The sequence below is a fragment of the Eschscholzia californica genome, unplaced genomic scaffold (assembly GCF_041429995.1).
Source record: "Eschscholzia californica isolate CP2 unplaced genomic scaffold, dmEscCali1.0.p SCAF_5, whole genome shotgun sequence".
NCBI classification, from domain to species: domain Eukaryota; kingdom Viridiplantae; phylum Streptophyta; class Magnoliopsida; order Ranunculales; family Papaveraceae; genus Eschscholzia; species Eschscholzia californica.
This window is the reverse complement of record NW_028238472.1, coordinates 22930644-23002732: the sequence shown is the minus strand read 5'-3', so window position 1 is coordinate 23002732 and position 72089 is coordinate 22930644. Positions and strand designations below refer to the sequence as shown.

Genomic DNA, 72089 nt, shown 5'->3' with positions numbered 1-72089 from the left:
CAGATCTTTGCGGGTCCAACAGTCTTGTTACCTTAAGCCGGGTTGACCCGTTGGACTTCTAGTCTATTTCGTCAATGGTTAAACATTTTATGTATCATCACTTGGTTTCCCCTGACTGTTCCTACCAGGTTTGTCCCTGGGATTGGGAATTTCATCATTAGATGGTTTATGGAGACGACGATCCTTGGGTGGATCACCACTGTCACATCTACACCGTCTATCACAGTCGGTCCAAATTGGCCTATAAAAGGGCATCACATCACCATCTCAAGGTAAGTTGAGTACGTTTAATCGACTCAATCATTCCCCAAGGATCATTCAATACTCAATCTTTTAACTCAAATAGCATTCTCACTGTCTTGAGCGCGGAGTGGTTTCCGAACCCTTTGCAGGTTTCTCCCAGGTTCCTCGAAACAAGGTCCAGGAATCAAAGGAAGGAGAATTCATCATAACAGACGCTATCATGCATCAAGTCTTGATTTTCTGACTGATTAATAGAAAGCTATTTTTTTACATCAGCAATTACGCTAGATGGAGGATGAAAATCCATTAATATCATCGATTTGGTAACACGAATCTCTACTCAATTCTTTTCAAAAATAGTTTCACTTTTGTCTAGCAATAATGGATGCTCGAGTCCCGACCAACATCGAAGAGATGGATAGAACGACAATATTATGGTATCTGTCCAGATTAGTGACTCCCCCATTGAGGTTACATACGCCGAAAACACACTGACCGAAGAGGAAAATGAGGAGTTAAGTTCGTTCTTCAAAGCACACCAACATGGCTTCGCATTCGGAACAAATGAAGTCCCTGCAATAGACCCTTCCGTTATCACACACAGGCTGAATATCAAAGAAGGAAGCAAGCCTTTCAAACAGAAGAAGAAGAATTTTGCACTAGAAAAACAGGCAGAAATAGCAAAGTAGGTCGATAAATTGCTGGTTGAGGGGGTGATAAGAAAAGCACGATACCTCGACTGGCTAGCTAACGTAGTGCTTGTACCAAAGAAAAACAACACTTGGAGGATGTTCGTGGATTACACTAGCCTGAATAAGGCATGTCCAAAAGATAGCTTCCCTTTCCCATCTATCGATCAGCTGGTAGATTCCACGTCAGGGGCCGAGTTACTCAGCTTCATGGATGCATTCGTAGGCTACCATTAGATAGCCATGCATTGGGCTGATCAAGAGCACACAACCTTCTTAACATATCGAGGGTTGTACTGTTATCAGCAGATGCCCTTCGGTGTCAAGAACGCGGGTGCAACATACAGTAGGTGGTCAACAAAATGTTTGAAGAATAACTCGGGAAAACGTTAGAATGCTACGTCGACGACATAATCGTAAAAAGTAAGGCCCGCACAAACCTTATACCGAATCTAAAATTGGATTTTGGAGAACGCCAAGCCTACAACATGAAGCTAAATAAAGAGAAGTGCGCGTTCGGGGTAACCTCAGGTAAGTTTCTAGGTTTCATGGTCAGTCACAGAGGGATAGAAGCAAACCCGGATAAAATCACAGCTTTGATAGACATGCGCAACCCGCGCACGCCAACAGAGGTCCAAGGATTGACGGGGAGGTCAACCTCTCTTTTGCTATTTTAGAGCAAAATGGGAGACGAAGCTTTACCCTTCTTCAAGACTCTTAAGAATATGTCACAGTTCTAATGGACGGAGAAGGCGAAGCAAGCCTTCCAGAATTTGAAGACACACCTGATGAGTCTGCCCTTACTGGTCAGCCCTAATCTAGGAGACGAGCTGACCATCTACTTGTCAGCATCGAAGGAAGTAGTCTTCGCGGTAGAAATAAAGACGACCAACGAAGTGATGCATCCTGTATACTTCGTTAGTAGGGTATTAAGCGGAGCAGATATGAACTATCCCATGGCGGGGAAGCTAGCCTACACGCTTGTCTTAACTGTTAGAAAGTTACGACCATATTTTCATGCCCACACCATGATAGTACAAACAGATCAACCACTCAAAAATGTGCTACAAAAGATGGACCTGTTAGGGCGGCTAATAAAGTGAGCGATAGAGCTCACCGAGTTTGATATAAAGTATGTGTGGCGAAGTGCCATAAAAGGGCAAACTCTAGTAGATTTTATGTTTGATAGTTCTATTTCCATGTCGGGGCTCGGGCCCGAGCTGATTTGGACTCTCTTTATAGCCGAAACTTCAAGCGAAGCTCTAAAAGGGGCAGGAGCCGTCCTAGTCAACCCCGAAGGAGAAAAGACCTTTCAAACAACTACATTCAGATTCGCGATCATGAATAAAGAAGCAGAATACAAACCTCTGCTTGTGGGGCTAAGAATGGCCCTAAAAGCAAAAGCCACTAACGTCTAGACGTATAGCGATTCACGACTCCTTGTTAATCAAATCAATGGACATTATGAAGTCAGGGGGACCGATATCGCCAAATATGTAAAGAAGGTAAAAGAGCTCATAAATCAATTCAAGAAATTCATCATCACAAGAATCCCACGAGAGGAAAACGGGCTGGCAAACGCCGTATCAAAGATGATCAACAACCAAGCCACCATACCTGGAGTAATTTTTCAAACTCTGAAAAAGAAGAGCATTAAGCATTAATAAAGAAGCAAAGGTGATGGCTATCAGAATAGTGATGTGGCGTGAAAATGCCACATTTAGATAACTTAACTTTGATGAGTTAGTTCGTTTGGGGTTTTATTTGTAATAATTTATACGTTTTTCTTGATTAGGGAGCTTATTTGGAGTTTGGTGTTTGATTCGGAATAAAAAGGAGCAATTCATCACATTTTCATCTTATGCGAACGAGACCGAAAGAAAAGAGCTCTAAGATTATTTTAGTCATTTTGGTAAAAATCAGTATTCGGATGAAGAGTAGAGTCCAAGACAAGTCCGTTCGGAAGTCAATTCGGAGTCCGGACGAGGGAATTATCGAGGAAAGAAGCCGAAGTCTTGTCTTGAAATTAGATTGGTAAAGAAGAAGCTGATGGCACCTCTTGATTTCTAAATGAAGCCCAAACCCAAAGACAAAATCCCAGAGAAGAATGACAATGAAGAATTTTATGAGCACCCTCTACAAGTCTAGACCAAGTCAAATTAGTCTAACCAAGGAGACTCGGTCAAGTCAAGTCAATGGGACCTAGGGCTTTGATTAAAAGAGAAAATATGAAGTCTTTTAGAGAGTCTTCTTCTACACAAGTTTGAGAGAAAGGCTAGGGTTCTTGGTGTTCTTCAACAAAAACCTAGGGCTTGCTTCTAGGTGTAGAGCTTGAACGAGAAAGGGACAACAGCTGTTCCGATATAGGAGCAGCTCGAAACGGCCATGAACAACATCTTCACGCTCTTCATCTTGCACGGGACAACTCGGGAATAGCAAGGGAGCAGCTCGGACTAAGGGTTGCAGCTAGCCGAACCTTCCTCTTGAGATTTGGCCGGATTTTCTTAGCCGAACACCTCCAACTATGGCCAGACTTGTCTAGGGTTTTCCGGGCACTTTCTTGGCCGGAAACCTTAGGGCTTTTGCTCCCCATGTCATTGGCTTGCTCCCTATGTGTTTGATTTTAGTTTTGGGCTAAAGATTTCTAGAGATAGAAAGCTAGGGTTTAGCTTTAATGGAGGTTGAGTTTTAAATGGAGAAGATGATGATGGTCGCTATGGGGAACCCAGAAATTTGCTAAGGGGAGATCGACTGCACCTTAACTACTCATATTTTCCGACGATCTTAGCCTCGAACCACATCGAAAAAGGGGATTCTCTCATCATTTTCTTTCCATTTATAATTCAATCATCACGTTTAGCTAACTTTAGTGTGTTGATTATATGAGATGAAATGTGATGAAATTGTGATTATGTTTAATATGATTTGATGTTTTGATTATAAATTGATGTTCGTTTATTTCGATTATCGTTTCGATCGTATTTTCATGTGTCTTGTCAAGCACTTCGCGAAGTATTCGATATCGATTGTAGTCTAAGTCATAATTTCATGTGTCTTGTCATGCACTTCACATAGTTAGGCGACTAGACAATGCTTTCGTTGACTCGGGATTAACCGATTTAGACGTTTGTTTGACTAAGTATGATCTCCGGATATACGTAGTACTTAGAGACATCTACTTTAGGAGTCGAACATCGATTATACTTTGAAACATTAGATCGGGTTACATATAGTTGTAGATTTATCATTATGGATTCCCGGACTTCGACACCTCTCTCACTTATTTGTTGCCCGACTCGACTCTTGTTCCTCCAACTCTTCTCTTGAATCTCTCTCGCCCGTTTACATTTACTTATATAGTTTAGTTTAATTGTTTGCTTTCTTTGTCACTTAAATCAATCCAAAATCCCCGTTTATCTTTGTTTATTTTCTTTTTTAGTCTAAGTTAGTATTAGATATCTAAACCGAGGGGTAAGACCCTTCGATATCCAAACTACCTTCCTATCCTTGGATCGGTCCCGGCTTTGCCGGGTTACTACTTGATACCTCCGCTTGGGTTTGCAACCTTTTCGGGTGCATCAAATAGCCTAAAAAACACCTGGATGAAGCCGTACATCGAATACCTGTAGACGGAAAAGCTTCCCGAACACCCCAGCGAAGCAAAAATGATCAGGCGTAACGCCGCAATGTACACCATGCATGTGGATTTCTTCTATCGGAAATACTTGGCACACCCTTTACAGTGCTGTCTGGCGGAGGACGAGCGGAAGTACGTGATGACAAAAATACACGAAGGGTCAGCAGGAAATCATGCGGGCCCAAGGATGCTGCAGAGACAACTGACTTTCGCTTGGTACTACTGCCCTAGAATGCTCAAAGACTGCATAAAATAAACAAAATACTGTGAGTCTTGTCAAAAATACGCCAATGACTACAGAAAGGATCCTAACGAATTAACACCAATCGTAAGCCCCTACCTTTCGCGCAGTGGGCAATCGATTTAGTGGGACCTTTCCCGAAGGGACCAGGAGGAAAAAACATGCTGCTGGAAATCGTATATTACTTCATGAAATGGGTCGAGGCTGCCACTATGTCACAGACTCAAACAAAGGACATCATAAAGGTATTGTGGAATCAGATACTGACCCGGTTCAGAGTCCCAAAAGTTTTAATCATGGATAACAAACCTCAATTCAACAATGATGCGATGAAGAAATTCCTCATGGAGGACGGAATTAAGCCTACTTGCATCAGCCCAGCTCACCCCACAGAAAACGGCCAAAGTAACCAACAAAACTCATAAATACATTAAAACTAAATGTGATAAAAATGAAAATTGAGTGGACGAACTCCCTAACGTGTTGTGGGCTTACCGCAGCAGGCCACACAGAGCCACGGGAGAAACACCCTTTCAAATGGTGTACGGCATTGAGGTCGTGTTGCCAGTATGAAATAGGATAGCCCAGCCTAAGGGTGAAACATTTTGACCCTGCGAGAAACAAGGAGCTCATGCGAGAACACTTAGACATAATTAAAGAAGTCCAGGATCAGGTTGAGGTCAGAAATCTAGCCTTAAAGGACATGATGGTCAAGCAACATAAGTCTCACATGAAAGATAGAAAATTCGCCTTCGGGGATATGGTGTGGAGAAATTCCAAATTCTTTCAAAAACCCTAAGAGGCAAAACTCTTCCCGACCTAGAAAGGCCCTTACAGAATAATAAAGGTGGTGCGACCAGAAACTTACATGTTAGAGAACGCATCAGGACAAGTCCTTACACACCCATGAACCGCAAAGCATCTCAAGCCAGCTTTCACAAGGAAAAACCAAATCGCCCCAACACTTCGTAGAACTCTTCAAACTAAAAAAGGGGCGAAGTGGGGGCTTACATGCACACATCGGCTGCTCAAGAATCTTTCAAATTTGAAGAAATTCTACGAAATAACAAAGTTTTTGAATTTATCAAGGAAAAGTCTTAGTAGAAATTAGTTATGCTCAAGCCAACAAACCAGTCTTGGTAGCCCAACCCACAACAAGGGGTCTAGGAGAAGTCCTAGTCGAAACTAGTTGTGCTCAAGCCAATGAACCAATCCTAGTAGCCTAAGCCACGACCGGGGGTTAAGGAGAAGTCTTAGTCGAAACTACTTGTGTTCAAGCCAGCGAACCAGCCTTGGTAGCCCAAGATACGACTAGGGGTTAAGGAGAAGTCTTAGTCGAAACAAGTTGTGCTCAAGCCAAGGAACCAGCCCTGATAGCTCAAGCTACGACCAGGGTTAAGTAGAATTCCTAGTCAAACTAGTTGTGCTCAAGCCAACGAATCAGTCCTGGTAGCCCAAGCTATGACCAGGGGTTAAGGAGAAGTCCGAGTCGAAACTAGTTGTGCTCAAGCCAACGAATCAGCCCTTGTAGCCCAAGATACAATCAGGGGTCGAGGGCGAGCCCTAGCCAAAATTTAAATCAAGGAGGAGCGATAATCTAAACTCAGAACGAAGATCAAGGGGAAGCCCTAGCTAAACCTTAAAAAACATCTCCGACCACACTATCAATATATAACGCAGCAATCACAGCAAAATTATTAAACTGGTCTAACTAAGCTTTTATTTTTGCAGAGAACCGACGATGATGTCGAAGAACAATAAGTAAGGTCATAAGCATTAGTAAGAATAGGTCTTATGAAAAAGTTTTTTTTGTGCGGAAGGAGACATTCGTACTAGACATAGTAAGTTTGGAAAAAACATTAGTAAGTGTAAGATTATGCTAACAGAGTAACAAAATTCCTTGTCAATGTTTAGGATGTACACATGCAGAAACGAAACAAGAAACAAGAGAAGTTTGACCAAACAAAGAACAAACAACAATCAGAACTATTCGTCGGCTTAACAAAAGGTATTCATTATAAAAAGCATCCTACTATGACTGTCAAACATTTACATATTCGAAGTGAAGGAAGAAGACAGAGAAGAGACAGGAGGAAGAACGACTAGGTCTCAACCAGACTCACCGTAGTCCGAATGAGACTAGCAAGAAGTCAACCGCCCCCAGGGTTGACGGGTAAAGATACCTATCGCCTCTCAGTGAGTAAACCAGAGGACATAGAGGAGTAGCAGAAAGAACCACCATAAAATTCCTAAGACTAGACAGATCACGAGGACGGAAAATGTCAATGAAACCTCCGCCTTCAACTTCGGTGCAGAGATGTTGAATAGTGAAGTCGGAATTGCCAAAAGTCATATAAAAAGTTATCCTTACGTCACTACCAGGGAGAGTACCGCAAAACATCAAGGAAGCCATGTCGGAAGATGAAGTTATTTTCAGCATTAGAGTTGTATTTATAGGGCCTGGCAGTTCAGAAGATAGAACGACCGGTAAAGGCCTTAATGAAGCAATGAATAGAAGAATATACCATTGATCCCCCACGTCGGCAAACGAAGAGGCGCCAAATATAAAGTAATTAAAGACCGAGAATAATTGCTACAACTTTTGTTCACTTTCAAGAAAATCTATTACAGAAGAAATTAAGATCAAGGACACCAAAAGCAAGTATAACCGCTTAGGTCTATTACAGAAGAAATTGCAAAAGGGAAGAGAATAGGCCATCCCTCCAAAGAGCCATTATATAGAAGAAAAGGAAGAAACATAACAAAAGGGAGAAATGAAGGAACTGAAACTGCAAGGAAATGACTTGGAAGGGCCACCTACTTCATCTAGCCCTGAGAAGACAATCAACTGATTGGACTCCATGAAGATATCAAACTGAGGAAAAGAATTCCCCGCCACTCGCATCACCTTCCTTCTAAAGGGCGAACTCCAAGCAGCTTCAAGATCCATCTCTCCCCCGTGAAACAACCCAAAATGGCACCTGGGGTAACTGTCACCACTGTAGGAGATTCCACCTTTTATCGTTACCTTTATAGGAAAACTTTACTTCAAGAAATTTTAAGTCGAAACTCGAACTGGGGTCTCATCTCGAAGTTATTGAAGATTAGGAACTAACAAGAAATATCAAGGAAGTAACTATAGGAAAAAAAATTGTTATTGAGAAAAACCTCAAGCCATTATAGTGGAAAAAGAAGATCAAAGGGCCTTCTTGGAGAAGGAAGACATTAAGGAAAAAGAATAAAGTACCTCGATAATGCACCAAGTCATAATGATCGGGCGCTAAATCGCCGTTGAGGACTGACCAAGTCAAAGATGAATTAGTGAGACTCGCCAAGACTCATTCGCCACTCCAACCAGAAGACGCTACGTATTCCACGCATGGCAGTTGTGGTACCCTGGGCCGTTAACCAAAAGAGCAACGCCGAAAGCACGTGATCAGAAGATCAAATTTGTGATGTTACAAAATCAAGCGAAGAAGCGGAAATTTATTTCCCAAGGCACGAAATTGAAACGTATCATACATAGACCAACACCTGGACAAACCTTCAAGAATTCTCAACCTAGCCCGTTCTAAAAAAACAACCCTGGCAAGTGAAAATTACGAGGATTCAGCTACAAGAAGACCAGCTACGTCTTTAGCAGAACAACTCTGCCAAAATCAGCCCCTGAACACATAGCTCTGGAAGTCAAAAACCTAAAGAATGACCAAACTTCACGAACAACTCTAGTCTAGGTATATCTACTACAATAAAGATTTATTTATGGTATTTAAATGCGTAGAACTTCAGAGTACTTATACTCCTTAGTTCTCTACTTTCGACTAAGGAGTGGCGGGACTCATGATGATACATAAAATGGTCAACCGTTGACTGACGTCAAGAAGGCAAAAATAGACCAGAAGTCCAACAGGTCAACCCGTCTTAAGGCAACAGGACTGCTGGGCCCACAAAGATCTGTCACTTAAGTCCAGAATTGGGTGGTCGGCAAAGATCAGATAAGGAGCTTCAGCCCTACTTCACTCAAAACATAACCAGGTCTGCCCTAGGAGTCTCAAAAAGTATAAGAGGGTCCATGAAGCAAGGTCGATGCCTTACGCCCTAAACTGGGTAGGCAGAAGCGCGCAACACGCTTACCGACTTAATCCCGAATCTTCCCAAAGATTTCAGTCAGCTAAAGATCCTAAGTGGTTAAGCAACTTGGGCTTCAAGAGTCTCAAAGGAGGAAACATCTCCTAGAAGATCTATCAACTTCGGCAGAATATCTACAAAGTATCCTTGAACATAGGAACTTCTAATTATCTTAGATACGAGATAAACTAAAAGGAAAACCCTAACTACGAATAGTAGTCTAATTCCCAAACGGTGGATCACCACCGCCACTTCTACAATGTCTATCATAGTCGGTCCAAATCGACCTATAAAAGGGCATCACGTCACCTTCTTTAAGGTAAGCTGAGTAAGTTTAATCAACTCAATCGTTCTTTGAGGATCATTCAATACTCGATCTTCTAACTGCATAGATCAATCTGACTGTCTTAAGCGTCGAAGCGGTTTCTGAATCCTTTCCAGGTTTTCCCTCAGGTTCCTCGGAGCAAGGAGCAGGAATCAAAGGAAGGAACATTCATCATCCAGATGGATTATTCATCATAACAGACGTTGTTATGCATCAAGTTTCGATTCTCTGACGTATTAATGGGAAGCCATTTTTTGACATCAACAGTCTCCAAAACCTGTCAAGTAAGACTTGTATGGTTTTAAGTATTGAGAGTTTACCCTGAATTTTTTGAAGCACATTCGGCTCATGACTTCGGCTTGAGTTGGCTGGGTCGACTAGGATCGGTTCGACATTCCAGTTGGCTATCGCAGTCGTTATTACCAGCGGGTCAGAGTGCGGTGTGATTACTCCTAGCAGATCATCATATGTGAACACTATAGGTGGTGTCTCTGTTGCGGGTTTTACAAACATGTCTGGTGGTGCTTTTTCCTCGTTAGTATACCTACGTTGAGCGCCTTTCGTACCTCTGCTAAGGATCGGGCCTCCACCTATGGTGTTGATGTTGCCTATTACTCCCGTCCTTTCTTCGGGTCCCTTTTCCTTCTCGGTCTTTTTGGCCGAGGCAGAATGGGTGTTGGTGTCAAGTAATAACCCGGTAAGACCGGGATCGATCCACGAAGATAGGAATTCGTATATCGAGAGAGTCAAATCCACCGGTTTAGGTGTCACACACTATCTCAAACTAAAACAACAGATGATAATTGGGTTTTTAGATTGATTTTAAATAAATAAACAAAACTAACTAGACTAAAAGTGAGAGAGGTGAGACTGGTTCCGGAGAAGATCGAGTGAGAAGGGTACTTCGATCTGCAAGACCGATAGTGACAATAACTAAATTATCTAGAGTATGAAAGTTTAGTTAACTTCACTCTCATTGACAATCCTAAGTATAATATGTCAAACTAAGCATAATCGATCAAAAGTTACTAAGCATCGACTATCAAACTAATAACATAGTATCAAATGAGTTCGCAATGAATAAGTATGACACTCCTAAGCATAGTATGTCAAATTAAGTATAACCGATAAAAAATTACTAAGCATCGATTATCAAATTAAGTACGAACAATCAAATGATATGTCAATAGACGATTACGAACAAGGCTTCTAATTCATAAAATTAGACAAAGTTAATTTTACTAACATTCAACAGACGATAAGTATTTAATCACATATCAATTCATGCTTCACGATTACCCGAATACAAAAGCTAGCTAGACATGGTGAAACACATAATAAACGAGAAGAAAATAAAGAAAGACACGAGTTAAGGTTGAAATCCCCCTATTCCGATGAGGCGTGAGGCTAGGATTGTCGAAAAATGATGTGTTTAAGTGTTGCCGATCTCCCCGTAGCAATATTCTGATTTCCCATTAACCGCGCAATTTAGGTGTCCCCTCAGTGAAATAAGGGTTCCCTTTAGCAACTGAGTATTTTTCTTCCATTCAAGAACAATCCACCATAAAAGCTCACCAAAGCTTTTCTCTCTCTAAGATTTCAACACCAAAGCCCAAATAACTCACAATCATCAAGGCAATGAGAATCCAAATGAAATCCCTGAGTTTTCCGGCCAAGAAAGTGGTCGGAACAACACAAACAAATTAATTGTGTATTTTTTTTGCTTTATTTTGTTACTTCACTCTCTACCCTTATTAATTGTTAGAAAAATTTCAATTCTAAAAGACACCTAATTTGGAACTTCTTTGACACTTTATGATCTTTTAGTCTATAAACTAATAAGTGCAAATGAACTAATTCAGATATATAATAACAATCATATATTAATTATAAAAAACTTGTTACAATTATGAGAAACTGAAATGTCTTAGAAATAATCAATTGCACTAACGTATCTTTTTTGTTAGGCAACTCCTAATTAGAGAAAGCTTTGGACTAATTATTGAATGGTAAATCGATGAAAATCTTTAGCTTTCTGTGAGATGTTTACTGAAAACTAATGTCACAAGGACCTATATAGTGAATATATGTAATGAAGATTGAGATTTGACTCTCTGTGGAAATTTTGAATTCATACATGAGTTCCTTCTTTGAAATGATTTAAAAAAAAACTGAAAAGAACATAGACGGAGAAAGCTACTTACTTGACAGACAAAGAAATTGACAACATCTTTTTCTAATGTGTAGGTTGGAGCTCGAAGAGATTGAAGATGGAAGAAAGTATTTTACGGTTTCTTTGCTAGAAGAATGAAAAAGAAGACCGAAGATGCGTGGGAAAGTTTCAGCTTTCCCTACCTAATCTAAACCATTAATGGACCTTTAAAATCTTGGTAGTTGCCTTATACATAGGAAAATTTTGGTATTTTAGATAGAAGTTTACATAGTTGACTGACTTAATAGTCAACCTGACGGTCTAATCACTGGGGAGAGGTGGGGGGGTGGGGGTTGCTTAGTTTTAATCAAGCGGGGGGGGGGGGGGGGGGGGGGGTGGTTCTTAGTTTCAATTATGTATTGGGGGTAAAGTGAAAACACTCAAAAAAAATGTTGTAGTATTTCTTTAGTTTTTGCATAAATTTTGGCAACTCTACCAACATCTTAAAAACTCTAAAAATCCATCCTACTTTTACAAATAGAAATAAGTTGTATTGAACTACAATAGAAGTAGATAGATTTCTAGCAAAGTTTTACATTTTTATTCTTTTACATTGATGCTTTCGTATCATTCAATATTTATTTCAATGCACATGTTACTCGATCATGAAATAGATGTTAGTGAAAAAAATTCTCATGTCTCTTATACGAAATGGGAAATAACTAAGAAATAGTCATGTGGTCTTATCTTTACCAATGTAGGCCAAACCTTATATGTATATACTCAAAAATAATCAAAAAATATTGTCGAAGCGTTGTGGTATTTCTAGCACATCTATGATATCTTCTAGCGTTTTTCATTAACTTAATATTAATAACGTATTTCACGATATCTGTATTTGGCCCCCTAAAGATGACTAACCCACCAAAATGACCCTCTAAAGATGACCAGCTTCTTATATAGCCCCCTTTTAAACTTTTCTGTTAGTCAACTTTAACTTCTAACTAATTATTTCCCGATTTACCGCTCCTTTCATATAATTTACCTTACTTATCTTTTCTCTCTCTTTGTCAGAGAGAGAGATCACCCGCAACAGCGGTCCGGTCGTCGCCCCCAAACCATCACCATAAATTAAAGGTTTTCTAGTTCGTCTCTTCTCTTTCCTTCTCGCCCTCTCTGTTTGAACTGAAGCTTTGACTTAAAGATTTGGTTTAGAAGATAAAACCTTCGTCTATGACTTCAATATGAAACTTCAAAGCTTCCATTTGAGTATTTAGTTCAGAAAATAAGCTTCAGACCCAAGGTGTAAATTTGATCTTTTGAAGCCACGTACGATCACCATGACTGCTTCGCATGGTCACACGCTGACATGACAGGTATTGATCCGCAAGTTATCGTTCATAAATTACAGGTTGATCCGAGCTTCCCTCCGGTCAAGCAAAAGAGGAGAAAGTTTGCTCCAGAAAGGAACAAAGTAATCAACGAAGAAGTTCAAAAGTTGATCGACATCGGCTCAGTTCGTGAGGTCCACTATCCCGACTGGCTTGCTATGTAGTAGTGGTAAAAAAGAAGAATGGCAAGTGGAGAGTGTGTATCGATTTTACCGACCTCAACAAGGCGTGTCCAAAAGACTCCTTTCCATTACCACATATTGACATGCTAGTCGACGCTACATCTGGACACGAACTCCTCAGTTTCATGAATGCCTTCTCCGGGTACAATCAGATCTTGATGCATCCTGATGATCAAGAGAAAACTGCCTTTGTGACAGAAAGAGGCATCTTTTGCTATAAAGTAATGCCCTTCGGCTTAAAGAACGCAGGAGCCACGTCCCAGAGGCTCGTCAACCGAATGTTCGCTGAAATGATAGGGGATACGATGGAAGTGTATATAGACGACATGTTGGTTAAGTCATTGGAAGCGGAACAACATCTCGATCACCTTCGCCAAGCCTTCGACGTCCTCAAAACGTATAACATGAAACTAAACCCTGTTAAATGTTCATTTGGTGTTTCCTCAGGAAAATTCTTAGGTTACATGGTGACACATAGAGGAATCGAAGCCAACCCAGAACAGGTACAAGCAGTCATGAACATTCCATCTCCCACTTGCATAAAAGACGTGCAGAAGTTAGCAGGGAGAGTCGCCGCACTCAGTCACTTCATATCGAAATCTTCTGAAAAGTGCTACCTCTTCTTCGCCACCCTACGCAAGTCAAAAAACTTTGAGTGGACGCCAGCATGCGAAGATGCACTTCAACAACTCAAAGCGCACCTAACCTCACCACCTCTACTCTCAAAACCCAAAGAAGGTGAGAAACTTTACATTTATTTGGCAGTTGCGGAGACAGCAGTAAGCGCTGTGCTGGTACGAGAAGAAGATAAAAAACAACTTCCAGTCTACTACGTGAGCAAATCACTTCTAGACGGAGAGACCCGATACAGCCGGTTAGAAAAGCTTGCTCTTGCACTGGTTACTGCTGCTCGTAAACTCAGACCTTATTTCCAGGGTCACTCAATAGTGGTCGTTACGACATTTCCTCTAAAGAATGTTCTACACAAACCTGAACTTTCTGGACGTCTCACCAAGTGGGCAGTGGAGCTGAGTGAGTATGACATTTCATACCAACCAAAGACCGCCATCAAATCACAGGTATTAGCTGATTTCCTTGTTGATTTTTCACCTAACATACAAATACATGCATAGAAAGAGTTGTTGTGCTTAACCGACAAAAGCGAACAGAAGTGGAACCTATCAGTAGATGGTTCAAGCAACATGAACGGTGTAGGGTTGGGGATAGCTCTGACTTTTCCCAAAGGAGATCTAATACAACGAGCTATCCGTTGTGCATTCAAAGCAACAAACAATGAAGCTGAATACGAGGCACTTATAGCTGGGCTTACACTTGCAAAAGAAATGGGAATCCAGAGATTAAACGTTAAGTCAGACTCCCAACTCATTGTCAACCAGTTACAGGGAACTTATCAAGCACGTGACGCCAAGATGACTGCATACCTTGCTCACGTAAAAGAGTTACAAACGTCCTTCAAAGAAATGAACATATCACAGATACCTCGTCTAGAGAATGGACACGCTGATGCACTCGCTAACCTCGGTTCTTCAATTGAAACAAAGGTAACTCAAAATATTCCTCTAGTTTTGCTCGAGTTGCCAGCAGTATGGAAAAATCCTACTTCAGAGGTAGCTGCTACGGATCAAATTAATAGCTAGATGAATCCCTTGATTCTATACTTGGAAAATGATGAATTACTAGAAGACAAAGGAGAAGCGAGAACGATTCGTGTTAAAGCTGCGCGATACACCATCCTAGATGGACAACTACTCAAGAGGTCATACTCAGGACCTTATCTCAAGTGTATCACCCCACAAGAAGCCAGGTACGTCCTCACTGAATTACATGCAGGAGAATGTGGGAATCATTCCGGAGGACGCAGTCTAACAACTAGAGTACTCACTGCCGGGTACTATTGGCCAACTATGAGGTCAGATTGCATTGACTTCGTAAAGAAGTCTGATAGTTGTCAGCGCTTCGCACCCACATCACATCTCCCCCCAGAACGTCTTAACTCAATACTATCTCCTTGGCCATTCATGAAATGAGGTATGGACATAGTAGGAAAACTTCCTACAACACCTGGACAACGGGTGTACATGTTAGCTGTGACGGACTACTTCACCAAATGGATTGAAGCAGAAGCATTCCACCAAGTTCGAGATAGAGAGGTAAAAAGTTTTATTTGGAAGAATGTCATTTGCAGGTTTGGCGTTCTAAAAGAAATTGTGACCGACAACGGTTCGCAATTCATTAGTTTCGACTTTCAAGATTTTTGCAAAGAATGGGGGATCAAACTAAACTTCTCAACTCCGAGATACCCCCAAGCTAATGGATAAGCCGAATCTTCAAATAAAACAATCATGAATACCATAAAGAAAAGACTGAAGAAGGCCAAAGGGGCCTGGGCAGATGAACTACCTGGAGTCCTATGGGCATACAGAACAACTATGCGAACTCCAACAGGAGAAACCCCTTTCTCTCTCGCTTACGGCTCAGAAGCCGTCATACCAGCAGAAGCAGGTCTTCCGTCTACTCGTTACCAATGAACGGAAGAAGAAAGCAATTGGCAACAACTCAACCACAATCTTGACATGCTCGATGAAATTCGTGATATGGCAGCCATTAGAAATGCAGCTTACCAGCAGAAAGTGGCACGTCATTACAACAGAAACATACGAACTCGAACGTTTAAGGTAGGAGATTGGGTACTTCGAAAAGTGTTCCAGAACACCAAAGAAAGCGGTGCTGGAAAACTTGCACCCACTTGGGAAGGCCCGTATCAGATCACTAAAGTGGTAGGACAAGGCGCGTATAAAATTCAAGCACAAGATGGACGTGACATAAACAACAGTTGGAATGCCGTGTATCTCAAACTGTATCATTTCTAAACTCTATTGTTACTTCTTTGTTTTCTCTCCTGCTTGTACATGTACTGACTTAGGCATCAGAGAGCTGGTGGGATTTCCACCGACTATATCCCCTCAACGGAAATTGTGCAGGTAGAAACATCTTCACACCAGTACAGTTTCACGCTCACAAGAACATGCCGAGAGGAAATGGGAAGTAGTTTCCGCACTTTAAACCCCAATGCACGTAAAGACATATGAAGAAGCAACAGTTGAAGAAGCAATAAAAACGCATGAAAAGATAATATAAGGGTTAATTCCGTTTTGGCCCCCGATTTGTGACCAACTCGCCGTTTTGGCCCCCATAAGTGTCCGGCAGTTCGTTTTGGCCCCAAAAATTTCCTATTTGGCCCCAAATTTTATCCAGACTCCCAATTCTACCCCGATGGCATTTCTGTAATTATATATATATTTTTTTTGTTTGTCCACCTCATCTTATCACTCCTCCACCACACCACCTCCTCTCCACCTCACCCTTCTTCTCCGGCGGAATCTTGTCGGCCGGAATAAAAAATTCCGGCCGACCACCTTATAAAAAAAAAAAAAATTTATTTCTCTCTCTTCTTCCTCCTTTCTCTCTCTTCTTCCTCCTTTCTCTCTCTTCTTCTCTCTCATCTTCTTCCTCCTTTCTCTCTCTCCTTTCTCTCTCTTCTTCTCTCTTATCTTCTCTCTCTCTCCCTCCTTTCTCTATTCCGGCGAAGATATCTTCGCCGGAAAGTGTCTGGATCTGGGGAAAACCCCAGATCCAGACTCCTCTTCGTCTGGGAATCCCAGACGAAGAGCAGCCCTCTTCGTCTGGGATTTCCAGGCGAAGAGAAGCCCTCTTCGTCTGGGATTTCCCAGCCGAAGAGGAGTCTGGATCTGGGGTTTTCCCCAGATCCAGACACTTTCCGGCGAAGATACCTTCGCCGGAATAAAGAAAGGAGGGAGAGAGATAGAGAAGATGAGAGAGAAGAAGAGAGAGAAAGGAGAGAGAGAAAGGAGGAAGAAGATGAGAGAGAAGAAGAGAGAGAAAGGAGGAAGAAGAGAGAAATAATTTTTTTTTTTTAATAAGGTGGTCGGCCGGAATTTTTTATTCCGGCCGGCAAGATTCGGCCGGAGAAGAAGGGTGAGGTGGAGAGGAGGTGGTGTGGTGGAGGAGTGATAAGATGAGGTGGATGATAAAGAATGGTGTGATGTGTTTTTTTTGTTTTTAACCCTTTTCACAAATAATTCTGTTTTGGCCCCCGAGGATAATTTCGTCAAAAATTTAGCCCTTGGGGCTAAAACGAACTGCCGGACACAATTGGGGGCCAAAACGGCCAGTTGGTCACAAATTGGGGGCTAAAACGGAATTAACCCATAATATAAACCAGGTGTGAATGTACAACAAACTAAACTACAAAACAATCCGTTTGTCTGTCTGCATTCGCAAGCATCGACAAAGTGGGGCAACCCGATTACTCATTTTCTTTACATATACTTAGCAACCCGATTGCTCAACATTCGCAAGCATCGACAAAGTGGCAACCCGATTGCTCATTTTCTTTACATATACTTAGCAACCTGATTGCTCATCTGTTTTACATGTACTCGGCAACCCGATTGCCTCTCTTCTTGTAAAAAGGCTTACAGGTGACAACCTGATTGTCTTGTACTCGTACCACTTGTCTCAATAAAGGATTTCTCGAGGTATTATTTCATTTATGCGTAGATTCCAAAGTCTAAGTTTCTTACTTCTACTCGTCTTTATACGTACACAAGTTCAATATAGTCTACAAAACATAAGTCAACACGACTTATAAAAGGCAACCCGATTGCTCATACAAAGAACACATTCACAACTTATGTACACAATATAAGCGTAAACGAAATACTTCATTCAGAATATAGCAAGTGAGAATCAACGTCTCACCAAGTTCAAGTCAAAATACTTAAAATCAAGAATGGGGCAAAAACTCACCCATTCACGAAATCCATCAACTAGTACTGAAACAAAAACAAACGAGCAAAGAAAGAAATAGAGTCCACGACTCAAAAGACATCTCTAGTCAGAGCAAGAATCTATGTAGTAATCAATATCCTTCTGGGCCTCATGACGCGCAATCTCTCACTCCAAGTCCCACTCCGTGTGCTCCTTCGCGACATACTCCTTCATCACCTCCCCTCGAGCTACTGCCACGGTATTGTAACTCATCTCTTTAAGCACTCCCGCACACTTCTTATGCGAGATTTTCAGCTTGGAGTACTTGGCCTCTAACTCCTCATAGCGCCCTTGCATGGCTCTCTCCGACTATGCGTGGCGACTACTCTCCGCTTCGATCTGCGCGTTCAAAGAACTAATATGTTCTTGGGCGTAGTTCGCACTCATCATCGCCTACAACAAAGAATACGGATGTTAACACATACAAGTCGGGAAGCCGATGATGTAGCAGACGTCTGCTCCAACGCTTTTTGAACTACAAACCTGGTCGCCACTAAGCGCCGTCTGCTCCAACGCTTTCTGAACACCTATCTTCTTAAGATAGGCTTTATCACTCTCAGAAGTTAAGGAGCTAGAAACACGTCGAAGGGAGGATGGATCTTCGAACACCGACATCAAGGAGGAAAAATCCACGTGCATCGCTTCAGAGTCTGCCTCATTTGTATTAACTCTCGAGCAAGAGGGCCCAACACCAGAAGTAGGGGGATGAACGAGCACACGCTCGGGAGACGATTCGACCCTCGGCTTCTTCGTTGGAATTTTCTTCTTGGAGGCCACCTCCTTAGCTGATGGTACCTTCAAACTCTTTCTTGGAGCCATATTTCCACCTGTAAAAAACAAAGGAAACAGCTGAAGAAAACATCTACGCGCGCGAAGGAAACAGGTAAAAGTCAAACAGCTGAAGAAAGCTAATGCGTGCAAAAAGCAGAACACGTACCCTGTGCGCGTCTAAGAGCTACAGACTCAGTCTCTCCGAAAACCAACCTTCTCCAACTCCTCCTCAATACGGGCTCCGCCCAGAAATTCCAGAACTTGGCTATCTGATCTTCACGAGAAAGTCCGTGCAAGTTCCCGTCTGCCAATTCTACATTACAAAGAGCAGATGTCAGAGTAAAACCTGTGGAACAAAACATGTGAAACAAAACATATGAAACAAAACGTGTGAAAACAAAACATGTGAATACAAAACATGTGAAAACCAAACACACGAAAACAAAGCATGTGCAAGCGAAATCGACAATATGGACAACACTCACGAGCATCTCTCCATTTGAACGAGACATTCCCGTACTCGCGCGGGGCAAACACGTCGTCCCTCTTAACAAAGAAGAACCGACGCTGCCAATTATTTTCAGAACGTGGCAAACTGACTATAATTTGTTGCATCCTTGGACGGACCTTGAGTTGGTACTGCCTTGATCCATGATCATTTGCTTTCATGAAATAATGGGCGGTTACATCTTGCGCGGTTAAAGGCTCGTTCAGATTCTCCCCAAACTTTTCCAAAGCCATCAACAACCTCCACGCATTCGGCATGAGTTGAGTAGGGGCTATCCCAAACCTGACCAACACATCCCTCACCAGACAAGAAATGGGAAATCGTATGCCCACTTCCAGAAAGTTCTCATAAAGGGCATAATATCCAAGTCGACGCGACTCGACTACAGTTTCATCGGGTCCAGGCGCTCTCATCTTTAGAGTTGCGGGAATTTGATACCTCATCTTGAGGTTTTCTACGCACTCCTCAGTCAGCACCGAGAGTTATTGTTCCACATCGATCTCGTCATCAGAAGACGAGTCAACATGAGGCTCTCCACCTAAATGCGGAGAAAGCTCAACGCTACTTTGCTCATGGTTGTATGGGAAAGTCCTGGCCATCTTACGTATCAAAGGGAAAACATTCTCAGGAATGCCTCACACGAGTACAAAACAGGCTAACTGAAAATCGCGTACAAAATGGAGGCATGTACAAAATAAAGACACTTACGAATCAAGAACGCGTATAGACAAGTCACGTTAAATTGAGGTATTTTCTGTACTACTTACAGGATTGAGCAATTTTTTTTTTCTCTTGTGCATAGATACACGTCAGAGATTATACACGCATCCTCCTCATGAGTACGTGTACACACCTCCACCTCACAAGTTTACGTGTACAACTACGCGTAATACAAGTTTTACATGTACACCCTCAAGTTCTACTAATTTACGTGTACTCCTACATGCTTCACCGGTTCACTCGTGCGCCAATACGAATTACAAGTTTACTTGGACTACAACTACTACCAGTTTGCGTGCACATCTACAACTACTCCTAGTTTACACGTCCTCCCACAACGGCTACCAGTTCCCGTGTATCCCTATAACTACTACGAGTGGGTGCATAGCTCACATGCATACGGGAAGTTACGTACAAGCACTAATATGGAAGAACATGCTGATCGGTAAGACAAACGTTAAATAGCAAGTTCCATACGTCGAAAACAGATCAAAGGATCGAAATTTCAAAAAATGGAAAAATTTCACAAACTGTGTTGACCAAAAACTACACCTAGGCCCTCGACGATAAAATGTCCATTGAGACGTCAAGCCCAACTCGGCTTGCTTGTCCTTGTTTGGGCCCAGCCCAAAAGTCTCTTATTGAGCCCTCGTCGACTAGACCCTAAAACTCGTGTCAAGCCCAATCACGTGCAAAGAGTTTCCACATGCACAAAACTCCACACGCTCGAATCTCTACACGTCTGGCGCTCGACACGTCTATATCTCCACGCACCACGTGTAAGAGATTTCTTAATGAAGAGATCCTCTACATGTCAAATATATCTATAATGACAAATATCTCAGACTTGGTCAACGTAACTCCAGCAACGAATATCCCCCCATTGATGAGATGCATAACATGGTAACGTCTCACATAAATATGAGACCATGTACATGCACACTGAGAGTCATTACCAGAGAACATGCACAACCGTTGTGCATGTACAACTCGTGCACACGTCACCACATCCCAGGTATCTTGCCATGCATTTACTCTGTAACGGTCAAGCCTTTACTTCCCCCAACGGATCACTCCTCAAGCCTATATAAAGAGGAGCACTTTCATTTCTCAGGGCATCGAAAGCAGAGCAAAGCAACTCATACTACTTCTTCTTCTCCACTCGCTCTCTGTTCTTCGACTGTCCTTGAGACATTTTGCATACAAGTTCACCTGGTTCTGGTCGTCGACACTACTAGACGCCTCAAGGGTGTTAAAGCTTATCCTTGCTCGACGCTTCCTGTTCGACGCTTCCTGCTCGACGCTTCCTGTTCGACGCTTCCGGCTCGACGCTTCCTGCTCGACGTTTCCAGACGTCTTCGAGGAGATCACAACCTTCTTCTTGCTCGACGCTACTGGTAACATCTACTCTCATACTTCTGATCATTTCACTCCTGTAGATTCGAACTCCGGTCATTCTACGAGCCTAGCCACTCTCCGATTATACATCAACGGTTATACCCTCGGCTTTTCATTTATTATTCATTGTAATACTTTGCTGACTTGACCGTCGGAGGGCCCTTGGCAGGCACCATCCCGGTGTCTCCCAAGTCTTCACGGGTTTGTTCGTGTTTGTTCAGTTTCTTTTGCAGGTTTCTTCTAGACGTTTTTGGTGCCCATCAATCAAGAATTCGACGTTTGGAATTCCAGAAGACGTTCACGCTTCCGACCTTCTGACTTCCGACCCGTAGACTTCTCACCGTCTACACATGGTAGAAGAGCCACACGTTTTTTTTAGAAAAACGAAGTTCTCTTTTTCTCTTTATTCATCATGTCTGTACCACCTCATGAATCATCTTCGGATTACACTCCCACCATTCCTCTGCATTCTTCTGCGATATTTGATATTTATCATAGTGATTCACCTATTACTATTCTGATTACCCTCTTTTTTCCGGAGACAATTATGTCTCCTGATCAAAAGGGATGAAAATGGCATTACGAGCTAAAGATATGCTCGTTTTCTGTCGATGGTTCAATTTCAAACAGACAACTCCCATTGATTTACATGCATGAGAGAGATGTAATGATCTCGTATCCGGTTGGTTAGTCAACTCGATTTCCCTTATATTGGAACTAGCTCGTTGTATGCATTCAAATGTAGGGCTGTCGGAGGTGTTCTGGGCTGAAGCAGTGAACCCGACAGCGTATCTGGTAAATATATCACCTTGTACATCTATTGAGTGTAAAATTCCTAATAAGGTGTGGAATGGCAGATATGGTTGCATTTGCACTTAGTGTGGGAGAAAACATTGATTGAGGTAAACCATGCACCTACGAAGAAGCTATGAGGAGTGATGAATCTAAGCAATGGTCTTTTGCCATGAATGAAGAGATCGAGTCTCTTCGGAAGAACCGAGCCTGGGAATTAGCCGAGCAGCCTAAGGGTCAGGAGATTGTTGGTAGAAAATAGGTTTTCAAGAAGAAGAAAGGAATCCCAGGAGCGGAAGATGTATGATACAAACGACGGTTACTAGCTAAGGGGTTCACACAGCGTGAAGGGATAAACTTCAAGGAAGTATTTTCTCCTGTTGTTAAACATAGCTCTATTAGAGTATTACTTGCTATGGTTGCTCTATATGGTATGGAATTGGAGCAGCTTGATGTTAAGACTGCGTTCTTACATATAGAGTTGGAGGAACAAATCTATATGCGTCAACTAGAGGGGTTTGAGATTCTCGGGAAAGAAGACCAGGTCTGTTTGCTAAAGAAGTCCTTTTATGGAATGAAACAGTCTCCGAGGCAGTGGTATAAGCGTTTTGACACGTTTATGGTTAAAAACGGTTATGACAAAAGGAAGTATGATAGTTGTGTGTGAAGGGGAATACTGCTAGGGTATCTCATACACATAATTGTCTAGTGTTGGTAGCGGAATCTCAAACATCATATCTTTAACACTAGTTTCCAGGATCTATACATGAACATACCAATGAACTAGATTGGAAAGATGATTACCTCTTAATCGCTTTCCCACAAACTAAATCCCGACCAGTATTCGGAAGATAAGAGCTCCAAGTGTAGCTCCTCTACTTGAGACACCGAGTAATGACTTGAACTCCCTCCTTTCAGTCAGCTAGGACCTTCTTGAAGGTTGAGATGAAGAACTCCTTCTTCTTGACTAGATACTTGAGAAAACTCCTTTTCTCTCTCTCTCTCTGAGATGTATATTCTGAAACTCTTTCAGACACTCAGAAAAGATCACACAAACTTGGCTCTTGCTTTAGGTTGTATAATTAGGTATATATAGAAATCCCTAGAAGAGGTATTAGACTCAAACTAGGATTCCATAAACCTAATTATTAGGCAACACCCAAAATACCCTCCTTTGGGTCACTTAAGGTGGCCGGCCCAAGAAACAGCGCTATCTTGTCAATCACTCATGCTAGTCTTCTTAAGTCATTATTGTCCAACTAATGACCTGGACTAGGGATAGTAGGATGGTGTGCTTCCATGTTCACTTAGTAGGGTTTCTTTCATTAGATCACGTATCTAATAAACCTACCTGGAACACTCCATCCTTTTGGACTGTCGTCTAAATTCTAAACCACAATTTAGATGACGAAATAAACCCAGTTTATTTCGGATAACAAGAGTCTGTAAAATTTGAGCACCCGCGTGAACTCCTTCACGTTCTCAATTTTACAAGTCATCTTAGGATTCTCCTTCCTGGATCCTAATTCCTTAGATCCGAGAATCTCATGATCGTTCTAAGGTGACAGTTTAGTTTCCTTTTCACTTCGCTTTGTTATTATCTTGCTTTCGAACTCTTCGTAAGTTGTTATGATAATATCAGTTTTCTCCCACTGAAATTAGTACTTTTCTAGTTCTAATTTTACTTTCTTATCTAGTAGAGTTAAGTAACGACTCCCAGCATGAAAAACTCTTTTCCACCTGTTAGCCCTTCCTAAAAGATTCCTATCTTTATTTTCGGAAGATTACTTTTATGACTTTCTTCAATCTTCTGACTTGTATGGGCGACGACATCTTTTCGTACTCCAAGTTCTTCTTAGATGTTCGGGCAAACAACAATCATCTCATGATCGTTCTTATGTTTTCAAACATAAGTGTCTCTCCCATGTTTATCACGGGAGTTGGGTAGAATTTCTCTCCAAGAGATCTTCTTATTCAGACCTCTTCAAAACTCCTTTTGAACGAGTCTTTATCATCCTTTGATCTATCTCCATAGATTTTGATGCCCATGGTTAATTTACCCTCGTCTTCTTGTCCTCTCGTATATGTCTCCTACATACAGGACATGAAACAACGCTTGTTTCACTCCCACTTACCTTACCATTCTTACTCTTATCTCTTTGGATTTGTGATCCAATTTCAGAGTGGTTTCTGGTATAGTTCTTTTGAATCTTCTTAAGACTCATTGGGGTTTTTGAGCAACCTTCTTAACTCCTTAAGAAGTTTCTAGGCGATTTTCCCTTGAACCATTCAAGGCGACATCCCTCGTCACGTAAGCCGAGTAACTCTTACTCTCTTTCGTTTTAAGGCAAGTAACTCCTTACTTCCTTTTGTTTTAAGGCAAGTAACTCCTTACTTCCTCTTGTTGCTCTTTATCGAATCCTATTCGATTTTTCCTCCCACTTGTCTTCTTTGAAGGACCTTCCTTTTAATGAAGACACCATCGAGAGCAACAATCTCATTGTGTTTCGATGATTTGTGAGAAAACCCCGTTCTTCTTCTTGAAGAACTTATGTCTAACACGCTTTAGACATTAGAATAATTGACAAATTTTAGAACTCCTTCTAAAATAATATCCATATCCATAGGGACTCAATTATTCACTATAGCTTTTCTAGGTTTTGTAGTGGGTTGACAGATACGTATTAGACTTTATGTTTTCGGAAGACCAATGACTATTGAACTTATGATCTCATCATATTCTTTAGTCACCCAGACCCACTTCTCGATTTAGGATTTGTTTCCAAAACTTCTCCAAAATCAAGTCTTACGTCCATTCTAATCACATTAATCGCAGACTTTCATGTCTAACATTATTTTCTACGATTAACTGAACTCTTGTACTCTTACAAGATTTAGAATGACTAAGTCGGATCATTCGTTAAAATTACTTAAAAGTTAGATAGGCTCTTTTAAGAACATCATAAAATATCTCATATTTTATTCACTCCCATAATCTCATTACAGAGTCAATGTTCTAAAAAGAAAAAGAAATACTAAAACTGCTTTAAAGTATTGCCTATCGAGTCTATGATCCTTCTTGAGCTTTTCCAGCAACTCTTGCCTTCTTAGCTTTTGACAGGTTCATCTCCTCTTCAATAAATACTCAGCTTCCTCTTGCTCCTGTCATTCATAATGATAAGAGTCTTTTAGGTATCTCATACCTTGAGAAATTTGTATTTAATTGAATAACTTTTTAATAATTTTTCCTTGACCGGAACTCCCAGCTCCGTCGTTTAGTTCTTCCAAGAATCGCGGGCAATCTCTTAATCGAATATGAGATGTACTACCGCACACAAGACATCTCTTGTTAGGAAGGATAGTTCTGGGTTTCGGTGCTTTCTTGCCCATTCTCTTGCCAGACGGCTTCCTTCTCCTAACGTCTTCCGTTCCCGTATTTACAGTCTCCTGAACACCTAGAATTTCTTCTAGAGTTTCAGGGGTGCTGAACCTACTTTCAGCAACTTCCAGAATCGCCAGCAGACTTTCGAAGGATACCCGGTCAAACATATCTTCAAAGTTCGCTACTACATCCTGAAACCTTTCATCCAATGAATTCAGGACGATGTCAACAGCCATTTCGACTGGCATAGGAGACCCCATCCATTCCATGTCTTTGAAGTGATCAATCATCTCCAAAACATGATAACGGACGGATTTCCCTTTCTCCAGTCGCATTCCCAGTGTCACCATTGTGATTCTAAATCTTTCCATTCGACATTGTGTTCCAAACACTTCCCTTAGTCGTCGAATAATGGTGTATGCCTCCATTTCAATGAACATATCTATATATTTTCTTTCCATGGCCATTAGCATTAAACCGGTTACTGGCGCTGACTTCCTTCGAATATCGTCTACTTGCTTACGTTCTTCATCAGAAGAAGTTTCTGAAAGCACGGGGATCGGAATGTCCAATACTTCTGCGCTTTCTCCTAGAACCTTTCTCAGGTTCCTCTCCCATTGAACGAAGTTGGTATCGTTCAATTTTTCAAGTATGGTATAGAGGTTGAAGATGTTCTTTGTCATAATTAAACTACATGTAAGAAATGCGAAAGTGATTAAACTTGTTATCCTGGCAATTTTCTTAATTTGCCTATATTATTCTACTTTTGTTGTCCCCTTAGAATAATATAATTCCAAGATCCCATTCCTTCGAAATTAAGCGTACTTTAGCACTGCCCTTAATTCGTCGTCCTGGGTGAGTAACTCCTTACTGATCATACTCCTATGACTCTTGGTTAACGATTTAAACATTAAATCGTCCTTTAGCCTCGAAGTCCAAAACCCTTTTGCTGACTCGTTGAGAATAACCATTTAGACATGTAGACCTCTTCATAGATCTACCCGTATTGTCCCGAGGTAAAAGATGGCACCCTGCTTTGGCATGACCCACCATCGATGAACAAGGGCTCAACAGGTGTCTTAATCTGGGTAGGCCTTACTCAAAATTCTTTTTGGGACTTATTACGTAATTTATCAAGTTGCGTTACTGTGAACTCTTGCATAACCATTCATGATTTATAACGTAAAAGTTTATGTGGATTTGCGTAATGATTTGTTAAATCTTAGTATTACCCCTTAAAAGATCTCATCTTTTAAGTTTATTTCTTGTTCGCCTATGGTTCGATTGGATCCATATCCAAGAACCTCTATTGACTACTCCCACTTGAACCATGATCTCATCATTCAGTTCGTCAATAGATTCTAAGACCCTATACTCTAAGTATTATTCGGGCACAACTCCTTGCGCTTAGAACAAGAAACGATAATCCTATCTAAAGGTATACTATTCTACGCAATCACATACATCCATACATACAATAATATGACAATCATAATAAACAAAGTATGTATCCTATATTCGTCTCTAGGTTTTGCTATGTATCGTATAGCTATTCGTGGGAATTTGTGACATCTCTATGTCTAATGGGCTCTAAAGTTTCGTATTCACAATACTTAAACTAGAAGCACATTACGTTTCTTCCTTAATTGTTTCCTAAATCAATATAAGGAAAAACTCCGTTCGGGTTCTTCTCTAACCCGGGTCTATGTCGGAAAAAATATGCTCGGAACCGGGAGAAAAGTCTGAAAAACTCCCTTTCAGATCATGGCCTAAAAGCCCTTGAGTCACACTCAAAAAGATCTGAGTCAACCCTGGTCACAGTCCCTTGACTGGTCTCTGGTCAACTCTTGACTCAACCTGGTCAAGGTCCGGTCCTTGAGACAGCACCTTCCTGTCGTGCTCAGTCTCTTGGGCAGACGCGTCCTAGCCCAGCTAGACGCTTCTGTCCTAGGACAGACCATAGACATCTCGGGTGGGATGTCTAGGATGTGTCCTGGTCGCGTCCCAGACGCGTCCAGACCATCCGGTCACCTTACATCCCTCTCGGGTACTCAATCCGAGAGGTGTTGGAACTCCCAGACGCGTCCCGTACGTGTCTGGACCTGGGACAGTACATGTGCCATCTCGGATGTTCGGTCCGAGATGCACCCGTGCTCCACAGTCGCGTCCCAGACGCTTCTGTGCACAGACGGCAATGCCATCCTACCTGGGATGCCTTCTGGACGCGTCCAGACGCGTCCTAGACGCTTCTGGATGCTCCGGTCACATTCTAGTCGCATCTGGAAGCTTCCGGTCGCATCTGAGATGCTTCTGGTCGCTCCAGACGCATCCTGAATGCGTCCGGACACCCGTCCAGTGTCTCGGTCCCCGAGACTCTAATAGGTTCCCTCGAGCGCGTCCCAGACGCGTCCGGGATGTCCGAGACGCTCCTGTCTCGGAATCCTATTCCGTCTCGGACTGGGATATCCCAGACGCGTCTTCCACGCGCTGGGACGTCCGAGATCCGAGAGTCTCGGACTCCTAGTCCGTGTTGGACTGGGATATCACAGACGCGTCTTAGACGCTCTGGGACGTCCGAGACCTGAGAGTCTCGGACTCCTAGTCCAGCTCGGATTAGGATTCCCGGTCCTTCACGGACTGGGATTTCCAGTCCCTGTCTGTCTCGGACTGTCTGTCCGAGACGTGCTGGTCCGGCCCGGACGCGTCCTGTCCGGTCCGGCCAGCTGGGTTTCCAAACTTTTTGGAATTCCAACCGTTCCAATTGATTTTCTTTTTGTTTTTCTTTGTTCCAGCTGCTGTTAGGTACTGTTTTTGATCAATTCATCAACCAATCTTCATGGTTTTGATGATTTCTATCAAAATTCTAATACCCTAAAGCTTGTTTATGAAAACTCTTTTCATAAAACTATGTTTCTAGTGTTTCTAGGTCATGAATCTCATTCAAAACCCTAATTTGATCTCATCAAACTATGCTTGAATCTCTATTCAAACATCAAAAAACACTAGTATCTAGTTGTTCAAGTATGAATCTAATTCGTCTAGTCAAAGATAGTTCATGTAAACGGCTCGTGATGCCACTGAAGGGGAATACTGCTAGGGTATCTCATACACCTAATTGTCTAGTGTTGGTAGCGGAATCTCAAACATCATATCTTTAACACTAGTTTTCAGGATCTATACATGAACATACCAATGAACTAGATTGGAAAGATGATTACCTCTTAATCGCTTTCCCACGAACTAAATCCCAACCAGTATTCGGAAGATAAGAGCTCCAAGTGTAGCTCCTCTACTTGAGACACCGAGTAATGACTTGAACTCCCTCCTTTCAGTCAGCTAGGACCTTCTTGAAGGTTGAGATGAAGAACTCCTTCTTCTTGACTAGATACTTGAGAAAACTCCTTTTCTCTCTCTCTCTCTGAGATGTATATTCTGAAACTCTTTCAGACACTCAGAAAAGATCACACAAACTTGGCTCTTGCTTTAGGTTGTATAATTAGGTATATATAGAAATCCCTAGAAGAGGTATTAGACTCAAACTAGGATTCCATAAACCTAATTATTAGGCAACACCCAAAATACCCTCCTTTGGGTCACTTAAGGTGGCCGGCCAACATAGCCCTTTATGGGCTTCCTTGGCCGGCCCACTTAGGGCCTAGCCGGCCATCACATGGCCGGCCCTATTTCCTAGGTCGGCCATCACATGGCCGGCCTCCCTAAAGCCATTCCGGGCCTCCCTTTTGGGCCCGGACATGTTTATCTCTTCGGACTTCTCCGAATCTTTCAGGACTTACCAATAATGGATCCAATCCACTTATTTGCCATTATCCATCTAGTCAATTCTCTCCGTTCAAATCACTACTCTGTTGTGTAACCCTTGTAGGATCCGGTCTATGTTAGCCGCGAATCAACTCTTGATTCGACGATCGTAGTTGGCTTCTAGCTAAGCATTACGACCCCTAATTGGACCGGACTAATGATCTTCCGAGTAAGGTTATTAAGATCCTATTAGCCAAATTGTACGCATTGCATCCTTGGTCGAAGGACACTCCTTCGGAAGGATACCATTCCTTCAGACTTTAGGCATTATATCCTTCAGTGTGTACCACAGGAAACTATCTAATGGTTCTTATGTGTATCTACTCCTATATGTGGATGACATGCTGGTAGCTTGCAAGAATATGTCAGAAATCAACATGTCAAAGGATCAGTTTAAGGGTGAGTTTGAGATGAATGACTTGGGTGCCTCAAGGAAGATACTGGGTATGGAGATACGGAGAGACAGATTTGCTGGGAAACTGTTCTTGTCTCTGAAAACGTACATCGAGAAGGTGTTGGAACGTTTTGGTATGACTGAGGCTAAACCTGTCGGTACTCCATTGGCAGCACAATTCAAGCTTTCGAGTGAACTTTCATCGACAACTAATGACGAGACGGAGTACATGTCTCGGGTGCCTTATGCAAATGCAGTAGGTAGCATTATGTATGCTATGGTGTGCACAAGGCCTAATATTTCACATGTTGTTAGTGTAGTAAGCAGATACATGGGCAGACCTGGGAGAGGTCGCTGACGGGCAATATGTTCACACTCTGCGAGAGTGCCATTAGTTAGAGAGGAGTGCTGCAGTCGGTAGTAGCTCTGTCTACAACGGAAACTGAGTACATGACAGCAACAGAGGCGGTGAACGAGGCAATATGGCTGAGTGATTTAGTTCGTAATTTGGGCTTGAAGCAGCAAGTGACAGAGGTCTACTGTGACAACCGAGTGCTATTCATTTGACTAGAAATCAAATATATCACAAGAAAACTAAACACATTGACGTCAGGTATCACTTTATCAAGGACGTGATTGAATAAGGGAAGATCACAATGAAGAAAGTTTCTACGGCAGATAATCCAACGGATATGTTGACCAAGGAAGTTACAACTTTCAAGTTTAAACATTACATAGACTTGATTAGGATCTCCAAATGTTAATCCTAGCAGGGCTGGAGCGACGACGGCTCAGAGGCGCTGAGCTATGATGGTTGCAGATTTAAGTCAAAAGGAGCATATTCAAGTCAAGGTGGAGAATTGTTGGAAGTAACTCGAATATGGGTTGATATCAAACCCGGTTTACGACTCGAATTTTGGACCCGTTAGCGGAGCTGATTACTGAGCCAGGCTTGTATGCGAAGCAAGGCTCTGAGGTTGAGTTGTTCTCCGAGACAAAGCTGGAATGCGAAGCTAGGCTTATGTCGGTTATTAGTGTTAGCATATCCATGTGTAATTCAGATTTAGAAAGAGATAGTCGGTGAGGCGGTGGAATTATGGGTTTAGTGGCTATATAAACTAAATCCCTAAGAAGATGTTAGCAGCACAATCTCACGTAATCTCCTGTGTAACTTATTTGTTTATCATAGTGGAAATCATCGCGCCGTTGTCACCGTGGAGTAGGTATCACCAACCGAACCACGTAAATCTTTGTGTTCTGTTCTTGATTGTTCTTTATTTCCTATTGCTTCTGCTTGATTACTCGTATTGATCACATTAAACCTCATTTGATAATAACAGTTCATTTCCTTAGTCTTATTAGAGTCATGGATATGGATCAGCCACCCGATCCATATGCCCGAGCCATCCGACCCGGTCGGCCAAGAGGAACCGGTCTTACCCGGTTCCACCTTCCAGAAAACTCTTTGTTGTAATTTAGATTAAAATCAAATACTTGTGATATTGATCCTAGATTTACCCTAATTGTATTTCATTAGCCTATAAATACTTGTAAACCTCATTGTTATCAATATACTAAGAGGAATATTAATCTCTAACTGCTTCTTCTTTACTATACTGAAATATCTTTCTCTCTGACTATCCAAGAGATAGTTCTCACATGGTATAAAAGCCACACGTTTTTTTTAGAAAAATGAAGTTCTCTTTTTCTCTTTATTCATTATGTCTGTACCACCTCATGAATCATCTTCGAATTACACTCCCACCATTCCTCTGCATTCTTCTGCGATATTTGATATTCATCATAGTGATTCACCTAGTACTATTCTGATTACCCCTCTTCTTTCCAGAGACAACTATGTCTCCTGGTCAAGAGGGATGAAAATGGCTTTACGAGCTAAAGATAAGCTCGTTTTTTGTCGATGGTTCAATTTTAAACCGACAACTCCCATTGATTTACATGCATGGGAGAGATGTAATGATCTCATATCCAGTTGGTTAGTCAAATCGATTTCCCTTATATCCGTCAATCAATCTTATACGATGAATCTGCTGCCGATATATGGAAAAATCTTTATGACAGATTCCATCAGACGAATGCATCAAAAATATATCAACTCAAACGTGCAATCTCTTCACTAAAACAAGACGGTTTTGACGTCTCTAGTTATTTTACTCTTTTCAAATCTCACCAAGATGAGCTTCAATCTCTTCTTGCTGTCGAAACGTGTTTATGTGGTCACGGTAAAGCTTTAATTGATCGATCAAATCAAGATCGTGACATGACGTTTCTTCAAGGACTCCATGATCGTTTTGTTGCTATCCGAACTCAGATACTTCTTATGGATCCCTTCCCATCAGTTCTTAAAATTCACGGTATGGTTAAACAGGAAGAAATTCAGCAAAATCTCACTCACTCGGATCTAGCTACGCCCGATGTCGTCACACTCGCGGTCGGTCATAACTCGGGAGGTCGTTTCTACCGTTCAGATCGGCAAGACCGTCCACGATCGAAACGAACTCAGCCCTATTGCAAAAATTACTATCAGCATGGCCACGTGCAAGTAATACAAACTGCATGGGTACCCCCCACGTAACCGCCAAGCCCAGGTCGCTGGCTCGGTCATGATGGACTCGGTTTCCGACCCGTCACTACAGGGGGGTGCCCGCAGGCACGTCCATGACGCAAGACCAGTACCACCACCTGGTTCGGCTTTTTGAAACCGCCAATTCTGCTGTAGGCACCCATCTATAGGCGCCTCCGACCCAATCATCAACTTAACATGTACAACTTCTTATATGTTTCCATGGGTTAATTATTGATTAGGGCGCCGCAAAAATATATATGCGCCACTTTCTCCTCCTTCTCTTCATATACGGCGGCACCACCGCATTACTACGTTCGTTTACCGGACGGTTCCCGTTCACGAGTCCTCCGCATTTGATCAGTTCCCTTTACTAAGGATTTTTTTCTTCTTAATGTATTACATAGTTTAATCTTATTTCGGTTTCTGAAACTACAAACTCTCTTGATTGTAATGTTTTGTTTACTAAATCGTCTCGTGTCCTTCAGGACCGTTGACAACAAGGCCGATTGGACTTGGTGATCCTCATGATGGACTCTACTACTTTTGCACGGAACCTAGGATATTTTCGTCTTTTATTTCTAGTAGCTCTAGTAGTTTTAATTTATGACACTGGCGACTTGGCCACCCATCTTTAGAGCGTTTATCTTTTAGTTCTTCTAAACATCCATGTATAAAGAGTGGATTAATAAATAAAGATCCGTGTGATGTGTGTCCCGTTTCTAAACAACCACAACTTTCTTTTCCTTCTAGGTTGTGTTTGATATCAGGGAAATAATTCCATGTAAATAAAAGAGTTCCATGGAAAGTCTTCCACGGAATTTAATTCATTTTGTGGAAATATGAGTTCGTTCGTTTGATAGTCATTTATTATTCCGTGGAATTACGAACTCCATTATTTGGTTGACAACTAACTTCTACGAATATAATATTCAATTAAGAGTTTTTATTTTCTCCTTATGTAGTCAAAATGACATTTTTTTTCTTTTATGTTACTAAAATTACAGTTTCGTCCTTATGTTGTCTAAATTACATTTTTACCCTTACGTTTTCAAAATTATATTGTTATCTCTATGTTGTAAAGTTATTTAACCTTGTGTCATTTCAATGTAAAAGTGTAGACATGCCATTTTTACAAGATAAAGGTAAGAATGTCACCTAGATCACATAAAGGTAAAAATGTCACTTTGATTTATACGAGGGTAAAAATGTCAATTTGATATTATAAAGGGTAAAAATGTAATTTTGGCTATATAAAGCCAAAATTTCATTTTAACAACTTTGTAAACATGTCAATTGGTAAGAAGGGCAAAAATGTCATTTGCCCAATGTATAAGTAAAGATTTATTTTGCTAAATTTTATGGGTAAAATTGTCGTTTAGAACATATATGGAGAATAAATATTAGATTTCAAGTATCCGAATATATTAAACTATTTTTATTTTGATTTTTAACTTTCCACGAAAACTAATTCCTAGGGTGGAGCAAGGAATTAAAAGTGGGCTATTTCATGGAAATAGATTCCCTAGGGAATTGAAGCCATGGAATTATACTTCATATCAAACGCTAGAAATACCTAATTTCATGGAAATTCTTTTATTTCCATGGAAATAAGAGATATCAAACACACCCCTAGTTCTTCTCTATCCTCTCGACCATTTGAACTAGTACATGTTGATATATGGGGACCATTCAATGTGACATCTAACTCCGGTTGTTGCTATTTTGTCACATTATTAGACGACTTTGATAGATGTACTTGACTTTATCTTATGCATTCAAAATCAGAAACTTTCAAAATTATTTCCAAATTTGTGAATTACATAATGGGTTATTTCCCAAATGGCCCCCAACTTTATGACCAGCTTCCTGCCTGGCCCCCTACTTTACCAAATATTCCCGTATGGTCCCCTTTTTCCGTTATCTTTAACTGTCCGTTACTCTCTTTCCTCCATCTCATTCTCTCTCTGCCAAGTCACCTATCACGCCACATCATCATCTTCTCCGGCAGGGTCGCCGGCCGGCGACCTACAAATATTAAAAAAAAAATTTTTCTCTCTCCTCTCTCTAGAATTTTTTTTCCTCACCCTCTCTCTCTCTAAAAACTCCGGCGAACCTTCACCGGAGTTTTTAGAGAGAGAGAGGGTGAGAAAAAAAAATTCTAGAGAGAGAGAGAGGAGAGAGAAAATAATAAAAAAAATTTCTTTTTAATATTTGAAGATCGCCAGCCGGAAATTTGGCTAGCCGGAGAAGATGATGATGTGGCGTGATAGGTGACTTGGCAGAGAGAGAAAATGAGATGGAGGAGAGAGATTAACAGACAGTTAAAGATAACGGAAAAAGGGGACCATACGGGAATATTTGGTAAAGTAGGGGCCAGGCAGGAAGCTGGTCACAAAGTTGGGGGCCATTTGGGAAATAACCCTTACATAATTAATCAATTTTAAACCAACATCACGAATATGCGTTCGGGTAATGGCAACATCCTTTTTCCATCTTTACAAATGTTTCGGTCTGATAATGTTTCAAATTTCTTTCTCATGAAATTCAAACCTTTTCATGATAAAGGAATTATTCATCAGAAAAGTTGTATACACACCTCAACAAAACGGGGCCGCAGAACGGAAACATCGTCACATCCTCGATGTGGCTAGGGCCCTACGTTTCCAAGCCCACTTACCACTTAAATTTTGGGGAGAATGCGTCCTTGTGACCAGGGGCGGAACTATGTGTAGACTAACCCAGGCTATAGCCTGGGTTAGGTACTAATAGTTCCGCACCGAGAGACTAACATTAGTGAGGTTTAGCCCTGCTGGTTTGAATGTGTAACTTACACACACAAGAACATGGGTTCGAATTCACCCAAGGTCAGTTTTACAAATGTTTTATACAGCTCATGTTTTAGAAGGGATAGTTCAGTTTTGGCCCCCACTTGATAACAAAGTTTTGATTTGGCCCTTAACAAGTATGTAACTGTCATTTTGACACTCAATTGTTTCAAAACTTCCTTTTTGCCCCCATATCAGTTTGTGCTTATTCTTTATATTTTAAATTTTGTTCTTCTTTCATTTTTATTTTCTTTCATCTTTCTTGCACTACATCTTTCACTCTCGTATACTTTATATTTTCTCTCTTGTATACTTCGTCTTTCTCTCTTATTCTTCGTCTTTCTTCGCTTTCCTTTTTTCTCTTATTTGCTACGGGGAAATGGAGAGTCTCCTATCTTGGAATTTTTGCTCTTCACATACAAGTAGCTTAGTATGTTTGCCATATTTTTTGTCAATTACTTGGTAAGACAAAAAAATGTCCTACTTTTTGTTTACCTCGAATCTAACTTCAAAAAATTTCTCCGCTTCTCAAATCCTAGGTATGTCTATTAGTACAAAAATAAGAAAATATTATCGTAAATGAATAAACGTTTATAAAACAATTGTAATTGAATAACGTCGTTATGTTTTGCAAGCACTAATGCCTTTGAATGCAAATTCAATATGCAAACTTTATTAAGTTAGCCCTGCCTAGAAGCAAATCCTGGCTCCGCCCCTGCTTGTGACCGTATATTTAATCAATAGAATACCAACTTTCATTCTCAAAGGACGATCCCCACATAAAGTCCTTATTGCTTCACCCCCTTCTCTTGATCACCTTCGCGTATTTGGTTGTCTTTGGTACGCACACAATACAAATATACGTCTTAAAATGGACCCCCGTGCTTCTTCCTGGATGTTTAGGTTATCCGTACGCTCAAAAGGGTTATCGTATTTATGATTTACAAAGTCATAAAATCTACACGTCTTGTCACCTTACTTTCCAAGAGACACGCTTTCCTTTTCAACAAATTGATCAGCCACCGTCTCGCCCGTTTCTGTCCATTCCAGACAACGCTTCGTTCGACTTTCCTCCACAGCCGATTGGCCCTCCTATAAAAGCACACACTGGTTCACCGCATTCAGGCCCAAGTCAGCCCACTGCTATCCATCGACAGAACGACGGTCACTCTAACCAGCGGATTGAATGTCCTTTACAGGCACCCACTGCTTCACCTGCTACGGGCTTCATTCGGCCCACTGATCAAGAAGCTGCTGGTCTCTCTCTACAGGCACCCTCACCCTCGGGATCACCAACCTCAGAACTGACTGTCCGGGTACCAGAACAGTCAGCCGATACTCTCTCTTCAACGGAGGTGCCCACAGCCGATTCATTTGGCCCATTGAAATCACCTATCCTATCCTTGGTTATGGGCACTCCTTCACCCGACAGGCGTCTGATCTGGAATCGCCGGCCTCTTCTCACTTGGCAAACTATGATTGTAACAACATATCTTTGCCTTTTACAAACACACGTTCCGACGTTCCTTATCCTTTAACGGATTATCTTTCGGTTGCTTCTTTCTCCCCAAAACATAAAATCTTTTTGACATCTGTTCCGTCCCATTCCGAGCCTACCTCTTTCAAGGAATCTATGACCTCTCCTCATTGGAGAGAAGCCATGGCCGACGAAATCAAGGTGCTTGAGTCTAATCGTACTTGGACGTTAACCCATCTCCCAAACAGGAAGAAACCCATTGGCTGCAAATGGGTGTATAAGATGAATTTTAATGTTAATGGGTCCATTGAGCGTTACAAAGCCGCCTTGTGGCGAAAGGTTACACTCAAATTGAGGGACTTGACTATAGTGACACTTTCGCCCCTGTTGTAAAGTTAGTCACCATTCGGGTCCTTCCGTCCATTACGACCGTCAAAGGCTGGCCACTCCACCAGCTTGACGTTAACAATGCCTTCCTCCAGGGTGATCTGGATGAAGAGGTATTTAAGAAATTACCACCTGCCTTTTCACCTAAGGGGGGGACACGTGTTTGTCGCCTTACTAAATCCCTTTATGGTCTTAAAGGCCTCTCGCCAGTGGTTTTCCAAATTTTCCTCTGTTTTCCTGCAATGAGGATTTACTCAATCACTTTCCGATTATTCTCTCTTCACGTATCGTAAAGGTACCACATCCATATATGTCTTGGTCTATGTTGATGACATAATCATCATAGGAAATAATACTGCGACAATCTCTTCCCTTAAATCATTTCTTTGCTCCGCTTTCTCTCTTAAAGATCTTGGCCGCCTTCAATACTTCTTGGGAATTGAAGTGTCTGGATCTTCGAAAGGTATATTTTTATGCCAACGTAAATACATTGTTGACATTCTTAAAGATTCTGGACTCACAACTTCTAAAATATTTCCTTTCCCTATGGATCAAAAATCCAAACTCAGTCCAACAGATGTTCTACTGCTTCAAGACCCTACAGTATATAGCCGTCTTATCGGTCGTCTCATTTACCTCACGGTCACTTGCCCGGACATCCCATTCGTGGTCAACAATCTTAGTAAGTTCATGCAAGACCCCCGGTCTCCTCATATGGATGCCGCCTATCGGGTCTTGCGTTATCTCAAAGGTTCCATTGGAAAAGGAATATTACTATCTTCTTCTAGCCGCCTCCTTGTTTCTAGTTTTTGTGACTTTGATTGGGCTGGTTGTCCAACCACTAGACGATCCACTACCGGCTATCTCACCATGCTTGGTTCCAGTCCGCTCTCTTGGAATCCAAGAAGCAAAACACTATCGCTCGCTCTTCCGCAGAAGCTGAATATCAAGCCTTGGCCACTCTCACCACTTAACTTCAATGACTCAAATCCCTTCTTCTCGATCTAGGGATCAATCACTCATCTCTCATGGCTGTCCATTGTGACAATCGTGTTGCAATTCACATTGCAGAGAACCCGGTATTTCATGAACGTGCCAAACACATAGAAATCGACTACCATTTAGTCTGTGAAAAGATTAAAAGAAAATTGATTTCTCCGCAATTTACTCCCTCCTCGGAACAACTCGCACACATTTTTACGAAGCCACTCAGTGAAAAAGCGTTCAAATCTATTGTTGGAAAGTTGGGCATCATTGACATTCCTGCTCCAACTTGAGGGGGAGTATTAGAGTCATGGATATGGATCGGCCACCTGATCCATATGCCCGAGCTGTCCGACCCGGTCGGCCAAGAGGAACCGGTCCCACCTTCCAGAAGACTCCTTATTGTAATTTAGATTAACATCAAATACTTGGGATTTTTATCCTAGATTTACCCTAATTGTATCTCATTAGCCTATAAATACTTGTAAACCTGATTTTATCAATACACAAAGAGGAATATTAATCTCTAACTGCTTCATCTTCACTATACGGAAATATCTCTTTCTCTCACTCGATTAATACTCGGACTATCCAAGAGATACTTCTCAGAAGTCTGTCTTTGTTAATTAGAAATGGAAGTGTTTTCCTTTGATTTACTAATAAAATCCTAACAAGAATCTATTTCACATTTGACTCGGTTAAGTGACCTACTTCGCTGAGTCAACTCGTTGAATCGTTACACCGGAGAAAACATTCATTGCTTATGAAAAAAGAAACCATGAAAAGCTAATAAAGGTGAGCCCGATGACCCCACGGAATCGGTGGACCCGGGTTATCTTGATCCTCAATCTCAAGATTATGTCAAATATTCCCTTCCTTGTTCATATTTATTCCTTCTATATTTTCACCTATTAAATATGTAAACTAAATCTATATCTTGTAAACAAACTCAATATAAATATATGTGAAGGGTTTGGCAGTAGAAGCATCCAAAGTTTTATCATTTTTATTGTTCTTTATTGGTTTCTATCATGGTAACAAAGCCATTGTTAGTATCTCTCTAAACAGTCCTGGTATCAAATTTTTTTTTTCCGATCGATAATATGGGACGTATCGTTGTTGTCGTTGTCTCTTGGTGGTTTTTGATTCATTGTCTTGTTTTTATATCTTGGTATTATATTTTGGTATCTCGATTGGTATTCTTGGTTGGAAGTTTGTCGTTTTCTTTGTCTAATCGGCTATTCTGTCTACGGTTACTTGTTATTATTAATTGTGTTATCATTATGACTACTCCAGGCGAATCTGTCTGATCTAGTGGTTCATCATTCTCATCTACTATGGTTTCCTATCCTCACTTAAGTTCAATGATCAGTCTGAAGTTAACCCCTGACAATTATCTCCTATGAAAACCGCAACTTCTCTCACTACTTGAAAATCAGGAACTATTAGCTTTTATTGATCGGGATGTTTCTCATCCATCTCCTACCATTCAAACCTTGGAAGGTACGGTTTTAAATCTTGACTATACAACATGGAAGAAAACAGATCGACTTGTCTGCTCGATTATTTATAGTTCATTATCTACTGAAGCTATGGGAGAAATTATAGGCCTCACAACTACACCAGAGGTTTGGGCTCAATTAGCTCAAACTTATGCAAATCCTAGTATTACTAACTCACTTAAATTACATTAAGCTATTCAAAACATCAAGAAGGGTGATTCTAGTCTTGGTGAATTTATTCGTAAGTATCGGGAATTGCTTGAGTTTGTGGTTTCTAGAGGGAAACCTTTAAGAGAAGAGGCAAAAGTGTTTTATTTCTTGAAAGGTTTGGGTCCTTCTTATGCTACCCTAGCCAAATCTATTATGTTGAAAAACAAATTGCCAACTTTTCAGAATCTAGTTCCTATGATTACCTCTCAAGAAGCACTTCGCTCAACCTTTCATCCTACTCCTCGTATTCTTGAAGGTACTTTTTACACTCAAGCATCACGTTCCAATGATAGTGATCGTCGACCACCACCAGCTTCACGTGATCGTGGACCACCTCCTCGGTCTTGGTATCCTTCCCGTCCGGACCGTGGGGAGCCTATTGTTTCTCGAAACCAGCCACCATTTTCCTGTCAATGGTGTGGTAGGACTGGCCACACTGCAGATCGTTGTTATGACTTAGTGGGACATCCGCCTCGTGAGCAGACTCGAGATCAGAATCGTACACAAAATCGACCTCTTGCAACTGATATACGACTTGTTCAACGACCGGCTCCCACCCATCAAGCTAAGCTAGCTGAGACTCGCCATGATGAAGACATTGCTGCTGCTTTGACTGTTTGGCTTGGTATGCTTCTGCTCATATGACCTCCAAGTCTAGTATGTTTTCTTCCATTCGTCCGTATCATGGGTTAAGTAATGTTCAGATTGGTCATGGTCACCCGCTCCCAATCACTCATAAAGGCATTCTCTCTATTCCCACAACTAAGGACCCTCTTTCCTTACCCAATTTTCTTTTAGTTCCGTTGCTTACCAAAAACTTACTTACAATCACTCGTTTAACTGATGAGTTGGATTGCTTAGTCGTCTTTTCTAAAACTGGTTTTGTCATCTTTCAGGTGAACGGAAAGATGCTGGGAACCGGTAGTAGATAAGGGAATTTATACATTTTGGATGCTTCCTCTCATTCCTCGTTATTTACCTCCACTACCATTTCTCTTAAAGAACCTCATGATATTTGGCACTTAAGATTAGGGCATGTTTTGTCTAGGATTTTAGAATCTCTACAAAAATAATGGTTAATTCAGTTCTCTTCTAGTAATTGTTAGTGACTTGTACTCCATGTAAGATGAGTAAAAGTCACAATCTTGTTTTTCCTTTAAATAATAAAAGAGCTTTCGCTCCCTTAGAACTTATTCATATCGATGTATGGGGTCCATCCCCTATTTTGCATTCTAATGGTTTTAAGTATTATGTTATTTTTGTGGATGATTATAGTCGTTTTTGTTGGTTCTACCCTTTTCGTCTTAAATCAGATTTTTACCCGGTTTTTACCACCTTTAAGTCGTTTGTAAGAAATCAGTTCAGTACCAATATCAAATCCCTTCTGTTAGATGGTGGCACTGAATTTCAGAGCTCTCAATTTTTGGATCTTTTAAACAAATCTGGTATTTCTCGACGACTATCGTGTCCTTATACTCCAACACAAAATGCTTGGGTTGAAAGAAAACACTGTCATATAACAGAAACTGGGTTAAGTCTTCTTTGTCATAATCGTATGCTATCTTCTTTTTGGGTTGAAGCTTTTCAAACTGCAGTCTATCTCATCAACCGCATGCCAACGCCGATTCTCCAGGATGCTTCTCCCTTCGCCATTCTTTTTGGTAAGATCCCAACCTATTCTATGTTACGTAGTTTTGGTTCCTTATGTTTTCCATATCTTCGACCTTATGCCCCTAATAAGCTCTCTCCTCGTAGTTTACCATGTGTCTTTATAGGATACAGTTCACATCATAAGGGATTCAAGTGTCTGGATCGCTCATCTGGTCGCATCTATATCTCACGTCCCGTGGTTTTCGATGAATCTATCTTTCCAATTCGTGAAGGTAATATTTCATCCTCCTTGAATGATATCCTACAGTTTCTTGACGATTCATCGGTACCATGTGACCCTACAGACCCGCCTGTTTCTCCTGCGAGTCCTTCCTCGTTGGGTTCAGACTCTCAGTCCTTACTCGTCCTATTGGACACCGCAGTTCAGCCTATTAGTCCCCTGGTACCTCTTCATCCTCATTGACTACCATCTTACCCTGAGACCACTTCCCCGATGTCTGCAACCTCCTCGTGTCCGGTTTCGCCTAACCATCCACCTGACCCTTCATCCCCAACCACTCCTGGCCCTTTACGTCCTTTATCGATGTCGTCCCCTATCGAGTCAGCCTCGGGTTCTCGATCCATGTCAATGCCGTCACAGTCAGAAGAAATGTCAACACAAGAGTCCACTCCGCCTAATCCCTGCCAACGGTTCAGAATGATTTCGCAACTATATGATGAGACCTCTCCTATTACCGACTTCACATATCAGTCTATAAAGGTTAGGTCTCGGTATCTATTGCCTAGGCGGGACCCTGATACTTTTGGCGAGCAAGGTTCATTGTTTTATGATGCACTGTCTGTGATTCATGATCCTCGTGGGTTTAAGGTCGCATCTATGTCTCCTCATTGGCAACGAGCCATGGAAGAAGAAATGGCTGCCCTTAGAAAGCAAGACACTTGGAGATTGGTACCTCGCACTAGTAATAAGAATTTGGTGGGTTGTAAGTGGATATACCGAACAAAGTTAAAATCTGATGGTTCTATTGACAGGTATAAGGCACGTTTAGTGGCTCAAGGTTTCAATCAAAAACCTTCTCTTGATTTTGATGAAACCTTTAGCCCGGTTGTTAGGCCAACTACAATTCGTGTTATACTTTCTTTGGCAGTCTCACATGGTTGGGTTACGTTTCAGTTAGATGTCAAGAATGCGTTTCTTCATGGTGACCTTCAGGAGGAAGTTTATAAGGCTCAGCCGCCTGGTTTTGTGAATCCTCACCAACCTTCTTTTGTTTGTCGTTTACAGAAAGCGTTATATGGCCTTAAACAGGCCCATCGTGCTTGGTATGATCGGTTCAGTAAGTTCCTCTTTAGCATTGGTTTATTGCTAGCAACTCCGGTACTTCTTTATTTATATTATCTACAGACAAGGGATATGTTTATCTCTTATTGTATGCTGATGATATCATCTTAACTGGTCAGAACTCTTTGGTTATTAACTCTATTATTTCCTCATTGGACTCTGAATTTGATATGAAAAATATGGGGCCTCTTCATTATTTCCTTGGTATTGAGGCAACTAGAAATGAAAAGCGTCTTCTTCTTACACAGTCTAAGTATGCATCCGATGTTCTTCAGTATCTAAACATGGAGGGGGTCAAGCCATCACCGACCCCTATGGTGTTTGGTCAACACCTCTTGGCAGATGGTGTTAGGTTTAGAGACCCTACGCTATACCGGAAGATCGTGGGATCTTTACAGTACTTAACACTAACTCGATCCTCAAGTCTCAAGATTATGTCAAATAATCCCTTCCTTGGTCATATTTATTGCTTCTAGATTTTCACCTATTATATATGTAAACTAAATCCCTATCTTGTAAACAAACTCAATATAAATATATGTGAAGGGTAGAACCACCCAAAGTTTTATCATTCTTATTGTTCTTTATTGGTTTCTATCAAAAGCACAAACAATGAAATATTTCGAAGGATCTATTTCATGAAAAGTTGGATGAAATAAAAAGGGTTTTACATTTTCATTGCTTTTCAAGGTTTCGTTTTTACATAAGAAAGAATATTTAACATTTACATCATCTCCATCTTCATTCGTCCTTTCATTTCTAATAATATATAAATGAGTACGTCCAAGTTACTTGACACAATCATGTATGACATAATAACTTTAGTTAATAAGAACGCAAATTTAACAATGTACAAGAACATATCCCTGACAAAACTTAATAAAAAATCACATATTTAACCAAAAGATCACTCTGGTTTGAGTTGGGAAGCTCCTTAATAGAAATAGGAGGAGGTGGTCATATATTTACAACTTAAACTCACGAGGTTTCATAGTAGATATTGATATAGCATGCATTAACATCCATCTTCAAGCAAGCAGCAAGAACAAAACATCAACTGCATTACCTGCTCCGCCGAAGAGAGCCGTCAAATGGGAAATAGGATTGGAGTAGAACGTCACTGTCTTGTACTTTCTGTTGCCATTTCCTGGATCACCAGAGATCTGGCTCTGTTAATAGTAACAAGGCATAAATATACATGTTCTTCAAGCTCTTCAACTTGCTTCCTGAATCCATAGTCACTCTTCCTGAGCTCCTTCACTACTTCTTGCAATGGAAATCTGTCTTCCTTCCTGTCCAAACAGAATTTCACTATTTCCTTACTATGTTCAATTTCGTCATGAAGACGAGACACAAGTCGACTCATGGTATCGAAATCTCTATTCAAAATATAAGCTCCCTTGGCTGCTACATCAAGTTGCAGGCCTAATTTTCTCAAAAACCCACTTCTGATCGATCTAAAATCGATCAAAAGATTTTTTGTCTTCTTCTTCATAAAGTTCATGAAAGGGAAGCTGAAAATAGTCGGTCCCATAACTAACCCAAACAGAGAGTGTGCAGCAAGAGTGATTGTTGCAACGGCGAGCACTCCACAAGCAGTTGTTAAGCAAATCTCACTCCCTTTCTTGATGTATTTGATCAGTTTAATTTTCCTAGCAATCTTCTTCCTTTTAGCTTTCAAGTTGCGCAACACCGACGAATAACGATCATGAAATAGTTTGAATTCGTAATTGTTAGTAGTCGAAAACGGGTTTGTAAGAAGGTTAAATGATCTGAGCTGAGAAATGATAAACATTTTATTCCAATCTTGAGAACAATCCAATTCTTCACCAATTAAGACTAAATCTAGTACCCTTTGAATAAGTTTGTAGTTAGACTGAATCTGTTTGATACTTGTTAGTAGATGACTGCAAATTTTTGAAGCTTCAGCACTGATATCAAAATAGTTATGAATTAGGCCTTTGAGGTCAGGGTTCTTTGTTAAGATGGTTCCATTAATAATAGTTGTTATAGTTGCTTGTGCTGGTTCCAGGAGAAGATCTGAAATTTTACCACTACAAAATGAGGATGAAAAAGGTTGCTTGTTGAAGAGTGATTGAGCTTTCGCCGAAATTTCAGCATATGATTTTGTTTTGAATGCACTCAGGTACTCCTCATTTAAATTTAGGTTTCTCACTTGAACTGAATTTTTCATCTCTTCCTTCTCCCCATCTGATCATCAAATGAAAAGATCAACAAAGAAATTATGTTAGTTAAAACTTGACTAAGTAATTTACCTATGTAGAGCTTTAGTAAACTAATTACATACTTTTATTACATATAGTTTTAATCCAAGGTTACAAAAAGTAAATCTAATTGAGCTTATAATAAATATGAATCATATTGGATTGTTAATTTGGAAGTCGGTAGTGATCTAACATATTTACAAGAAATCCAAATGGGGTTACTTAGTATGATTAGATACTTGAATAACATGTCTAATCGAGAAGACAAAGATCCGATGATTAACAGAAGTTTAACATATTTGAAGAGATTTAAAAATATATTCCAAGATAATTGAAGATCCAGAAGAAAATACGAGCGGGGTATTCATTACCTATTATTTTGTATACTAAAAAAGATTACGAGGAATTACTTTGTATGAAAAATTCAACCAAATCTTTATAAATCATTATGAAAATTATAAATTAAGTTAGGGGGTGAAAACCATCTTGTACTTAGATTCTCTCACCAAAGCAAAGTTTTTTTTTGTTGAAAGACCAAATCAAAGTTTGAATATGCATGTTTACAACAAAAATTATTTCTCTTACAAGATAATATGTATTCCCTTAAAAGAATGTTTAATCTTGTCAAGTATATGATTTAAAAAGAAATTAGAATAGTAATATAAATGTTTTGCTGTACCCCTAGGCTCTAGCTTGAGCAAATAAATATAAAATTAACAACATAATAAATTAAATGATCATACCATGCAATAATTCAAGAATATATATATATAGCACACACCTTTGGTGATCCTTAACCCCTTGAGTTTTGCCCACATCTTTTTTGTTTAGGTGCCAATTTGAGGTTAAATGGATCTTTGAAAGCTTGAGAAAGAGAGAGAGGTGAATGAATGATTAAGATGTGATAGTCTTCTCTAGGTTTTTTATATGATGGGGCTGAAGTGTTAAGAAAGTATATATATATGAAAGGGATTAATGAAGTCTTGTACACCTTGGGTTGTTGCTGTCTGTCTATATATCTAACTTTGTAGCTATCTTGTATCCTTTTATAAAGCCACTAAAGAGTTAGTTTTGAGGTTAGTGTTTCACGCTACCTCTTTGAGAACTCTTCCTTCTCTCTCCAATCTAATCTCATCTTCTCATGAAAGATAAGTAGATATATTCACACATACTAACCTAAACGATATCTAGACACAAATTGATATTTTTTAAGCTGACCATAATGCCCTTTCATATAATCCACATGAAGTTAGGTATTGTAGGTTTTGAGTTCTAACCATATATTCTGTCTCAGATACCTTAAAACAAAAGCATCTAACACATAATTATTATTATCATTCATAGTTCACACCAGGACTCATGTTTTCTGCATGACTCACACATTCATTACAAGTTTACAACCATTCATTTCTTATTTTGGTTTTCTCCATTGATGAGGTAATGCTTACTCTTCTTAGGAGACCTAAAAGGCATAATTGAAGCTGTGAAAACCTACATAGTGAGAATTTATATTGGGAATATGGGATGATAGGTTTTGACACTAAACTAGGCCTAGGGCTTCATTTTAAGTTTCTCCTAAATTAAAAAGAAAAAATTATATTTTTAATGGTTAAGATTTCAACATCTATATTTTGTTTGGTTAAGAATAATTTTTTACGATTCTTTTTTGCAAAATTTGCAACACTTTTGCAAGCAGTTGCAATCTCTTGCAACTCTTTCTAAACAATTACAAGTTAGGAAAATACTTAAAGGAGTTGAGAAGAAATTTTGACCAAACTTCTCCTTCCTTTTTAAATGGTAAAATATGTATAATGCTAGACGAATTATTGGATTGGCCAAAAAAAGAAGTTGGGAAATGGCTAGAAAGGCCACCATTTGTTCCCATTACTGAAAAGAAAAAACGGAGGTGGAAATTAGAAAACAAAACAATTTTTTTTAATAATGACCCATTAGTCCAGCCTGCTGATGTCGAAAATTGGCTCCCGGTTAAATCAACATGAAAAAGGGAGTTGATGCATGACAGCCTCCGTTATGATGGTATATTCTGTTTGGAGAGGAGAGATTCCTCTGTTCAGCTCTGCTTCTCTGCTCTGCTCTGCTTCCTTGCTCCAGCTCCTCGCTCCTTGCTCCTTGCTCCTGTTTGCCTGTTCCAGAGGGGGGAAAACTTGCAAAGGGTTCGAAAACCACTCCAACGCTCAAGACAGTCGGGGTGCTCTTTGCAGTAAAAGAATGAATATTGATCGATCCTTTTGGGGGGCGAGTTGTGCGAACTCTGATTATGGGGTGATTTTTTCTGGGGGAAGAGATCGTGTCATGTGAAGGACGAAGTGGGGGGCCTTTAATAGGCGAAATTAAACCGACTGTGATTAGTGGCGGTGGTGAGGCGGTGGCCGTCAAACCGTAAGGGAAGTTACCTCTTTTGCGTATCTACGGTTTCTCTTCGAGTCTATCCCGGATCTTTGATAAGTGAAAGTTATTAAGTTCAAGGATACTTTGTATATATCTTGCCGAAGTGATAGACTTTAAAGGAGAAGTTTCCTCTTCTAGATACGTGGAGTCCAATCGGGCTTAAACACTTCAAGATGTGAGGCCGACTAAGATCTTTATAGATAGTCCGGGATTAAGTCATTAGTTCGCCCAGCGCTGATATCTCCCCAGTTCTGGGCGTAAGATATGGGCCGAACCCGTGGAGACCTCCCTTATTCCTTTTAAGACGCCAAGGCTGATCTATCCATGCCAAAGGCGTTTAGTGCAGAGCTGATTTCTTCAGGCCGACCTCCCAGTTAGGGGAACGTATGGTGGACCGTTAGGTGTTTAGCTGCCCTGCTGCCGTAAGCCGAGTCGTTCCAAAAGACTTCAGGTCTGATCTTGACTCTTCAAACGTTAGTCAACGTCTGGACATTTTATGCGTCATCACGAGTCCCGCCACTCCTTAGTTGAATGTAAAGAGACTAAGGAGTAGAAGTAACTCCTGTGTTTTTACTTTATTTGAAGGACTGAAGTCGAAAGTATTACTCGTCCCAGAGCTGTATCGAGAAACTCTTTGGGTCTTACCTTGACCAGGGCTAATTGGTGGAACTCAGCATTGTGCTGATGCTCTGGGGCTGATTGGTTTCGGCTAAGTGGAGATCCTTTCTCATGAAGCGTTGTTTTTGCCAGAGCCATCCCAGCTACGTTTTGTCTTGACATGTGGTTTGCTCTCCCAAGACACGTCTCGTCCTCTGTTTGAGTAATTAATCTTTTCCATGCGTGATTTTGTGACGTCATAGATTTGATCCTCTGATCGTGCGCTTTCAGCGTTGATCTTTTGGGTTACTGCACACGGCAGTTCGTTCCCTCACGCGAAGACGCGCGAAGTCTTACTATTAGGGGATAGAATGCGTTACCTTGAAATCCGCTGTTATTCTATTAAACCTGATCGATCTCGAGCCATCTGCATCCCTTGGTCATCATTCATTTACGGGTTCCCGAGATACGTTTGGTCTTTGTCTTTAATGACCCTTGTTTGTTTTCAAGAAATCCCTTGGTCTTCTTCTTCTACTATAAATAACTTGCTTTGGTTATCTAATTCCTTATCACCGGAAGTTCGAGATGGAATTTAAGAGAGCCCCTCTTCTTAGGTTGTCTTCTGATTTCTCCCGATTCTGCCAAAGATCCGAGATGCGGCCTTTGTTTGAGTTCATACAAGAACGCCTGCTTGAGGAGTGTTTCTTCATAATGATTGTGGTAAAAGATGGGTTTCTTCATAATGGCCGTGGTAACCCCATGAGCTATTTTGAAGGATCCCTCAAGGTTGTTGATATGCCAGTGTTGCCTTCAAATGGGAGGCTCTGGGCAAGGTCATGATGACAAAGGGGGTTATTTTTCCCTTGGTTGTCTTCTTTTCTTGGCAATTCTCTTGAAGGTGGCTCTCGGTAATTTCTCCATTTTTCTCCCACAGAATCGCGGGACTGCTCTCTTAGTCTTTAGCGCTCTTTGGTTTTTTCCTTGCCCCGTCTCTTCTTTTTGTGAATTTTTATCTCTCTTGTAATTTCTTATGTAATAAGCTTAGTTAAGTAATTGAGTAAAATCACCTGTTAGAGTTCTCCTCTTACTGTTTATTGTTTTCCTGATATTGGCCACCCTCTTATGAAAGAGTGATGATTTATCATCAATACTGACTGTTCGGTTCATTTTTCCCTGACCGATCCATCTGTTCGTTCCGCCTTCCCCCGACTTAGGCCTATAAATATGACTCGAATGGGTGGATAATTCCATCCATTTCCTTCATGGCCAGTTTGTCCAACGAGGGGCTTCTTCCCCAAGATAACCTTGGGATTAGTTTTCGTCTGACGCTTCCTACTAAAAGTTTTTACATTCGCCGTTATCACATAAATGTCGAAGGTGAAGGTCTGATCAGGGTCTTTCGGTTTATCGGCTTGTCCGTTTTTGAGAACTCAGAAGCGATTCTGTTTGGCGAACCCTTCTGTCCCTTGCAACTCTCCCAAAGAGGGGTATTGGACGACGGCCGGCGAGTGACTTTTGAAATAACGGGATATTTGGTTCGTTTGCTAGATGGTAGTCTCATCGCAGTGGTTATACGAACTTGCATATAACTAATTCCTTTTGATGTAATCTCTCTGTCTGCCTCCTCTCCCGTTTCTTCTTCTTCGTCTAACCTGTAAATAGTTGATGATGGGCGTCTCTTGATGCTCTTCTTTTTTACTCTATCTTTATCTACAAAATACTTGAATGTGGAATAGTTATTTATCTAAAGCCCTAATCTTACTAATGCATTCCCTAACTTACTACGCATGCTCCGAATGATCGCTTCTGCAAATTCAAAGAAAGTTAGGCTTAATCTATCATGCTCTAATCTTACTATTTACTCCTGCAAAAATAGAACCCAAATTAGCGTGGCTCTGTAAATCATGATGATTTCCGAGCTTACCTTTGCCCCTGATCACGGCTATTGCTCCAGGGCTGTCTTTTATTTAATCTTATTTTGAACCGTTTAGCTAGATTTTCCCCTTGGACCCCTGGTCGTTGCTTTCGCTACCAAGGCTGGTTCCGTTGGCTTCAGCAAAACTAGTTTAGCTAGGACTTCTCCTTAGACCTCTGGTCGTGGCTTTCGCTATCAGAGCTGCATCTGTTGGCTTGAGCACAACTAGTTTACCTAGGACATCTCTTTAGACCTCCGATCGTGGCTTTCGCTATCAGACCTGATTTCGTTGGCTTGAGCACAACTAGTTTAACTAGGACTTCTCCTTAGACCTCTGGTCGTTGCTTTCGATATCAGACCTGGTTTCGTCGGCTTGAGCTCGACTAGTTTCACTAAGACTTCTTCTTAGACCTCAGGTCGTGGCTTTCGCTACCAGAGCTGGTTTTGTCGGCTTGAGCTCGACTAGTTTTCACCAGGACTCCTCCCGTGCCCCTGGTCGTTGCCTTAGCTACCAGGGTTGTCTTCCTCATTTGAAGCATGAATAGTTTCGCAAGGACTTCTCCTCATACCCGTAGTCACCTTCGCCAGGGCTGTAGTTTAACTAGGACTTCTCCTTGCGAGGCCTCGGGTCGCAGTCGTGGCTACCGGAGCTACCTCATTTGCCGACTTGAGCCGATCAGTTTGAATAGGATTTCTCCATGGGACCTTGGTGAAGGGTCAGTTTTACTCGAGTAAAGTTCAGTTTAACTAGGACTGCTCCTTAGGGCCCTCGGTCGTCGCCATAGCTACCGAGACTATCCTGTCCCTGGTCGTGGCTCTCGCTAGCAGGGTTGTTTTTAAATTAGGGCCTTTAGTCGTTGCTCTCGCTACCAAGGCTACCTTTAGGTCCCCTGGTCGTAGCTTTCGCTATCAGGGCTACCTTCTCAATTCAGAGCGAGATGAGTTTAACCAGGACTCCTCCTTTTATAGCGTTTTTGTTAAAAATATTTTATTTTGTTAGATAAAATATGTAACAAGTAATGCTGCTTCTTTTACCTAATGGCTTTATTTAAAGGAAAGTAGATTAGGGGTAGTGATGACCTGAGTCTTTCAGCTCTGCATGTCTGCCGTGGGATCATCCTAGAACACTTTGTCTCCTCCGACTGTGGTTGGGTTGAATGCTTCTTCCTCGCAGCCCTGGGCAGAAATAAGGTAAGATTCCCGGGCTATTTTTCTGGTCTCTTCTGGCCGTCCTTATGAGATTCGTTCCCTGAACTAGGAATTTCATCATGAGGTGGTTCATAGAAACTATTGCTCCTGACTCCCTTAGGAAATTCCTGCCCAATAGGATGTTATAGGCGTACATCTTATCGACAATGGAGAAGTTTAGCATTATCGCTTTTGCTGATTCTCCTTCACCGATTAGTACTAGCAGGGTTGCTATTTCATCTGTTCCGACATGGCTGTCACCGAACCCTGTCAAGCAAGATTTATAAGATTTGAGGTGGTGTTGACTTACCCTGAATTTTTGGAAGCATGTCAGACTCATGACTTCTGTCTAGCTTCCTGTATCGACCAGGATGCGTCCTACCCTCTAATTGGCCACTACAGCCGTTATTACCAATGGATCCGCGTGTGGAGTTATTACCCCAACCAGATCATCGTCAGTAAAGATGATGCGTGGAGTCTCCACGGCAGGTTTGATTAGCAGGACTGGCAGGTTATTCGCCTCGTTGGCGTATCTACGCTGCTCCCCTTTAGTTGCTCCGCCGAGGGGTGGTCCTCCTGGTATGGTGTTGATATTTCCCATTACTCCGGTTGGTTCTGCCAGACCTTTGTTTGCTTTTTTGAAAGTCAGGCCCTGCTCGTTGGTTTCCAATCCAATTCCTGCCCTGTTTACTGGCCTTTTGTTCCGGTATTCGTAGGGCCGCTGCTCTTTCTGGATGTACTTATCCAGTTCTCCCTTTCTTACCATCTCTTCGATAATATTTTTGAGGTGTCGACAATGGTCGGTCTTGTGGCCGTAGCCTCTGTGGAAGGCACACCATGCAGTCATATCTCTAGGCCCGAACTCCTCTCGGTCGTCATCTAGGCAGTTCGGCCTTGCCTTTTGCTATCAATACCTGCAAGATTTCCTCTCTCCCTTTCATCAGTCGGGTATAGGTTGCGAAGTCAGCCCTAGGTCTCCTGCCTCGTTCTCGGTCCCTGGGTGGCCTGACTTCGTCCCGTTCTTTCTTTCGGGGACATTCACTTTCGTATGGGATGTTGGCCACGTCCTTCATCCGTAGATAGTTTTCCTCTGTCCTAATAAACTATTGTAACCTTTCTATCAGTTCCGCGACGGTGCTTGGCTTTTTCCCCGAGATATCTCTGATTATGTCGTTCTGCCTAAGGCCTCTTTGTAAGGCGACAAAGGCGACGTTTGATTATAGGTCGGGAACCTGTACCATGAGATTGCGAAATCTCTGCCAGTAGCTCGCTAGAGTCACGCTCTTTTCTATACCACATTAACAGCTCGTCGGTTCCTCTTTTAATGCTAGTGCTTCCTCAGGAAGCTTCGCGGAAAGCTTGGGCGAGTTGATCAAAGGACTTGATTGACCCTGGAGCTAGCGCTTGGTACCATGCCTGAGTTGGTCCTTTAAGGATGGTGGCGAAGACTACACACCATATGTTTCAGTTAGTCGTGCATAAGTTCATCCTCGCAACATAGTTGTTGATGAACACTCCTGGGTCTTCTACACCGTGATAATGTTCCATCGTGGGACACTTGAAGTTTGCCGGTTTTTCGGATTCAAGTATCTCCCGGCAAAGGGGCGGCTGCCGAATTACCGGCCTTCCCCAGAGCTTGTCCTTATCTCTTTCTCTTATCAATTCCGCCACTTGGTGTATGAGTATATCACATATGGTGGGGTCGTCCACGCACCCCTCACCTATTCTAGCTCTCTTGGGGACGTAAGGTTGGTCCGGATTCAGCACGCCTTGTTCATTCAAGATGCTCTTCAGGCGCATCTGGTCGCCTGGTTGTAGAGTTTGGGCCTCAGGAGTGTAGGTATCGCCGGGCGAGAAGAGCCTCCTCGCGAACGTCAAGAGTACCTCTTTCCTCTCCTCAAGTGCGGCAGCCCTCCTGGCTGTCTCGGCTTTGCGGAGGCTTTCCTCCAATCGTTTTGCCTCCACGTCTCTCCGGTAGTAGTCAGCGCTGACTTGCTCCAGTTCAGCGAGGAGTTCGTCTGAGTTGGGAAGCCTGTGAGGCTTCCCACGTGGGGTGTGTTCGCCCGAGGACATGTTTGCCTGAAGGGCTCAGGGAGGTAGTTAGTTCTAAAAAAGTATTGAGTAAGGTTCGGGTTACCGAATCTGATGATTTGCTGGAGAGATCCCCTCCTTCTAGCGCCAAATGCTGATGTCGAAAATTGGCTCCTGGTTAAATCAGCATGAAAAAGGGAGTTGATGCATGACAGCCTCCGTTATGATGGTATATTCTGTTTGGAGAGGTGAGATTCCTCTGTTCAGCTCTGCTTCTCTGGTTTGCTTCTCTACTCTGCTTCCTTGCTCCAGCTCCTCGCTCCTTGCTCCTGTTCGCCTGTTCTCGAGGGGGAAAACCTGCAAAGGGTTCGAAAACCGCTCCAACGCTCAAGACAGTCAGGGTGCTCTTTGTAGTAAAAGAATGATTATTCATCGTTCCTTTTGGGGGGCGAGTTGTGAGAACTCTGAGTATGGGGTGATCTTTTCTGGGGGGAAGTGATGCCTTTTCCCGGAAGCGTGAGTACGGAGTGAACGTAAAATCGTAACAGAGTAACCAGGAAGATCCAGATCACCACACTTTGATAAAGTTGCCACCACAAAGTGATAAAGAAACCGGTTGAGCTAACACCACACCTGGATAAAGTTGCCACCTCTAGATGATAAAGACGCTCGAAATCCACCACCAATGGCTCTCCCAAAACCAGAGGATAAAGGAGTTGATCTAAACAGATTCAAAGTCACAAAGACTTTATAATTTCCAATTCAATATTGTCTGATTTTTCCATTCATAATAAGCCTCATTATATAGAGGAGAATACATTAATTTTGGAAATAAAAGCTAATCCAAATGCATTGAAACTAGATACATTGGAAACAACTTAGTTTAATTGCCTTAATATGGAAAGACTAGACTAAACTTAATGCGGATTAATTAAACGAAAATGACTTTCAAGTCTTCGAGAATCTTCTTTAAAGACCATAATTATCGATATGATTGGTCAAACTTCAGCAAAGTAACGCTCGGACCCCGGGTAGGAATATCGTCGTATCCCAGCGCTGCTTGTTCCAGACCTGTTTCATGATCCAGAGCTGTTTGGGCCAGCTCGGGTTGATCTAGTTCCGATGCTCCCGCATCAGGAAGAGATCGTGTCCTGTGAAGGACGACGTGGGAGGCTTTTTATAGGCGAAGTTAAACTTACTGTGATTAGTGGTGGTGGTGAGGCGGTGGCCGTCAAACCGTAAGAGAAGTTACCTCTTTTGCGTATCTAGGGTTTCTCTTCGAGTCTATCCCGGATCTTTGATAAGTGAAAGTTCCTCAGTTCAAGGATACTTTGTATATATCTTGCCGGAGTGATAGACTTTAAAGGAGAAGTTTCCTCTTCTAGATACGTGGAGTCCAATTGGGCTTAAACACTTCAAGATGTGAGACCGACTGAGATATTTATAGAAAGTCCAAGATTAAGTCATTAGGTCGCGCAGCGCTGATATCTCCCCAGTTCTGGGCGTAAGATATGGGTCGAACCCGTGGAGACCCCCCTTATTCCTTTTAAGACCCCAGGGCTGATCTATCCATGCCAAGGGCGTCTAGTGCGAGCTGATTTCTCCCGGCCGACCTCCCAGTTAGGGGAACGTATGGTGGACCGTTAGGTGTTTAGCTGTCCTGCTGCCTTAAGCCGAGTCGTTCCAAGAGACTTCAGGTCTGATCTTGACTATTCAGACGTTAGTCAACGTCTGGACATTTTATGCATCACCACAGCCGAGAAATTCCCGTCCAAAATTAAAAGAGTTCTAATAGTTGCCTCATCTTCAACCGAAATGACGTGATTGTCTCTCTAGATTCTTATTTTCGACGAACAAGAGTGACGGCTAGAATAGATTTCATCAAAACAAAACCCAGTCAGGTACAAATATTGAACATTTCATCAGTACTTCTTCACTTTTGTGTTTGTTTCTTCCTAGGGAATTCTTTGTTTTCGTTTTCTGCCATCCATTTTTTATATCAACTCTCTACTGTGATATTAAACTTAAACTTAAATGTTTGCATATTGTTTCGAGATTTATAACACAAATTGAATATTGGCGGTTTACGGCTTCCGTTAATGTCAAAAATACCTGTGTGGTTTCGGATGGATTTCGGTTGTAAAAAACAGTAGTTTGCTTCATTTTGTGATGTTTGATGAAATGAAATAGTAGTTTGTGTTTATCATCATGTGAGGGGCTGAAATCGGGGGTCAAGAAGTCAAGGGTCGTTGACCGGAAGTCGGACCTTCACCTGTTAATATTTTTATGGGCACCGACGACGTCATTGGGCTTAACCTATGACAAGAGACAAAATTCACGTGACCGTAAGATCCCTAAGACACCAGGATGGTGCCGTCCTAAGGGGGCCCCGACAGTCAAGTCAGTAAACTTAGCAAATATTGAATACGAACTGTAAACCAGAGTTTGAGCTATCGAGTTAAATATAATAACTGAGCAATACGATGGTTGAGAGAGAAGGTGATACAACCGGATGTATGCTTGCCTAGTTATCCGGTCGTCGTGTGAGATAAAGTGCTTGTCCCCTTTGGTCGTTAGGAGTGAGAGAGGTCAGTCTTCATCCTCCTTGATAACTTGGCTGCTAGAAGAGAGAATGATCAGTTGTCTTCCTTGATCAGGTGGTCGTCTGGAGAGAGAAAGATCAGTCGTCTTCCTTGATCAGGTGATCGTCTGGAGAGAGAAAGACCAGTCGTCTTCCTTGATTAGGTGGTTGTCTGGATAGGGAAAGATCAGTCGCCTTCCTTGATCCAGTGATTGTAGCTTGTTGGCTAGATGTTTAGGTGATCTTGGTGAGAGAAAGTAGTTGGTTGATTGCCAAAGTGTTGGATGTCTTAGTCGATAATCAGATGATCCGTATCATCTTCTTCTCAGTCATTTTATAGCATTGATGGTCGACTGTCACCTGGTGACGAGCTGTCGTCTTTACTGTGGTAACGCTTGGAGCTGTCATCATAAATACATATGTTGTAATCTCTTAACGAGTGTATTCGAGATATACTCGTCTTGGATGACTGTAACGTCTCCTCAATGGATATACGGAAAGAGATTCGCTGAGGAGGTGAGGACTGACCTCTTATCTAGGGCTGGATACGCTCGTTCTTTCGGGGTGCCCGGAGATAAAATGGTCGGGTCCATCTAGCCATTAATTCATGGGCTTGGTTGCCTTGTAAGCACATTAATCGTGGATTTCTGGGGGTGCTCGTGGTGACGGATTTTGACCCATACACATTATAAACTAGCAAAGAGTAGTTTGGTGACACCAAATAATAGTTTGCTTTATATTGCTTTATTTTGTTCCCGAAGCATGATGATGTTTAATGAAAACAAACAGTAGTTTGTGTTAACATTTGGTAAACTTGCAAACAATAGTTTGCTGAAGACAAACAGTAGTTTGTGTTCAACATTATTACTCCTTCTATTTATCTTGAACCATTGTATGTTTTACTTTGTAGTTATTTTTTGTCAACGAACAACAATATTGCTGGCTCTTAATCACATGGAAAATATGGTCCACAGAATTAATTCTAACATGGAACCGCCTTCCACGGAGGCGAAGTATAATGGAACATGAAGCTGAATTGACTTCTCGACAGTTACATTTTACTTATATCAAAATGTTGGTTTGCTGTGAACAAACAACTGTTCGTTCAAAACAAACATCATTATTTCTACAATAGGTAATTCTTTTTTTTATTGTTCTGTATACAAGTGAAACTTGTTACAAATAACAATACAAGAAATAAATTGGGAATTTCAGATATTTGAAACGTGTATTTAAGTACATTTTTCTTAAAGCAATATTTGCTCCCTCTCCAACTTGATATTACTTAAAGGTTATGAGCAAATTGCCTCACGTGATATGACAAGCCTTATGTAAATATGCACATAGTATGTGAAGATTGACTTAAGGAGCACAAAAACAATCAAGATTTAGCTAATGGCTTATTATTGAATAAGACAAAAGAGAATTTGTTTTCTTTTTTTCCTGGGATTACTTCTCCTATTTATAAAGAAGGAAGCAACTTTTGTGAAAGTTTACAGCCTACCATAAAAGTAGTTAAAAGTTATAGAGAGACATCTTTTAAATTTAAAATAAAACTTGTAATTAATGTTTCAAATTCGAATCCTAGTAGTCAGAAATTTAAAATTCAAAAAGTTGATTTCAAAAAGTAAAACATTCAAATGAATTAAATCTAGTTTACATCTAATTAATTGTCCATTTTTGTAACAATCTCCCTCTTCAACAATCTCCCACAAAGTTCTTTCAGAATCCCATGTAGCTTATAGCTTTGAACAAAATATTCCTAGTGATAAAACCGATTACAGCACACACAAAATACATTTGTTCTTTAATTTGCACCACACCGTGTGGATCACGCGGTTCTCGCTTAGCATGTTATGGCCATGCGCTTCTTGGGTTCATGAACTATCCTTAGATAAATCGAAAATCTAATGACAGGCGGCACCTTCTCTAAGTTCACATAGTTGAAGTTCTTTCAGTATCTTTGCTACTTGAGAGGTTCTTGTCATTATTGACTAATCTTCATTAAGAGTATCAAACACAACCTCATTTCGTAGCAACCAACACTTTTCATCTTTGATGTGGTTATTTATGAATTAAAGTGTTGAACTAGTCACTTATCAGTAACTTGTTGATACACATTAAACCTAAGAGTAGTCATTTCCTAATATTAGGTTGGGTTTCCATCATTGGTGACTTCTAATTTAAGAGTTTCAATCCCATCCCACTAGATGTTGATTTTACCATATATTATTAGAGGTTTGGTAAAAAGATCCGCTAGATTTTGATCTCAAAAATGTAATTGAAACAATTCCATCTTAAACTAATTGTTTTACATACTCATGTCAAAGACTAATATGACTAGACTTACCACTATATACTCCACTATATGCATGTGGTAATGTGGGTTTAGTATCACAAAATATTGAAACGGGTTTTTTTTATGAACATGATCTCATTGAGTATGTCTCTTAACCACTCAAGTTCTTTTCCTGTTGCCGCTTATGCTATGAACTCTGATTCCATAGTCAGATGTGTTATACAAGTTTGTTTCTTTCATCCTCAAGAAATTGCTCCAGGACGAAAGTAAAATCCAATCCGTGGTTTTTTATCATCTCCACTAGATATCCAATTTGCATCTGAATATCCTTCAAGTTTGGTAGGTTTAAATATTTTGTCTTTTTAAGATAACCTAAAACTCTTTTGATTGCTTCCCAATGTGAAATACTTGGGGTTACTTTATATCTACTTCATTTACTTACTGCAAATGCTATATCTAGTCTTGTGCATTGTGTCACATACACAAGACTTCCGACAAAACCTACATATTTAAGTTGAGCAATCACTCTTTCACTATTTTAAATTAAATATAATGAGATTCACATAAAGAATAACCCCCACTATTTTTCTTAATTTTTCTACCCAAAATAGTGTCAACTTGTCCAAGATCTTTCATCTTAAAAGTAGAAGATAAAAATGTCTTAGTGTCTAGAATGCCTTCTATTTTACTACAAATTAGTAGTATATCATCAACATACAAACAAATAGGCTTAATTCCACTTTAGCCCTCTAAAGGTGACCAACTCACCAAAATGGCCCCCTAAAGATGACCAGATTCTAAATCGGCTCTCATAGCTCTATCGCCGTCAACTTTCCCACCTATTAATTTATTTTCTCTTTTTTATTAATTTATTCTGTCTCTTCACAGCCTTAACCATTTTGAATCACTCCTCTCATTTTCGTCACCATCATTTTAATTTTTTCTCTTTCAAATTAATTTCTTCTTCCTTCTTTAATATTTTCAAAAAATCTTATACTTCCATCATCATTTTCAAAATTTTCTTTTGAGATTTTGCTAGATATTTTTAATAAAAAAAATCGATATTTTTTTTGAGAAAAAAAATCCACATTTCTCTTCTTCTCTTGAGAGAGGGTTATGAATTAACCTAAAATGTAATAAATTTGCCTTGAAAGAGGGTTTTGAGTTGGTTTAGAGTTTGTACCAGTATGATTTATTGAGTCATTTTTTAATAAATTTAATGTTTTAATGAAGGAACTCTAGAAATTGAAAGATGAAGAAGATATTGATTAGAGAGAGAAATTTTGAAACTGTTGGAGATGAAAGTGAAAGTAGTAGTACAAAATGATGAAGAGAAAGAATAAATTAATTAGAGAGAGAAAATAAGTTTATGGGTGGGGGAAAGTAGGAAAGGCAAAAGGTCAAAGCTGGGATTTACATTATAAAGTCATTATTGTAGATGAAAATGCTGACGGTAATAGAGTTTAGGGGGCCAATTTGGAAGCTAGTCATCTTTAGGGGGCCTAAAACCCGTGGAGCCAATGAAAATAAAGTATGCAAACTTGAAAAAAAATTTATTGTTTCAAGCAAACTCCTAAACGATGGCGTAATAAATTTGATAGTACTATCAATTTAAATGGTTTTAAAGGGTCCACGGGTTTTAGGCCCTAAATAAAATTGAAAAATGGACTAAGGTCCAATCTTCCGAGAAAATAGGATTTTAGTCCTTTTCCCTTTGGAAGAAATATTGTTGATACATAATGTGTTATGTATAACACATATAAATAAAATAAAATAAAGTATGAAACTTTAACAATAAATAACACGTTATTTATGAAACAAAACAAGAATCAATAAACAGAAAAACAGTGTAACTTTGACATCTAGACATACTTTACCTATACTAAATGTGTTTTGTTGTAGAAATATACATAATTAATACTAAATAACGTGTATATTGCAAAACAGGTAGTAAGTTCGAAATCAATCGAAAAATTTGAGGAAAAAAAGAAGGAGAATTTTGGAGATTGGTTTTCAAAAGTGGGGTTTTTCTTATATAAAATGTTATAATGAGTATTATGATTAAGCAGAAATGATAGAAATCTGTTTTTTTCTATAGAGATGGGTCAATTTGGACTACATATCCATTATAACTATTATTTTGGCTTAAAATCTTATAATAATATTAGGGTGGACTAAATGTGTGTTTAGGTGTAGATTTTTGGATTAGGAACAAAAATTATATTTTCATTTACTTGAAGTGTAACATTAATATGATAATTTTTTTTTGATATTTCTTATTAAATACTTATTTAGAACCAATTGAGTTTGAACCCGGTGGTATATCAACTAATTTTCATGTAGTTCAACAAAAAAAAAACTAATTTTCATGTATGATGACATAACTGAATCCATCTGATCATCATTTGTAGTTTCCTTCAAAAAAGTTGAATCTCTAGTAGCCATTGCTTCTTTAAAAAATTTAGGATCATCTCTAATTCCTAAATTAATTTGACTCACATTAATGACAATTTCTCTATTTCCTTCAACTAAATGAAAAGAAATTCTTTGAGAGTGATATTGATCCAAACCTAAATATTTTTCTTTTCTTATTCTTTGACTGTTTCGATTGGTATTATTTTTGTAGGTATCACATTTTGAGATTTATTTTGATGAACATCCATTTAAGATTATTATCACTAGATAACAATTTCTAATAAAATTCTATTTCTCTTGATTTAATTGTAACATTAGACTCTAAATCGAAGAATCAATAAGCTTTGCTATTTTCTGAATATCCAATAAACATACATTTTATAACCCTAGCTCCCAACTTAGTCCTTTGCGGATTAGTAGTTCTACAATAAGCCAGACACTCCCTACTTTAAAATAGTTAATGTTTGGTTTTCTTCCTCTCCAAATTTCATATGGACATATCTTATTTTTCTTTGTAGGAATTTTGTTCAAAATATAGCAAGTCATTAAAATTGCTTCCCCTCATAAGGCAAATGATGACTTAGCATTTAATAACAAAGCACTTACCATTTCAACAAAAGTGCGGTTTTTTTCTTTCGACTAACCATTTTCTTGAGGTGTAAAATGTGCGGTGCACTGATTTATAATTCCATGTGTCTCACAAAATTCATTGAGTTCATCACAAAAATATTCACCTTCTCTATTACTCCTAATTATCTTATTTTTCTTTTCTAATTGATTTTCTACTTCGACCTGGTAAATTTTAAAAACATCGAAAGCATCACTTTTATTTTTTAATAACTAAATATAAGTAAACCTAGAGCAATTATCTATAAAATAATAAAGTATCGTTTGCCTCCTCTAGTTAAAATTCTATTTAATTCAGAAATGTCGGTATGTATTAAGTCTAAAATATTTGATGTTCTAACAAAACTTTGAATTGGTTTCTTCACCATTTTGGACTTTATACACAATTAACATTTATCGAAGTTGTTAGTATCACATGATAATAATCCCCATGTAACCAATCTTTTAAAAGTACTGTCACCAATATGTGTTAATCTGTTATACCATAAATTAAAGAAACATGAATATAAGTAGAAGATATAATATTATTATTTACTTTTATAGCACATAATTTCACCATTTCATCACAAAAATAACCTTTCCCGACAAATACACCATTTTCACACAAAATTGATTTGTCTGATTCGAACACCGACTTTATTCCAGGTTTTCCCAATAAATCAGAACTTACCAAGTTTCTGTTCACATCAGGAACATGAAGTACATTTAACATGGTAATTTTCTTTGCTTATGTGAATACAAGTTCAACATTACCTTTACCGAGTACTTTAGAACGTACTTCATTTCCCATTTGAATTTCTTGACCATCATTTATTGAATGATAGGTTTTGAATATTGACCTACCATATGATACATGAACCGTGGCAGATGTGTCATAGCACCATTCCGGAACTTTCCCATGAACTGCATTGATCTCGCTTAAAACTGCAACAATCATTTATTGTATTTGCCTCTTGCATTTGTTTCTTAAGAAATTTACAATCTCAAGCATAATGTCTACTTTTACACAAACAAAACAATTTTTTAGGTTTCTTCATGGCTTGGAAAGTTTTTTTAAATTTTCTTTGATCCCTCTTTGGACTCGAATTTGTTTTTCTTTATTCTTCTTAAGATGATTTAATTTTTTCACCATGTTGCCTTTAGCTGTGCCAATATCATTCTCCACTTCGTTGTCTCTTGACCTTGATTCTTCTTCTATCCTATCCGCAGATGTTTTTGGATTTTCTCCAATGTAAAATCTTCGGATTTGTGAATAATCCTATTCCTGTAGTTTTTCCAACTTGGTAGTAGTTTTTCTATAATTGCACCAACTTGAAAAGATTCGGGAATGACAATTTTGACAACTCTAATTTTATTCACAATAACTTGTAACTAATGAATTTGGGGTAAAATAGGTTTATCATTAAACATCCTTAATCAAAATATTTAGAAATAAGAAATTTTTTCATGACTTCTTCAGCCTTATACTTAAATTCAAGAGCATTCCATATATCTTTTGCAGAACGAGTATCCGTAGAGAGGTCATACAATCGATCGGATAAAGCAGATAAAATAGGGAAATTTGGCCAAAACTCCCTAAAATTTGGACTTTGTTTAAAAAGGATCAGTCAATTTTTTTTGTCTTTAGCTACCTGAGTTTTTTCAAATTTGCAACACCTTGCGACAGCTTTGCAACACCTTGCAACAGCTTTGCAGCGCCTTGCGACAACTTTAGAACGCCTTGCGACAACTTTACAACTGCGTTGCATAGCTTTAGAGTGCCTTGCAACACCTTATAACAGCTTTGCGATGCCTTTCAACCCCTTTGCAATGTCTTGCAACGTAAAAAATATTGGGTTCTTAACCAAACAAAATACAAATATTTGGAGTTTTAACATAAAAATAAAAAAAATGGGTTTTCACCAAAAAAATTTTAACTCGTCTTTTTAACTAAAAAAAGTTTAAAATGGGCCTTCGGTCCAATTTCCTGTTTAAAATATGACCTCTACAAATATTTAATCTTCTAGATCTTCTCTCTTCTTTCTTTCATCCCTTAACTCGTTAGTATCTTCTACACTTGGTTCAAGGATTGATTTCAGTGTAGGATCAAGAATATAAAACACTTTCTCAGCAATTAAGAGAAAGTTCAGTTTGTCTTGCCAACTAGTAAATCTGTACCATTAAAACGATTCAACTTCACCAAATCTTGATTCATTAATTTAATAGTTACAATAGGTCTTCCAGTCTCCATCAAGATATTGCTTTATGATTGTTAGAAAAAAAATAATACAACAATTAAATTAGGGATTTTAGAGACTTGAAACATGTATTTAAATACACTTTCCTTAAAGAAATATTTGATCCCTCTTCCACTTGAGATTACTTAAAGGTTATGTGTAAATTGCCTCGCGAGATATGACAAGCTTTATGTAAATCTGCACGAAGTAATATGTCACAATATACTTAAGGAGCACAAAAACATTCAATATTTAGCTAATGGTTTATTATATAATAAAACAAAAGAGACTTTGTTTTCTGTTTTTCCTAGGTGATATTTGTCTTATTACTTCTCTTATTTTAAAGAAGGAAACAACTTTTATGAAAGTTTGCAACCTTTCATAAAAGTAGTTAGAAGAAACCAAGACAGTTAATTTCGGCATGGGGATTTTTGAGGAGTGAGAAGCTCTAGTCCGACGTCAGCAGGCGATTCAGCTCCCCCCTCTTTTCTTACCCAAACCAAACCCTAATACCACCTCCCGAACCACACACTACCCAAAAGTACTCCAGAATCAACATGTAATACTGGGAAGCAATCATACTCAACCACCCAAACACATAACCCAAGATTCAAATCCAGAAAACAAACAAATATACTTCATCAACATTCACTCTCGGTAGTAAGCACCCATTCTTTCCCAGACACCACCTTCGAGGATTGGCGGAAGATCACCTCAGAAACATTCTACCTTCCTTGAAATCAACAGAAACCCAACAACAAAAGCATACATAGAGGAAAATAAGAGCCACATGTCACAATAGACCTTTCATCTTCTAAACCCAAATAAGTCTTTCGTTATTCATTTATAGTCTTGTGTATTGGGGTTCGTCACGCTCTCTCTATATTTTTATTTTATCTCTAACTTCTCTTATTTTTCGACTTTTCTCGTTTTCTCTCTTTAGAAGATCATCTGCCCCTCTGATTAGACTTCACTAATAGGTCCAATTCCCTAACCCCTCCGCATGTAAGAATAATGATCAGTAATTGTCTTCTTCCTTTTGGTTGTTCAATCACTCCTCTGAGTTTCTTGTATATAACCCTTCTATTTCTTCAATCCCTCCCATCAGTTCATGTCCAACTGAGTCTTTATAGAGCATTGGCTTCTCAAATCTCTCTTTCTACCCATGGTCGTCTCATCATCAAATACAAGAAACCTTCCTCTAACCAAGAGCTTAAAGCTATCAACTCTGGTTTTGTTGCTCGCTGGTGTTGTCCTTATGATGTGGGGCTCACCAGATCAAACGCATACTTTTCCCCCAGTCTTGTTTCTTTAGAGACAGCGTCTACTATGCATACACTGCTCAGAGGAACACAATTATTTTAAAACCTGCCTTCATTTTCAACGCTCCTAATTTCGGGAGACCCTGGATTCTAAGGGGTATGCTTTTAGTAACGCAAACAGTGGAATTCCTTCTCACTAAAGAGGTTGGTGATCAATTCTTGAAACCAATGTGGTGCTCTTTATACAAAGTTCCGCTATCCCTCCAAAACAAAGAAGATCTCTAGATGATTTTCTCATGAATGGGGTCGATTTTACAGATCAAACCTAGAAACATTGGATTAGTTGAAAACCCCTGCATTCGAGTTCAATTCTTGTACGATGTGAGAACCTCTCTGTAAGCCACAATCACACCGATCTTCACTGATGGAGATTCGGTGATCAAGATCAGTTATACGAAATTCCCTCGTGGTATGTGTCAACTATGTCGTATTGTGGATCATCCCCTCAGTCACTGTCCCTTCCCTCCTCCCCCATCAGATGGAACCACTTCAGAGCCGACAGACCCGATGAACATCCCCTTAACTCTCTTAGTCCACTCAGACCCTGAACCACCGCAGCTTATTGCCCCACCATTCTCTCATGTGCTTCAAACTACTCCACCCCACCACATCTTCTCTGTAATTGGCAAGAGGAAAGTCCCCAGTGACTATCACACTTAAATGATAATGACACTCTCACAGTCAACTCTTCTCTGTCCAAGAAAGTTACGGAAGATAATTGGTTTTTGTCTTCCGAATCAGATAACTTGGCCGATGTCCCCATAACCTACTCCTCCATGCTTTTAGCCAACGATGAAGATCTAATTCTCCTTGAGGAATCAAGGGTCTTGTCGTAGAGCCTGCATATCGACCATGGAGGGGAACATGTGGCGGCCCTATAATAGTGAAGTCCAAGCCTACTCATTTTGATCTTCTATTTTTTGTTATTTTGGCTTACCCAGTGGTCTTTTTAGACTGTTTTTTTTTTTGCTATAGTCTGTTTTCTTGTCTTGCATAGTCTTTGGTTTATCTTTTGTTTAGTCGGGACCAGTAGTTTATTTAGGCAGGCTGTGTGTTCTTAGGTTGTGTTGGTCCACTGTTGTTGTTGGGCCGGCCTAGATAGCTCTTTTGTTTATCCACAACTACTGGATAGTATTTCTTTGTTCTTACTTAGTCTCTCTGTTGGTTTCTTCTCTTTGTTTTTCTTTCAGTTTCAGTTTTTTGTTTCTCTTTGTGTGGTGAATTCCACAACCAACAGACAAATAGACCTCACCATCCTCTCCTGAAATATGAGAAGAAGTGGAAACTACTTGAATAGGAAACACTTGTGGACCTTGATCGAAAATCATAATCCGGACATCCTCTTCCTCCCTGAGACAAAGAGTGTCCAAATCAACCTTAGGAAAATCCTTAACTTACACCAACACTATGATAGCTACACGATCGACCCGATCAACAAAGCTAAAGGCCTAACCATGTATTGGAATAAGGTCGTTCATCTGGACATCATCTTTGCTGACCAAAATATGATCCACGCTAAAGGCACCCTCGCTCAAGGTCAGAGCCCAATGGTAATCACTGGTTTCTACGGAAGCCCTTACAAGTCCAACAAGATGGGCCCTTGGAATCAACTGAACACCCTCAGTGATAATATCTCTGAACCTTGGACTGTCATAGGCGACCTTAATAGTATCCTTGACCCTAGTGACAAGCAAGAAGGTAGAGAGGCTCTTCCCTCTTACTCTCTCAAGATCAAGAGACCGATTGAGATGATGGGCCTCAAAGACTTGGGTTTTACCGGACCACCCCATACTTGGACCAATAGGCAATTTCGGGGCAATCTAACCCAAGAACGTTTGGACAGAGGCCTGGCCAACCTTGACACGCTCCAGGCCTTTCCCCACTCCAAAATCACCCACCTCCCTCGGGTAGGTTCAGACCATACCCCGCTGACTCCGGAACCTTTTCGATCATTCAGACCTGGACGAGTCCTCCAGAATGTGCTCAACTCATCCAACACAATTGGTCCAAAGGGAGGTTCGTATTCAGTTTAAACTCAATGCCATGGCTATTAAACTAGCCAAATGTAACAAAGAGATCTTCAGGCATCATGATAATAAAATCAAATCTCTTACCCAATCCCTCTAGGCCATCACTAACCATAACAGTTACATAGTCTTGAATTATAAACTCGAAGACTTCTATCATCAACAAGAGAGTCTGTGGAAAGAGAGATCTATAAACCAATCTATTACTCTAGGCGATAGAAATATTGAATATTTTCTCTCTTTGGCCATTAACAGAAATTGGAAAAATACTATTATGTCCATAAAGGACATAAATGGCAATTGGACTACGGATATGGGCACCATAGCTAACACCTTCAATACTCACCTTCAAACCATTTCAACTTCGGTGGGCTCCCAAATTAAGGATGATGTCAAAAAACCTCTTTCAGCATCAACTCTCTGATGATTCTAACTATCTCCTTACGGTCACCCAAAACTATGAGGAAATAAAAAATGGCGTCTTCCACCTCAAAGCAGATGCAGCCCCGGGCCCTAACGGCTACCCCCCTCATTTCTACCGAACTAATTGGGATACGGTTCACACAGATGTGGAAAAGTTAGTTTCTAGCTTCTTTGCCTCAGTTCATCTTCCGGATCGTACCAACCACACGCAAATTTGTCTCATTCTGAAAACCAAAATGCCTCAATCCCCGTCGGATTACAAACCCATATGCGTACTTAACACCACGTGAAGCTATTTCTTTGTGGTTTGACCCATCAGCTACTTTATGCAGTTTTGGTTTTCTGAACATTCAAATCTTTATCGAAGAATACATCACAAGAAGGGCAAATGTCCTCGAATTGTTAGATAGCGTTTGGATCATATGAAGTTGGATTTTCTTCAAGCGTTGGAAGATGTAACAGATAAGCAGGCATATTCTATTATCTTGTAATTTTCAATAAAATATGCAAATCGATTTTGCAAAATGTGTTTAGCAAAAGTAGTTTGCAAACTAACTTGAGTGCTAGGGTTATATACTGTAATTTGCAAACACTGTTTGCAAATGTTGAATGCATACTGTAATTTGAAATATACTATTTGAATTTCAGCTCTCTGAGGATTTTTTTGTGCCAATGTCGGAAAGTGAAGAACATTTCATTTCTTGTTGGATTTTGACTGTGCCAACTGATATTGATGTTTCTCATTTGAAACATCTTCAAGATAAAGTTCAGAGATTAGAAGTTGAATGTGAAGAACAAAAGAGAAATTTGAAAATAAAAAATGAAGTAATTGAAAAGTTGAAAGAGGAAATATATTGCATATGATAATCAAATGACTCTTATGAAAGAGAATGAACAACTAAAAGCTGCAAAAGAAACCAAGTGCGAAGAGGAGCTTGATGAGAACACAACGAAAATAAAGTTGAAGAGCCTTGAAAAAAGTACCTTTAAAATTCAGAAGTACAATCAAGATGAAAGAACAAAATGTTACTGATGGTCATGAAGTGACTAAACAAACAAGTTTTGAAGAGGTTGTTGATACATCTAAGTATCAAAAAAAAAAGCTTAACGAAACTTCTGACTTTGTGACACCGGAGAAACAAGTAGTCAAGACATAGAAGTTAAATATTTTACATAGCAAAACAAGAGGTTCATCGGTTGAAAAAAATCTGTCCAAGTGACTGAAGAAGCATTAGAAAAGAAAACTACCAAAGGAAGTAAAGATACTACAAAGAAATATCATGTGAAGAAAAGTGAAGAAATAAGTAAATGAGAGAGTTCTGAAATTTGGCATCGCTTTTCTGAAGAAGAACTCACTACAATTAAAGGATTCTATGCACTGGCCAACAAAAAATAAGTACAGATCTACTTCAAAATGGTTTTTAGAACAGTGGAATTGCAATCCTTTGTCAGCAAATAATTGGTTGCGAAATGTTGTCTGCAAATAATGGATTGAAATCCATGGTTGCAACAGTGAGTTGCAATAATAGTGCCTGCAACAATGGGTTACAAAATAGTGACCAAATATTTGGTTGTAACATGATAACTTATTTTGCTGCATATATTTTGCAGTTCAATTGCATGGAATAAAATGTCAGACTTGATCATCTATGGAGACCACATTGAATCTTTGATTATAAACGGATTTGTTGTTAGTCAAATAGTAGATTGGTATCTATTAAACAAAGTGGGATTTAACAAGGACACGGTTGTTTTCAATTCAACAATTTGGGTAAGTTCTTTTAAACATTACTACGTTGTATTTAGTTTTGATTAGTTATCTAATTAGATGGACAACGATCTATATGTAGACATTGATGAAATTCGAAGCATCGGAAGGTAACATCTCTGAAATACTTACCAAAAAGCTCAAAGAAGCTTATGACAAGAACAGTGATTGGTTTCTCTTCCTCTATGCAAGTGCTAGCGATGAATGTTATGAAAGTTTTCGTATCTTGATGCTTATGAAAGAATTGATGAACGATGGTTTCATTATGATTCTTTGAAGAAAACACCAAATATCAGTATATGAAGTTCAAGAAATTCACACTAAGTTTGGGAAGAAAATTAATAAAGCAAACCTGGGTGAAAAGCCGCTCAATGCCAACCCCAACGCTCAAAAAAGTTAACTGCCCTAAACAAAAGAACTAACTATAAACTACATATCTATATTGATTTCATTGTGTTTGGCATAAAAATGATGAATGCTAATTCGTCTATAATGTAATTTAAGATTGATTGTGCATCGTATGTTGATGTAATAAAAAAATGGAGATTATCCATTGTTTGAGACTAACAGGCCTGAAGAAATTACTGCAAAGGCGTGAAGAAAGATAGCTGAAATTGCAGCGTCCATTTTGAATGATTCTTTCAACAAACCTAGGGGTGAAGGAACCATTACTGATGATGAGAAAACTGATTGATATTTTTAACTCTTGAATCAAATCATCCATTTTTATTTTGATATCTATTATATTAAAACAGCTCAGTCGGCTATCCACGGGATAAGTCTGACCGTCCATTTTATTTCAGAGATTTGGTTGGGAACAAATCTGACGGATGATATAAAATCTTGTTTATGAGAATAGACTAAAAAAAGAAGGGTATCTATGTAAATCAACCAAAAATGGTTACAATAACTACTACCCATAATTTTTATCGCCTTATTTTTTTCTCCCACGCATTACATATTAATTTTCTCCACTCAGCAGTATAAAATCTTTCTTTCATTTCCTCTCTAAATTCTTTCTCTCTCTTAACAACAAAGAAATTTTATACAAAAAACAACAAAAGAAATCTCCCTAAACAAATCAATCTCCCAAGTTTTTATCAAATGTGTCCTGTCAGTGATTTATTGGCGAAGCCAATGGGGATCTGCCGCACCCGTAGGAAGCTGCAGAAACTTAGTTTATATTTAAATGATGATCGAGATGTATGTGAACGAAATTTAAATACAAATGGTAGTACATATTTTGACTCATGTCTATATAAAGTGAACTGGAAACAATTCTGCGAATAGGACTTGCTAACAGAAACAATAAAAACTGCTGAACTACTTTGCAAACAACGTTTGCAGAACATACATTGCAAACTACTTTTATCGCACAAAAGATGCAAACTAAGTTCACGGAACATGCAACTGAAACTTTGTTTGCAAAACATACAACTGCAACTTCGTTTGCAACAATTATCATGTGAACTCCGTATGCAGTAATAGAAATCTGGTATATAGCTTGATTTTGTAAACGATTTCTTTAATAAGTTAAAAAATATTAAAGCTAATCAAAATTTGTGAACTTATTAAGAAAAATGTTAAAAAATCAGGGGCTAAGCCCCCGAACCCCGGTCAAAATTATTTTACTAAATAAAATGTTTATAGACTACAGCCAAAAACCAAAATCAATATTTGAGAACTTAATCAAAATGTTTAAAAAAACCGGGGCTACGACTGCGAACCCCCATCAAAATTGTTGAACTTGTCAAAATAATAAGGGTTAATTCCGTTTTGGCCCCCATATTGTGACCAACTCACCGTTTTGGCCCCCAATTGTGTCCGGCAGTTCGTTTTGGCCCCAATTTCCTGTTTGGCCCCACCATATTTTTGTAAGCTTCTCCATTATACCCTTATGGCAAATTCGTAATTTAAATGTGTTTTCTTTCTCTTTGTCCACCTCACCAAGCAATTTCCACGTCACATTTGTCCACATAAGATCGCCGGAATATGTCGCCGGAAAATGTCGCCGGCGACATCTTTTTCCGGCGACCTCCATTTTTTTTCAAATAAAACTTAACCGATTTGTCGTACTCATTAACTTATCTCTACCCAAAAATCCCCCATTGATGAAATCTCTTCTATTCCACCTTGAGATTTTTGTTCCTGAAATTTATACCTCATTCAACAAATTAAACAAGAAAGATGAATAGATGATCACCACACAAATCATAACTTGATTGGATTCATTTTCATGGTATGCACAATAAATAAATAAAAGAGGGAGAAACTTTTAGAGAGGGAAACAAGAGGATGGAGAAGTTAGTGATGATCATCACAAGAAAAACAAAAAAAGAGGAAAGTTTAGACGGAGAAACATTCCCTTTCTCTTTCTCTCTCTATATTCTCTTTCTCTTTGTTTCTCTATCAATACCAAGGCATTGAAGAACTCCTCATCCATTCAACAACAGTAATTGTAGAGAGAAAATATGAAAACCCAAATTAAAGTATGAAAAAAACAAAGTTAGGGATTTGTTTATCCATCAAGACCAAGGTATTAAAGAACTCTTCATCCATTCAACAACAGTAACTGTAGAGAGAGAAAATCAAATTTGAAATCAAAGAACAAACCTTAACAAGAAGAGATTTTGAGCAATCTCTCAATAACTTTTTTATCTAAAAATGTTGAAGCTACAGTTCGTGAACCGAGTAAACTGAGGAAAGGAGCTGACGTTTTTATTGAAGCCCTAAAACATGAAGAAGAACACAGTTGTTTTTGCTTATCTAGGTGGAGCTTATTTTAGAAATTCATCAAGCCCTAACTAGATCCAAAACTATAAGAAATGATCTTCCTAAACAAGAACAAGGTGGGATCTTTGCCGCCGGAGGTTATGCTCGTGCATCTGGTTGTGTCGGCGTCTGTACGTATCGCCACTTCTGGTCTCGGGCTCTCGGCCACACCAATCTCGTTAGTGGTGTTCCCGAACTCCTTGCTTGATTTTTTCCCAATCGGAACCGATGCTTTCCATGAAACCTCCTTGTTTCTATTGAACCTTCAACGGATCTGGTTTGGAAACCCAAACCAGATCTAGGGTTTGGTATTTTCTCAAATCCTGAAGTAAAGAGAGAGAAGAAAAGAAAAGAAGAAAGTTAGAAGGTGAAATTTATGTGTAGTTATGGTGGTAAGATTTAACCTAGACCTCATGATAATCAACTTGCTTATGCTTATGTTGGAAGAGAAAGAGAATATAGAGAGAGAAAGAGAAGATATAGAGAGAAAGGGGGTGGAGGAGATGATTGGAGAAGAATAAGTTATAAAAAAAATTTATGGAGGTCGCCGGAAAAAGATGTCGCCGGCGACATTTTCCGGCGACATATTCCGACGATCTTATGTGGACAAATGTGACGTGGAAATTGCTTGGTGAGGTGGACAAAGAGAAAGAAAACACATTTAAATTACGAATTTGCCATAAGGGTATAATGGAGAAGCTTACA

General features: G+C 40.0%; 2 protein-coding genes across 3 annotated transcripts; one reads left to right on the top strand and one right to left on the bottom strand.

Annotated features, from left to right (window-relative positions):
• Positions 1 to 31365: 31365 nt before the first annotated feature.
• LOC147537860 (uncharacterized) lies at positions 31366 to 41690 on the top strand. The gene is made up of 7 exons (XM_086642866.1): positions 31366 to 31554; positions 31638 to 32207; positions 36136 to 36372; positions 39344 to 39532; positions 39620 to 40241; positions 40513 to 40537; positions 40892 to 41690. Exons 1-7 carry the CDS (start codon positions 31366 to 31368, stop codon positions 41688 to 41690), a joined length of 2631 nt encoding a protein of 876 aa, XP_086498992.1.
• Positions 41691 to 43220: 1530 nt separating this feature from the next.
• Positions 43221 to 45912, bottom strand: LOC147537859 (UPF0496 protein At1g20180-like). Of its 2 annotated transcripts, XM_086641870.1 has the most exons (3): positions 45576 to 45746; positions 44111 to 44780; positions 43293 to 43861 (listed from the first exon to the last, which is right to left on the bottom strand). In XM_086641870.1, the coding sequence occupies exons 1-3, from the start codon at positions 45610 to 45612 to the stop codon at positions 43687 to 43689; spliced, it is 882 nt and encodes a 293-aa protein (XP_086497996.1). In that variant the 5' UTR covers positions 45613 to 45746; the 3' UTR covers positions 43293 to 43686. The 2 variants fall into 2 exon arrangements, with proteins under 2 accessions (XP_086497995.1, XP_086497996.1); XM_086641869.1 differs by having other exon boundaries at positions 43221 to 44780; positions 45576 to 45912.
• Between the last annotated feature and the right edge of the window lie 26177 nt (positions 45913 to 72089).

Coding starts and splice junctions, on each gene's coding strand:
- LOC147537860 (XM_086642866.1), top strand. CDS start 31,366: ATGTCTGTACCACCTCATGAATCATCTTCGAATTACACTCCCACCATT. Junction 40,242..40,512: donor TGCTTTGACTGTTTGGCTTG/GTATGCTTCTGC, acceptor GTCATCTTTCAG/GTGAACGGAAAGATGCTGGG. Junction 40,538..40,891: donor CGGAAAGATGCTGGGAACCG/GTAGTAGATAAG, acceptor GGATGATTATAG/TCGTTTTTGTTGGTTCTACC.
- LOC147537859 (XM_086641869.1), bottom strand. CDS start 45,612: ATGTGGGCAAAACTCAAGGGGTTAAGGATCACCAAAG. Junction 44,781..45,575: donor GGGGTTAAGGATCACCAAAG/GTGTGTGCTATA, acceptor TTTGATGATCAG/ATGGGGAGAAGGAAGAGATG.